General features: G+C 43.2%; 1 protein-coding gene across 1 annotated transcript; it reads right to left on the bottom strand.

Annotated features, from left to right (window-relative positions):
* Positions 1-37,099: 37,099 nt before the first annotated feature.
* Positions 37,100-46,274, bottom strand: LOC111141856 (paired box 1). Its single transcript, XM_022494701.1, has 5 exons — positions 46,004-46,274; positions 44,922-45,551; positions 43,191-43,333; positions 42,446-42,668; positions 37,100-37,191 (listed from the first exon to the last, which is right to left on the bottom strand). The coding sequence occupies exons 1-5, from the start codon at positions 46,272-46,274 to the stop codon at positions 37,100-37,102; spliced, it is 1,359 nt and encodes a 452-aa protein (XP_022350409.1).
* Between the last annotated feature and the right edge of the window lie 25,815 nt (positions 46,275-72,089).

The following is a 72,089-nucleotide window of genomic DNA, read 5'->3' as shown; positions in this document are numbered from 1 at the left end:
CAATGTGTCTCAAGTGATCATGGGAAATGATTGTGAATTGCTTACTGTCTTCAAATTTACACAGACCCTTTCACTGCAAATATTTCATGCCGCCTTAAACTCCATATACAAGAAAAGTATTTCTTGAAATGTAATTAATAAATAAATGTTGAAGACTTTCAATCAGCTTTGACAATCTCCTCTATCTTTGCTGACAACAGCTCCTCCTTGGTTGTCTGTGGAACTTTGAGGAAAGGCTATTTAAGCCTCAGTATCTCAAGGTCACCAGAATTTTAAAAAAGTGGGGGGATGCTTATCTCACAAGTGAGAAAATAAATACTTAGGTCAAATTCTGTGACCACTGATTGCAAATGATGGACCAAATTTGCTGAGTTAGTAGCTCTGGAGAATGACGGGAGAATCTATCCTTTTTTTTTTTTTTTAAATAATACTATGAAAGATTTCTATTCTAATTATAGGACTATTTCTAGTCTAATTATATGACTGTCCCATCAACAAGAGAATTGATAAATTGTGGTTTATTTTTACATTATAATATGGCACACAATAAAAAAAGTGCAAACCACTGGTACATGGCATCTCACAGACATAATCTTGACCAGAAGAAGACAGACACAAGAGTACTAACAATATGATTCCATTTATGTGAAGTTGAAGAACAGGCAGACTACCTTGTGGTGATGGAATTCTGGATGGTGGTTAATTCTGAGTGGACATGAGATTAAAGTGGGAAGGAGCTTTATGGATTCTCCACCTTGGTAGTAATTACATAGACCAATATAAATTCATAAAAAATCATCAAGCGGTATGATTAAGACTAGTGCACCATAGTACTTTACTGAACCTATGCTAATCCTCAATTTATTAAATCCTGAAAATAAAATATTAAGAGATTATAAATAATTCTAAAATAAAAGACAGTAACTGTAGAAAAGTCCAACAGGACACCAGCAAATCAATTAGTGGGAGTACAAACTTGGGAATGTAAGTGGAGGACAGAGGAAAACAGAGGAAAGAAGAAATAAGAGTGGAAGCAGGAAAGGAAAGCATTAACTATGAGTGAAAAATAGGAAGAATTAGCTATGTGCTTTACCTGAGCTGAATCTCATGTGACGAGCGATTTCTTCATGTCTAGCTTTTAATCTCCTATTTTCTTTTTTCTAAGATTTTATTAATTTATTTTAGAGAAAGGGGAGAGGAGTAGTGTTGGGGGAGAGGGACAGAAAGAGAGGGAGAGAAGCTCAAGCAGATTCCCTGCTAAGCACAGAGCCCAACGCAGATCTCCATCTCAAAACACTGAGATCATGACCTAAGCCAAAACCAAGAGTCTCATGTTTAACCAACTGAGCCACCCAGGCACCCCTAATCTCCTATATTCTAATCAAGAAGAATAAATTGGCAAAAAGAGCTAGAACTTTTGGAGTCCCACCCCCCAAAAAAAGTAAGGAAGAAGCAATTGGCCTTGTGATCATAAATCAAAACATACTAGAAAAGCATAAAAATTCAGTCAGCACGGTAATGGTCAAGGCAGATTAAAAGACAACCCAGAAACAAGGACCTTTACTTTAATTTAATACAGTTGGTCCCCAAATTACTGTGGTTCAACTTAGGATTTTTCAACTTCATGATGGTGCAAAAAAGATACACACTTAGGAGAAATTGCACTTGGAATTTTGAATTTTGATCTTTTCCTAGGCTAGCAAAATGCAGTATGATTGTCTCTTGTATTGCTGGGCAGTGGCAGCAGTTGCAGCTTCCAGTTATCCAATGCAATCATGAGGATCAACAACTGAGATAAAGAAAGATATGAATGAAGGGGCACATGGGTGGCTCAGTCGGTTAAGCATCTGCCTTCAGCTCAGGTCATGATCTAAGAATCAAACCCCACACTGGGCTTCTTGCTCATCAGGAAGTCTCCTTCTCCCTTCCCCTCTTCCTGCCCACTCCCCCTGTTTGTGCTGTCTTTCTGTCAAATAAACAAAGAAAATCTTAAAAAAAAAAAATTCTGTCCCCAAAGAGGCCATTCTGTTTTTCACTTCCAGTACAATATTCAAAAAATTGCATGAGAGTCAACACTGTGTTTCAAAATTAGTTTTGTGTTAGTTGAAGGTGGGAGCTAAGATGGCTGTGTAATAGGAGGACCCAGACTTGTTTCATCCCTTGAACACAGCTAGATAACTATCAAATCATTCTGAATACCCAAGAAATCGACCTAAAGACTAACAGAACAGACTGCACTATAGAGGGGAGAAGAAGCACATCAAAGAAGATAGAAAGAATAGATATGTGGTTTGGAGGAACATTCACATCTTAGTGCGAGGCTTAACATGGTTGTTGGCAGGAAGTCTCAGTTCTCAACCACATGGACCTCTTCATAGGGTTGCTTGAGTGTCCTCATGACACAGTAGCTGGCATCCCCCCAGAGCACGTGATCCAAAAGAAGCAATGCAGAGTCACAACATCATTTATGACCTAACCTCAGAAATCACATGCTGTCATTTGTATAGAATCCTGTTAGTAACGTAGTTACCCGAAGAAATACATGCACCCGAGTGTTTATAGCAGCAATGTCCTCAATAGCCAAACTATGGAAAGAACCTAGATGCTCATCAACAAATGAATGGATAAAGAAGATGTGATACACACACACACACACACACACACACACACACACACGATGGAATACTATACAGCCATCAAAAGAAATGAAATATTTGCAACATGGATGGAACAGAGGGTTAGCAAAGTAGGTCAATCAGAGAAAGACAGTTATCATATGATCTCTCTGATATGAGGAATTTGAGAGGCAGGATGGGGTTCCTGGGAGGAAGGAAGGGAAAAATGAAACAAGATGGGACCAGGGAAGGAGAAAAACCATAAGAGACTCTTAATCTCAGGAAATAAACTGAGGGTTGCTGGGGGTAAGTGGGGGGACAGGGTGGCTGGGTGATGGACATTGAAGAGGGTATGTGCTATGGTGAGTGCTGTGAATTGTGTAAGACTGATGATTCACAGACCTGTACCCCTGAAACAAATAATACATTATATATTAATTTTAAAAATTTAAAAAAAAAGAATCCTCCATGTTGTTCCTTATGCTCCACAAGTAAATGAAACCATACACGGAGGACATTGACAGATGGAGAGAAGGGCGTTGGGGGATATCGGAGGGGGAGACAAACCATGAGAAACCATGAGAGACTGTGGACGCTGAGAAAGAAACTGAGGGTTTTGGAGGGGAGAAGGGTGGGGTTTGGGTGAGCCTGGTGGTGAGTATTAAGGAGGGCACATATTGCATGGAACACTGGGTGTGGTGCATAAACAATGAATTTTGGAACACTGAAAAAAACTAAAACTAATTAAATTTTTAAAAAAGAATCCTGTTAGTAACACAGGTCAGCCCTTTTCAGTGGGGGAAGGGTTACATAAGCGCATAAGCCCCTGGAGGAGAATCAGTGGGGGCTGTCTTGGAGGCTGTCCATCATGGGGATCTTAAAGGACAGCAAGGGGGTTTCACTGGAAAACCACAGACAAAGACAATGTTTTGTTTTGTTTTGTTTTCCTTCATGATATTTATTTACTTATTTAGCCAATGTTTTGAATTTTTTCTGTCAGATCGTTGGTTGCTGAATCTCTCCACACCATCCTGGGAGTCATTTCTTCAAAGACTAAACAACAAATTCTTTTCTTGCTTGACGCTGTTGGAAACCTGATGGTTTCTGAGCCAACAAGCACGTAGGTGTATGTGTAGAGCCTGGAGACAAGATGGCAAATTTTTGGTGTCCTCACCAAAAATAGAAGCACTCCTTTGACCTATGGCCTCTTTGTCTCTTTCAGACGGAAAATTACTCAACTTTCCCGTATATTCCTTTCCAATTCAGCATAAGTTGCTTTGGGTAAGTTAACTGTTAGTACCATCATTCACCTGATAGAAACTGAGCACCAGTTACCTGCCAGAACTCCCTGCCAGGTACTAGAAACTCAGGGCTTAAATACGCACACATGCTTAGGAAAATAGGTAGCAGGTGACATACAGAGAGTTCCAAAATCTTTTAACCTCAGCAATGTAGAATTCCTGTGGGCATCTACATTTTAAGTTAGAGGATTGCAGTCTAATTTTCTAACAGTGAGTCATTTCCATTGCCATGACAGTAGACCTGTGTCCTGGGATAAGATAAGTAATATTTCAAGTCACCACCCTGAATGAGGCCACTTGACAAAGATGCAATCTGGCACATAGTTTTCAAGTACTTCTTCCAAAAATCCATAGATCTCACTCCTTGAGGTTTCAGGCATCAGAACTGATGGAAAAACAAGGTGGTCTTTGGAGATGCCAGTGGATCAACCCCCAGGCTCCCTAGAGGAATTGTTTTGAAGTCTCCCATAATATAATTTTGGTTGAAGAGTAACCTGGTGCTGTATATATTTTGTGACCAATACTGGAAAAAGGATATAAGGAATGTGGGGGAAATATCTATTTTATTTATATTTCAGGTAGCACCTTTCTCCAAGGAGCTCAGAGAGCTGCATGAACACGCGTTAGCATTATATATGGAGCTTCTGTTTTTACGAGTTTGTCTGAATTTTTCAGTTCTGTTTCTGCTGTGGTTTCTTTTTTTCCTGTTTTTCTGCTGTTGCTACTTGCAGTTACAATGTTCTGGTATATCCATTTACTAATATGACTCGAGACTTAAGTTTCAGGAAGTTAGAATACCAAGATGGCATGCTTTAAAAAGAATATTTGTATATTATCACACCCTGGTTATTCAGCCTTTTATATATTATATGTTGGATAAATGCATGAGCATGCTAGGAAATATAAACAACATGTCTTGCTTATGTCAAAGTGCCAGTAAATGTACATCCAGTCATTGGGAGCAAAAAAAAAGCCTGAAAAGTAGGGACAGGTGTTCTTCCTATGAGGGACTGGTTCAGAGAATGACATGTGACCCAACAGCGATCAAGATAATAGCTTTATGTGCTTAGTTCCTTTTAGGTCAAGCCAATTGTCTTTCAGGCCCAAGGTACAATTTGCCTCACTGCGTACATGTCCCAAAGGCAATAAATATCCTAGCACAGTTTTCTAAGTCAACTGACTGCTAGACACCAGTATCAACTGAAAAGCTTCCTGCCACATGTACCTCTTCATATGGGGAAGGGGGGTGTGGGGGTGGTGTTGTTACATGTGAGGCCTCAAGTCTTATGTTCTGTCCACAAATGAATGATGAATGTGACTGCCTTCATCAGAAGTGTGGCTTCAGCCAAGCTCAGGATGAGAACAGAGGTTTAGGTGACCAAACAAGCTAGCTGACCCCTGCCAGCACTGCAGCCACCACTCAGCTGGCTCCTCCTCTGCCTGCTGACACATCCAAACACTCTCCTCATTGTCTTGGCATAGGTGTCAGTCCTTAGATGTGTTTGCCACAGGGAGCTGTGGAGTCCTGGATGAAGAGCTGGCCAGATTTTGGTTCTGCACATAACTAGACATGTCAACTCCAGAAAATCATTTGATGCTCTGAGCCTGAGACTCGCGACCTGCAAGATGAGGGTAAGTGAGAACTTTTTCTAAAAAACATATACAGGGGTAACTGGGTGGCTCAGTCATTGAACATCTGCCTTCAGCTCAGGTCATGATCCCAGGGTCCTGGGATAGAGCCACACATCGGGCTCCCTGCTCAATGGGAAGCCTGCTTCTCCCTCTCCCACTCCCCCTGTTTGTGTTCTTTCTCTCACCGTCCCTCTCTTTCTCTGTCAAATAAATACATAAAATCTCAAAAAATATATATATATACATGATTCCAGCAATGGTGGACTGGTTTATAAGAAATCAAACCTCCCACATTAAATAACTAAAATTTTGGCTAGAATATTAAAAGTACTTGTTTGGAGGCAGCAGAGAGTTGAGAAGGTAACAAGAATGTGAGGGGCCATGATCCAAAGCAGAAGAAAAACAGAGGTGAACTATGTCTGGTCCAGCCTTTCTCCTTAACAGAGTTCTAGATTCCAAAGCAGCAAGCAACCTAAGAGCCTAAACACTGAGTAGCAAAACAAACAGATAAAACCAGGAGGAAGTGATGGCCAGAAGTCTGAGATATGCAAAGTATGGCTTTAAGTGTTCTCACAAAACTAGATGGAAGGAACAAAAATTAGACCTCACAGCTGACCAAAGAGGAGAAGCCCTGGACAACACCACTGGCTTTGGGAGGGACTGTTGCAGGGATACAGCCTAGGAGTAAAAGCAAACCAGAGGCAGACCAGTCAGAACAAAGAAGCTCAGCTACTGACCAGAATAGGATGACCTCCCCTTCTTTAGCAGCTTGCACAAAGCACAAGTGAAGCCTAGGAAGAGAAGACTGGTCCAGAGCTTCAATTTCTCTCCAACGTTTATCAAATACAGTGTCAGGCATTTATTTCTTTTCTTTTTTTTAATTTAAATTCAATAGCCGACATACAGTATATCATTAGTTTTTTATATATTGTTCAATGACTCATTAATTGTGTATAACACCCAGTACCCATCACATGACGTATCCACCTTAAAGTCCATCATCCAGTTACCCCATCCTCCCACCCACATGCCTTTCCACAACTCTCAGTTTGTTTCCTGGAATCAAGAGCCTGTCATGATTTGTTTCCTTCTATGATTTCTTCCCCTTCAGTTTTCCCTCCCTTCCCTTGTGATCCTCTGCACTATTTTTTATATTCCACATATGAGTGAAACCATATAATAATTGTCTTTCTCTGACTGACTTATTTCACTTAGCATAATCCCTTCCAATTCTATCCATATCGATGTAAATGGTAAATATTTATCCTTTCCTATGGCTGAGTAATATTCCATTGAACATATGAACCACATCTTCTTTATCCATTCCCCTGTTGAAGGACATCTCAGCTCCTTCCACAGTTTGGCTCTTGTGGACATTGTTGCTATGAACAGTGAGGTGCAGGTGTCCCTTCTTTTTACTACTTCTGTATCTTTGGGGTAAATACCAAGTAGTATAATTGCTGGGTGATAGGGTAGCTCTATTTTTAACTTCACCTCCATACTGTTTTCCAGAGTGGTTGTACCAGCTTGCACTCCTACCAACAGTGTAAGAGGGTTCCCCTTTCTCCACATCCTTGCCAACATTTGTTGTTTCCTGTCTTGTTAAATTTAGCCATTCTAACTGGTGTAAGGTGGCATCTCATTGTGGTTTTGATTTGTATTTCCCTGATGACAAGTGATAAGGTGCACTTTTTCATTATCTTTTGGACTTTTGTATATCTTCTTTGGAGAAGTGTCTGTTCATGTCTTCTGCCCATATCGTGACTGGATTATTTGTTTTTTTGGTGTTGAGTTTGGTAAGTTCTTTATAGATCTTGGATACCACCCCTTTAACTGTTATGTCATTTGCAAATATCTTCTCCCATCCTGTACTTTGCCTTTTAGTTTTGTTGACTATTTCCTTCACCTTGCAGAAGCTTTTGATCTTGATGAAGTCCCAATAGTTCATTTTTGCTTTTGTTTCCCTTGCCTTTAGAGACGTGTCTTTCAAGAAGTTGCTACAGTCCAGGTCAAAGAGGTTACTTCCTGTGTTCTCCTCTAGGATTCTGATGGATTGCTGTCTCACATTTAGGTCTTTCATCCATTTTGAGTTTATCTTTGTGTCTGGTGTAAGAGAATGGTCCAGTTTCATTCTTCTGCATGTGGCTGTCCAATTTTTCTAATACCATTTATTAAAAAGACTGTCTTTTTTCCATCAGATATTGTCAGGCATTTAATAAAAATTACTTAACATGCCAAGAGACAAAAAAAAAAAATGCAATACACAAATTCCAAAAAACAGTCCCACAGAAAGTCCAGGTAACAGAGTTGCCAGAAAAGGACTTAAAAAAAAAAAAAAACTGTGATAAATATGCTCTAGAAAACAGAAGAGGAAGAATTCCAGCACATAACTAAAATCAATTTAAGAAAAAATTAAATTCAGATTCTATACAGAAAATTAAAGGAACTGAAAAGAAATGAGTTGAGAAGCATGAGAATTGCTGAATTGGAAGAAAGATCAATAGAAATTAAATGAGAGGGAAAAAGATGGAAAACACAGAAAGAACATAAGAAATATGCCACACAGGTAAGAAGTACAATATACCTTTTTATAAATCTCAGAAGTAAAGGGAGGAGAGATTGTGGCAGAAACATTACTTATAGAAATAATGGCCAGGGGCAACTGGGTGGCTCAGTCAGTTAAGCATCTGCCTTTGGCTCAGGTTATGATCTTGGGGTCCTGGGATCAGACCCTGAGTCAGCTCCTTGCTCAGGAGGACAGTCTGCTTCTCCATCTCCCTCTGTCCTTGCCCCACCCGTGCTCTCTCTTTCTCTTTCTCTCTCTCACTCACTTTCTTTCTCAAATAAGTAAATAAAATCTTTAAAAAAAAAGAAATAATGGCAAAAAACTTCCCAAAAGTCATATAAGCAGAAAAACATAAAAAAGGAAACCACATCCATCCAATTATACTGCTATTAGATAGAGCTAATAGGGAAAATAAAATCAATAAGGATATAGATTTAAATAAGACAATTAGCAAACTTGACTTACTGAACACATATGGAACATTGCAGAATATGCATGCTTTCTGAGTCCATGTGGAAATTTAGAAAAGTAAATTTAAAAGCTAAAGTAAAAGTGTGGGGTCATAAAACAAGACTTAGTGAATTTCAGAGGTATTAACCAAAGAGTGTATGTTTTCTGATCACAGTGGAATTAAGCTAGAAGTCAGTATAAAAAAGAAAACAAAATCTCCCAATGTTTGCAGATTGAATAATATACTCCTAAAATCCCCATAGGCCAAAGTAGAAATCACAATGGAAATTAGAAATTGTGTAGAACAAAAATATATCAAAACATAACAAAATATATATCAAAAATATAATGAACAAAAATATAATATGAACAAAAATATATCAAAAATTCTGAGATACAGAGGGCCTGGCTGGCTCAATCAGTAGAGCACACAATTCTTCACATCAGGGTTGTGAGTTCAAGTCCTGGGTTGAGTGTAGACATTACTTAAAAAAGAAAATCTTTAAAAAAAAAAGTAGTAAGATACAGTAAAGCCATACTCAGAGGAAACTGTATGGCCTAAAATGGATATATGAGAAAAAGAATAAAGTAAAATTAATGAGCAACTACAAGAGTTAGGAAAAGAATAGCAAATTAAACCCAAAGAAAGGACACAGATGGGAATAATAAAGTGATAGAAATTGGTGAAATGGAAAACTAGCATACAACACAAAAATCTAGAAAGCCAAAAATTGTTTCTATAAAGGAAGAAAGGAGGGTAGTAGACTACATATGATCAGTATTATGACTGCAAAAAAAAAGAACATCACTACAGATTTTAGGACATGAAAAAAAAGTGAGAAATATTATGAACAACATTTTAAAACAACTTACAAATATAGGAAGAATACTAAAAAATGAATAGTTTTATAACATTTCATAAAGAAAACATTAATTAAGTGGAATATGTAAAAATGAAACTCCCTTGAGGAAAGTACACACTTCACTAGTGAAATCTGCAAAATACTGCATAAAGAGAGAATACCAATCTTACACAAACTCTGCCAGCATACTTAAAAAGAGGAATTCTTCCTAAATCATTTTATGAGGCCAGCATAACCTTGATACCAGAATCTGAAAAGGCCATTTAAAAAAAGGAAATTTACAGACCAATATCAGCTGTATCAGCTGTAAGTGTTGGTGTAAAATATTTAACAAAATATTAGAAAACCAAAACAAGTCATACAAAAGGAGGATACTATGTCATTATTACCAGCTAGAATTTATTCCTAAAATACAATGTTAACATTCAAAATTAATAAATGTAATCCCCCACATTGTTAGAATAAGGAGAAAGGCATATGACTTTATAATAGATGCAAGCATCTGTCATTTCCTGACTTGTTAATTTTAGCCATTCTGACTGGTGTGAGGTGGTATCTCATTGTGGTTTTGATTTGTATTTCCCTGATGCCGAGTGATGTGGAGCACTTTTTCATGTGTCTCTTAGACATCTGGATGTCTTCTCTGCAGAAATGTCTGTTCATATCCTCTGCCCATTTCTTGATTGAATTTTTTGTTCTTTGGGAGTTGAGTTTGTTAAGTTCTTTATAGATTTTGGACACTAGCCCTTTATCTGATATGTCGTTTGCAAAATTTTGAAAAAACTCCATGCCATTATGACAGAAAACAAAAAGTGTTAACAAATTAGAAGCATAATGAAACTTCCTTAATACAACAACAACAAAAAAGGTGTATATGAAAATCCAGAACAAACATGACATGTAATGGTGAAGTATTGTGTTTTCACCTGAGATCAGATACCCACTATTTAATATTATTCTAAAACACAATAAAGCTGGGGCACCTGGGTGGCTCAGTCAGTTAAGCAGCTACCTTTGGCTCAGGTCAGGGTCCCAGGTACTGGGATCAAGCCCCGTGTCTGGCTCCCTGCTCAGCAGGAAACCTGCTTCTCCCTCTCCCTCTGCCTGTCGCTCTGCCTACTTGTGCTCTCTCTCAATCTCTTAGTCAAATAAATAAATAAATACATCTTTTAAAATAATAGGAAAAAATTTAAAAATTAAACATAATAAAGCAAAGAAATGTACAGGATAAAAACAAAAGGAAGAATAAGAACTCATTATTCATAGAACACATGAAGCCATACATATAAAATATATAAAATTTACTGATAAACTATTAAAATTAATAAGTGAATTTTAGCTAAGTCAGTGGATGCAAAGTCAACATAAGCAGTAAATATCACACAGCAGATACACACTACAAGGTTTGACCTCAGAGTAATTATGCTCACTGAAAGTAGCTCAACTGAAGAATACATAGTATATGATTCCATTTAGATAAAATTCTAGAAAGGCCAAATTTATTGAAAATGACAGAAAGCAGATCAGTGGTTGCTGGAAGACAAGGTGACAAGTGGGAAGCCACATGAGGGAAGGGTTAAAAAGCGACACAAGGACACTTTGGGAGATGACGAATACAAAAGAGCAGAAAGAAAGAAGAAAAAAGAAAAATGAATAGAGTCTCAGAGACCCATGGGACATTATCAAACAATCTAACATATGCAGACCTGGAGCCCAGGAGGAGAAAACTATGAGAGGGAAGCAGAAAAATAATTTGAAGAAATAATGGCAAAGCCTTCTTTTTTTTATTTTTTATTTTTTAATAAACATATAATGTATTTTATCCCCAGGGGTACAGGTCTGTGAATCACCAGGTTTACACACTTCACAGCACTCACCATAGCACATACCCTCCCCAATGTCCATAACCCCACCCCCTCTCCCGAGCCCCTCCCCCCAGCAACCCTCAGTTTGTTTTGTGAGATTAAGAGTCACTTACAGTTTGTCTCCCTCCCGATTCCATCTTGTTTCATTCATTCTTCTCCTACCCCCCTAACCCCCCACGTTGCATCTCCACTTCCTCATATCAGGGAGATCATATGATAGTTGTCTTTCTCTGATTGACTTATTTCGCTAAGCATGATATCCTCTAGTTCCATCCACGTCGTGGAAAATGGCAAGATTTCATTTCTTTTGATGGCTGCATAGTATTCCATTGTGTATATATATATATATATATATATATATATATATCTCATCTTCTTTATCCATTCACCTGTTGATGGATATCTAGGTTCTTTCCATAGTTTGGCTATTGTAGACATTACTGCTATAAACATTCAGGTGCACGTGCCCCTTCAGATCACTACATTTGTATCTTTAGGGTAAATACCCAGTAGTGCAATTGCTGGGTCATAGGGTAGTTCTATATTCAACTTTTTGAGAAACTTCCATGCTGTTTTCCAGAGTGGTTGCACCAGCTTGCATTCCCAGCAACAGTGTAGGAGGGTTCCCCTTTCTTCGCATCCTTGCCAGCATCTGTCATTTCCTGACTTGTTAATTTTAGCCATTCTGACTGGTGTGAGGTGGTATCTCATTGTGGTTTTGATTTGTATTTCCCTGATGCCGAATGATGTGGAGCACTTTTTCATGTGTCTCTTGGACATCTGGATGTCTTCTCTGCAGAAATGTCTGTTCATATCCTCTGCCCATTTCTTGATTGGATTATTTGTTCTTTGGGGGTTGAGTTTGATAAGTTCTTTATAGATTTTGGACACTAGCCCTTTCTCTGATATGTCGTTTGCAAATATCTTCTCCCATTCTGTCAGTTGTCTTTTGGTTTTGTTAACTGTTTCCTTTGCTGTGCAAAAGCTTTTGATCTTGATGAAATCCCAATAGTTCATTTTTGCCCTTGCTTCCCTTGCCTTTAACGATGTTCCCAGGAAGACGTTGCTGTGGCTGAGGTCGAAGAGGTTGCTGCCTGTGTTCTCCTCAAGGATTTTAATGGATTCCTTTCTCACATTGAGGTCCTTCAACCATTTTGAGTCTATTTTCATGTGTGGTGTGAGGAAATGGTCCAATTTCATTTTTCTGCATGTGGCCGTCCAATTTTCCCAACACCATTTATTGAAGAGGCTTTCTTTTTCCATTGGACATTCTTTCCTGCTTTGTCAAAGATGAGTTGACCATAGAGTTGAGGGTCTATTTCTGGGCTCTCTATTCTGTTCCATTGATCTATGTGCCTGTTTTTGTGCCAGGACCATGCTGTCTTGATGATGACAGCTTTGTAATAGAGCCTGAAGTCCGGAATTGTGATGCCACCAACTTTGGCTTTCTTTTTCAATATTCCTTTGGCTATTCGAGGTCTTTTCTGGTTCCACATAAATTTTAGGATTATTTGTTCTATTTCTTTGAAAAAAATGGATGGGATTTTGATAGGGATTGCATTAAATGTGTAGATTGCTTTAGGTAGCATAGACATTTTCACAATATTTATTCTTCCAATCCAGGAGCATGGAACATTTGTCCATTTCTTTGTATCTTCCTCAATTTCTTTCATGAGTACTTTATAGTTTTCTGAGTATAGATTCTTAGCCTGTTTGGTTAGGTTTATTCCTAGGTATGTAATGGTTTTGAGTGCAATGGTAAATGGACTTGACTCCCTAATTTCTCTTTCTTCTGTCTTGTTGTTGGTGTAGAGAAATGCAACTGATTTCTGTGCATTGATTTTATATCCTGACACTTTACTAAATTCCTGTACAACTTCTAGCAGTTTTGGAGTGGAGTCGATTGGCTTTTCCACATATAGGATCATATCATCTGTGAAGAGTGATAGTTTGACTTCTTTGCTGACTTAGATGCCTTTAATTTCTTTTTGTTGTCTGATTGCTGAGGCTAGGACTTCTAGTACTATGTTGAATAGCAGTGGTGATAATGGACATCCCTGCCATGTTCCTGATCTTAGCGGAAAAGCTTTCCGTTTTTCTCCATTGAGAATGATATTTGCAGTGGGTTTTTCATAGATGGCTTTGATAATATTGAGGTATGTGCCCTCTATCCCTACACTTTGAAGAGTTTTGATCAGGAAGGGATGCTGTACTTTGTCAAGTGCTTTTTCAGCATCTATGGAGAGTATCGTATGGTTCTTGTTCTTTCTTTTATTAATGTGTTGTATCACATTGATTGATTTGCGGATGTTGAACCAACCTTGCAGCCCTGGAATAAATCCCACTTGGTCGTGGTGAATAATCCTTTTAATGTACTGTTGGATCCTATTGGTTAGTATTTTGGTGAGAATTTTTGCATCTGTGTTCATCAAGGATATTGGTCTGTAGTTCTCTTTTTTGATGGGATCCTTGTCTGGTTTTGGGATCAAGGTGATGCTGGCCTCATAAAATGAGTTTGGAAGTTTTCCTTCCATTTCTATTTTTTGGAACAGTTTCAGGAGAATAGGAATTAGTTCTTCTTTAAATGTTTGGTAGAATTCCCCTGGGAAGCCATCTGGCCCTGGGCTTTTGTTTGTTTGGAGATTTTTGATGACTGTTTCAATCTCTTTACTGGTTATGGGTCTGTTCAAGCTTTCTATTTCTTCCTGGTTCAGTTGTGGTAGTTTATATGTCTCTAGGAATGCATCCATTTCTTCCAGATTGTCGAATTTGTTGGCATAGAGTTGCTCATAGTATGTTCTTATAATTGTCTGTATTTCTTTGGTGTTCGTTGTGATCTCTCCTCTTTCATTCAAGATTTTATTTATTTGGGTCCTTTCTCTTTTCTTTTTGATAAGTCTAGCCAGGGGTTTATCAATTTTATTAATTCTTTCAAAGAACCAGCTCCTAGTTTCATTGATTTGTTCTATTGTTTTTTTGGTTTCTATTTCATTGATTTCTGCTCTGATCTTTATTATTTCTCTTCTCCTTCTGGGTTAAGGCTTTCTTGTTCTTTCTCCAGCTCCTTTAGGTGTAGGGTTAGGTTGTGTATTTGAGACCTTTCTTGTTTCTTGAGAACGGCTTTTACCGCTATATATTTTCCTCTCAGGACTGCCTTTGCTGTGTTCCACAGATTTTGAACCATTGTGTTTTCATTATCATTTGTTTCCATGAATTTTTTCAATTCTACTTTAATTTCCTGGTTGACCCATTCATTCTTTAGAAGGATGCTATTTATTCTCCATGTATTTGTGTTCTTTCCAAATTTCCTCTTGTGATTGAGTTCTAGCTTCAGAGCATTGTGGTCTGAAAATATGCAGGGAATGATCCCAATCTTTTGATACCGGTTGACACCTGATTTATGACCCAGGATGTGATCTATTCTGAAGAATGTTCCATGTGCACTAGAGAAGAATGTGTATTCTGTTGCTTTGGGATGAAATGTTCTGAATATATCTGTGATGTCCATCTGATCCAGTGTGTCATTTAAGGCCTTTATTTCCTTGTTGATCTTTTGCTTGGATGATCTGTCCATTTCAGTGAGGGGAGTGTTAAAGTCCCCTACGATTATTGTATTATTGTCGATGTGTTTCTTTGATTTTGTTATTAGTTGGTTTATATAGTTGGCTGCTCCCACGTTACAGGCATCAATATGTACAATTGTTAGATCTTCTTGTTGGACAGACCCTTTGAGTATGATATAGTGTCCTTCCTCATCTATTATTATAGTCTTTGGCTTAAAATCTAATTGATCTGATGTAAGGATTGCCACCCCAGCTTTCTTCTGATGTCCATTAGCATCACCCCCTCCCTTTAAATCTGGAGGTGTCTTCAGGTCTAAAATGAGTTTCTTGTAGGCAACATATTGATGGGTTTTGGTTTTTATCCATTCTGATACCCTGTGTCTTTTGATTGGGGCATTTAGCCCATTAACATTCAGGGTAAGTATTGAGAGATAGGAATTTAGTGCCATTGTATTGCCTGTAAGGTGACTGTTACTGTATATTGTCTCTGTTCCTTTCTGATCTACTACTTTTAGGGTCTCTCTTTGCTTAGAGGACCCCTTTCAATATTTCCTGTAGAGCTGGTTTGGTGTTTGCAAATTCTTTCAGTTTTTGTTTGTCCTGGAAGCTTTTTATCTCTCCTTCTATTTTCAATGATAGCCTAGCTGGATATAGTATTCTTGGCTGCATGTTTTTCTCGTTTAGTGCTCTGAATATATCATGCCAGCTCTTTCTGGCCTGCCAGGTCTCTGTGGATAAGTCTGCTGCCAATCTAATATTTTTACCATTGTACGTTACAGACTTCTTTTCCCGGGCTGCTTTCAGGATCTTCTCTTTGTCGCTAAGACTTGTAAATTTTACTATTAGGTGACGGGGTGTTGACCTATTCTTGTTGATTTTGAGGGGGGTTCTCTGCACCTCCTGGATTTTGATGCAGGTTCCCTTTGCCATATTGGAGAAATTCTCTCCAATAATTCTTTCCAATATACCTTCTGCTCCCCTCTCTGTTTCCTCTTCTCCTGGAATCCCAATTATTCTAATGTTGTTTCGTCTTATGGTATCACTTATCTCTCGAATTCTCCCCTCGTGGTCCAGTAGCTGTTTGTCCCTCTTTTGCTCAGCTTCTTTATTCTCTGTCATTTGGTCTTCTATATCACTAATTCTTTCTTCTGCCTCATTTATCCTAGCACTAAGAGCCCCCATTTTTTATTGCACCTCATTAATAGCTTTTTTTATTTCAACTTGGTTAGATTTTAGTTCTTTTATTTCTCCAGAAAGGGCTTTTATCTCTCCTGAGAGGGTTTCTCTAATATCTTCCATGCCTTTTTTGAGCCTGGCTAGATCCTTGAGAATCGTCATTCTGAACTCTATATCTGACATATTACCAATGTCTGTATTGATTAGGTCCCTAGCCTTCAGTACTGCCTCTTGTTCTTTTTTTTTGTGTTGAGTTTTCTACCTTGACATTGTGTCCAGATAAGAGTATATGAAAGAGCAAATGAAATGCTGAAAGGGTGGCAAAGACCCCAGGAAAATGCGCTTTAACCAAATCAGAAGAGACCCCAAATCGTGGGCAAGAGAAAGGGGATAAAAAGAAGTTCAGAAAAAAAAAATTTAAAAAAGAAAACAAATAAAGAAAAAATATAAAAAAAAATATATATTATATATATATATGTATATATATATATATTAGATAAACTAGTTTAAAAACGTTAAAAAAGAAAAGGGTTAAAAGTTAAAAAAAATTAGCAGAAGAAAAAAAAATTTAAAAAAAATTTAAACTAACCATAAGACTAAAGAATCATGGGGAGAAAGCCATGAGTTCCATTATTTGCTTTCTCCTCTACTGGAATTCTGCTGCTCTCCTTGGTAGGTAAACTTTGTCTTGGCTGGATTTCTTGTTGATCTCCCTGGGGAGGGGCCTGTTGTAGTGATTCTCAAGTGTCTTTGCCTGAGGCAGAATTGCACCACCCTTACCAGGGGCCAGGCTAAGTAATCTGCCTCGGTTCTCTTTCAGGAGTTTTTGTCCCCTGAACACTTTCCGTAGAGTTCTGGAGGATGGGAATGAAAATGGCGGCCTCCCAGTCTCTGGTCCAGAGGAGCCGAGAGCTCGGAGCCCCACTCCTCAGTGCACCCTCAGAGAAAAGAGCCCAATCACTCCCGTCTCCCTGGCCTCTGGCCACGCTCTGAGCTCACCCAGCCTGTGACTGGTTCAAGGTAACCCCGAGCTGAGAGCTCACTCCTCAGCTCTGTCTTTGTAGCTGGCTTCCCCAGTTTAATACCTGCAAGCTCTGTGACACTCAGACACCCCTGATCCTTCTGTGACCCCGCATGGGCTTCACCCCGGTTTAGCCTCTGGAGCGATGTCCCTCAGCAGAACAGACTTTTAAAAGTCCTGATTTGTGCTCTGTTGCTCCGCCGCTTGCTGGGAGCCTGCCCCTCCCCACCGCGGTCTATCTTCCCATCACTTTGGATTCACTTCTCCGCCCGTCCTACCTTTCAGAAAGTGGTCAATTTTCTGTTTCTAGAATTGCTGTTCTTCTTCTCTTTGATCTCCCGATCTCCCGTTGGATTTGTTGGTGTTTGCAATGGTTTGATAAGCTATCTAGGTGATCTCCTGCTACCTGATGTAGTCTCAGCCTGCTACTTCTCTGCCATCTTGACTCCTCCCCATGGCAAAACCTTCTTAAAGATGATGAAAATGTCAATTCTTAGTAATTCTTTTCCTTATTCTCAGATCCAAGAAAATTTTGTTCTTTTTTCATCCCTAATATTGGTCATTTGTGTCTTCCACCTCTCCTTTCTTCCTTTCTAGAAAAAGTTTTTGGCTTTCTAAATTTTCATATTGAATGCTAGTTTTCTGTTTCACTGATTTCTATCACTTTTATAATTCCTGTCTGTTTCAAACCCCAAACAGAAGAAAATACAAAGAAACCATACCTAGACAGATCATAGTGAAACTGCTAAAAAAGAAAGAGAAAATCTCAAAAATCAGGAAAAGGGAGAGAAAAAGACACATTACTTGCAAGGAAAAAAAAAAACATTCAAATGACAGCTGACTTCACACATGAACAATAGGGACTAAAGACAATTGAACAATCGATTTATAGTGAGTGCTGGGAGGACAGGGCAGGGGAAGACTGTCAACCCAGAGTTCAATATCCAATGAAAATGCCTTTTAAAATGAAGGCAAACTAAAGACATGTTCAGACAAAATAAAAACTGAGAGAAAATGATCTTCAGCAGACCAGTGCTACAAGAAATATTAAAGAATGTTCTGTGGTAACTTGTGGTTCAGTCGGTTAACCATGTGCCTTCAGCTCAGGCCAAGATCCCAGAGTCCTGGGATCAAGCCTCACATCAGGCACCCTGCTCGCTGAGGAATCTGCTTCTCACTCTCCTGCTCTTGTGCTCTCTCATGCACTCTCTCTTTCTCTCTCAAATAAATAAATGAAATCTTTAAAAAAAAAATATTCTGCAAGCTAAAGGAAACTGATACCAGATAGAAACTTGGATCCACAGGAATGCATGAAGAGCATGAGACATGGTAAATAGATAAATAAATATAAAATCAATTGGAGGGGTTTTTTGGTCATAATTTCCTTAAAATACAAGAAAAATATAATGTGGTGAAGTTTACAATACACACAGAAATAAAACTATTACAATAATGCCACAAATGGCAGAGAAGAGGTTAAAGGGATTTGACTGTGGCAAGGTGATTGTGTTTGTGAAATAGGAAGGAAGATGTGTCAAGCTAGATGTGAAGTACAAAGTGGGAATTGATATAGGGTTGGTAATGGAAGAGTGTGTATTAATCAGCAATTGAGGAACCACCAAAAAATTACATAGAAGAGATATAGCTAGGAAACACATATAGGAGATACAAACAATTCTTACAATTCAAAAGGGAGATGACAGACAACCCCATTAAAGTATGGGGGAAAAAATTACATGGTACTTTACAGAAGAAAATATCTACAAGTCCAATATGTCAAAGGTATTTGACATCATTAGTCATTAGGAAGATATAGATGAAACCACAATGAGAGCACACATCAACTAGAATAGATAAAATGAAAAATATGAAAATGACTCTGGGGGTGAGGATATGGAGAACCTAGAATGTCCACTCTATTGGCAGAAAGTGTGCTAGAGCGAGCATTTTGGAATAAAAAGTTGTTGGTTCCTTATTTCCTTATAAAATATGCATATTTTATGATCCAGAGACCCCACTCCTAGGTATTTACCAAATAGAAATGAAAAAAGGTTGAGGAAAAGACTTTTAAAATGTTCATAATAGCTTTATGCATAACAGCCCCAAACTAGAAACTTCTCAAATGCTTATCAGTGGTGGAATGCATAAACAGTGACATATTCATATGATGGAATATTATACAGTAATAAAGATAAATATTGACTGAGAGAAGCCAGACACAAAAAAATCCACAATAAATTTTTCCATTATAAATCTCTGTATCGGTCAAAACTGTTATTTGGTACTGGAAATCATGACTGCGCTTAGCATTGAGGAAATTGGAGGGAAGAGAAATAAGGAGGTTTCTGGGTATTGAAAATGTTCATTCCTTGAGCTAGTGAGAAGCTGCATGAGTGTGTTCACTATGAAAATTCATTGAGCCCTAAACTGCTAACTTGTATACTTTTCCATTTAGGTTTTACATTGACATAATAGTTAATACAATTGGCAACCACCACAATAATTACTATTTCAGACAAGCATCATGAGTGGACGCTAAGCTGAGTGAGGTGACATCATGAGGATGAACAGGACATTTGTAGTTTCTGGGTGTCTCCTCATGACATATCATTAATTGCAAGGGGAAAAGTAGTAGTAGGTCCCAGGTTTGCCCTCCTTGGGCCACCACAACTACTGGACCCCAGACTTGCCCTTGGGAAGCTGAGGAAGACACTGGAGAGTCATCCACACCCAAATGTCCTCCACCTAGTAGATACTCTGCTCTCCGCATCTGATGGTGTGGAATGTGCTGGAATGCAGGAACCTCCACAGCTGCTGGGAGTGCCACAAGTGCACAGTCCATGGTGCCTTTAGGGGGTGCAGTAGCTGCAGGGAGTTGCCTGTCCCTCTTTGCCAGCTGTGGCCCACTCCAGGGATGTGAAGGCCCCACGCTCTCGCTTGTGGTTGGGACAGCCCTAGAGGCCCACTCGTCTTCAGAACTCTCTCCCAGGCATCACAGCCCTGCTGTCCTCCAGTCGCTCATGCAGATCCCACACCACAACTCACATCAGTTTCCAATGGAATCTGCTTGCTGAGGAACCCCGCTCTGCCACACTGTCCAACTGGACTCCAGAAACAACAACGCCAAATTCTCCTCCCTCTGCCAACCACCAGGCCCACTGTCCCAACAAGCCCCTCTGACATTTTAAAAGAATCTCTGCGGGTGCCTGGGTGGCTCATTGGGTTAAGCCTCTGCCTTTGGCTCAGGTCATGATCTCAGAGTCCTGGGATCAAGCCCCACATCAGGCTCTCTGCTTAGCGGGGAGCCTGCTTCCCCATCTCACTGCCTGCCTCTCTGCCTACTTGTGATCTCTGTCTCTGTCAAATAAATAAATAAATCTTTTTAATGTACTGTTGGATGCTGTTTGCTAGGATCTTGTTGAGAATCTTAGCATCCATATTCATCAGTGATATTGGTCTGAAATTCTCCTATTTGGTAGGGTCTTTGCCTGGTTTGGGGATCAGGGTAATGCTGGCTTCATAAAAAGAGTCTGGAAGTTTTCCTTCTGCTTCAATTTTTTGAAACAGCTTCAGGAGAATAGGTGTTATTTCTTCTTTGAAAGTTTGATAGAATTCCCCAGGGAATCCGTCAGGTCCTGGGTTCTTGTTTTTTGGGAGGTTTTTGATCACTGCTTCAATCTCGTAACTAGATATCGGTCTATTCAGGTTGTCAATTTCTTCCTGGTTCAATTTTGGGAGTTTATAGTTTTCCAGGAATGCATCCATTTCATCTAGGTTGCTTAGCTTATTGGCATATAACTGTTGATAATAACTTCTGATGATTGTTTCTACTTCCTTGGTGTTAGTTGTGATCTCTCTCTTTTCATTCATAATTTTATTAATTTGGGCTTTCTCTCTTTTCTTTTGGATTAGTGTGGCCAATGGTTTATCGATCTTATTCTTTCAAAAAACCAGCTTCTAGTTTCATTGATACGTTCTACTGTATCTCTGGTTTCTACCTCATTGATCTCTGCTCTAATCTTGATTATTTCCCTTCTTATGTGTGCAGTTGGTTTGATTTGTTGTTGGTTCTCCAGCCCTTTAAGGTGTAGAGACAGCTGGTGTATTCTGGATTTTTCAATTTTTTTGAGGGAGGCTTGGATGGCTATGTATTTCCCCCTTAGGACCACCTTTGCTGTATCCCATAGGTTTTGGACCAAAGTGTCTTCATTTCTCGTTGGTTTCCATGAATTGTTTAAGTTCTTCTTTGATCTCCTGGTTGATCCAAGCATTCTTAAGCAAGGTGATCTTTAGCTTCCAGGTGTTTGAGTTCCTTCCAAACTTTTCCTTGTGATTGAGCTCCAGTTTCAAAGCATTGTGATCTGAGAACATGCAGAGAATAATCTCAGTCTTTTGGTATCGGTTGAGTCCTGATTTGTGACCCAGTATGTGGTCTATTCTGGAGAAGGTTCCATGTGCACCTGAGAAGAATGAGTATTCTCTTGTTTTAGGATGGAATCTTCTGTATATATCTATGAGGTCCATCTGGTCCAATGTCCAATCTGGTCCAGTGTCATTCAATGCTCTTGTTTCTTTATTGATTTTCTGCTTCAATGATCTGTCTATTACTGAGAGAGGCATGTTAAGATCTCCTACTATTAATGTATTCATATCAATATGACTCTTTATCTTGATTAACAGTTTTCTTATGTAATTGGCTGCTCCCATATTGGGGGTGTAAATATTTACAATTGTTAGATCATCTTGGTGGATAGTCCCTTTAAGAATTATGTAGTGTCCTTCTGTATCTCTGACTACAGTCTTTAGTTTAAAATCGAATATATCTGATATGAGAATCGCTACCCCAGCCTTCTTTTGAGGCCCATTGGCATGAAAGATGCTTCTCCATCTCTTCACTTTCAGTCTGGGTGTATCTTTAGGTTCAAAATGGGTCTCTTGTAGATAACATATGGATGGGTCCTGTTGTTTTATCCAATCTGCAACCCTGTGTCATTTTATGGGTGCATTTAGGCCATTCACATTGAGAGTGATTATTGATAGATACGTTTTTATTGACATCATGTTACCTTTGAAGTCTTTCTTTCTGTAGATTGTCTCTATATTTCTGTTCAATGATATTCATCCCTGCAAGGATTACAGGGATGGTTCAACATTCACAAATCAATCAATGTGATAGAACAAATCAATAAGAGAAGAGAGAAGAACCACATGGTCCTCTCAATTGATGCAGAAAAAGCATTTGACAAAATCCAGCATCCATTCCTGATTAAAATGCTTCAAAGTATAGGGATAGAGGGAACATTCCTGAACTTCATAAAACCTATCTATGAAAGACCCACAGCAAATATCATCCTCAATGGGAAAAAGCTTGCAGCCTTCCCGTTGAGATCAAGAACACGACAAGGATGCCCACTCTCACCACTCTTGTTCAACATAGTAATAGAAGTCCTAGCAACAGCAATCAGACAACAAAGAGAAATAAAAGGTATCCAAATTGGCAATGAAGAAGTCAAACTCTCTCTCTTTGCAGATGACATGATTCTTTATATGGAAAACCCAAAAGACTCCACCCCCAAACTACTAGAACTCATACAGCAATTCAGTAACGTGGCAGGATACAAAGTCAATGTACAGAAATCAGTGGCTTTCTTATACACTAACAATGAAAATACAGAAAGGGAAATTAGAGAATCAATACCATTTACTATAGCACCAAGAACCATAAGATACCTGGGAATAAACCTAACCAAAGAGGTAAAGGATCTGTACTCAAGGAACAACAGAACACTCATGAAAGAAATTGAAGAAGACACAAAAAGATGGAAGACCATTCCATGCTCTTGGATTGGAAGAATAAACATTGTTAAAATGTTTATACTGCCTAGAGCAATCTATACTTTTAATGCCATTCCGATCAAAATTCCACTGGTATTGTTCAAAGAGCTGGAGTAAATAATCCTAAAATTTGTATGGAATCAGAAGAGACACCGGATCACTAAGGAAATGTTGAAAAACAAAAATAAAACTGGAGGCATCACATTACCTGATTTCAAGCTTTACTACAAAGCTGTGATCACCAAGACAGCATGGTACTGGCATAAAAACAGACACATAGACCAGTGGAACAGAGTAGAGAGACCAGATATGGACCCTCAACGCTATGGTCAAATAATCTTCGACAAAACAGGAAAAAATATACAGTGGAAAAAAGACAGTCTCTTCAATAAATTGTTCTGGGAAAACTGGACAGCTATATGTAGATGAATGAAACTCGACCAGTCTCTTACACCATACACAAAGATAAACTCGAAATGGATAAAAGACCTCAATGTGAGACAGGAATCCACCAGAATCCTAGAGGAGAACATAGGCAGTAACCTCTTCGATATCAGCCACAGCAACTTCTTTCAGGATATGTCTCCAAAGGCAAAGGAAACAAAAGTGAAAATTAACTTTTGGGACTTCATCAAGATCAAGAGCTTCTGCACAGCAAAGGAAACAGTCAACAAAACAAAGAGGCAACCCACGGAATGGGAGAAGATATTTGCAAATGACAGTACAGACAAAAGGTTGATATCCAAGATCTATAAAGAATGCCTCAAACTCAACACACACAAAACAGACAATCATATTAAAAAAAAATGGGCAGGAGATATGAACAGACACTTCTCCAATGAAGACATACAAATGGCTATCAGACACATGAAAAAATGTTCATCATCACTAGCCATCAGGGAGATTCAAATTAAAACCACATTGAGATACCACCTTACACCACTTAGAATGGCCAAAATTAGCAAGACAGGAAACAACATGTGTTGGAGAGGATGTGGAGAAAGGGGAACCCTCTTACACTTTTGGTGGGAATGCAAGTTGGTGCAGCCACTTTGGAGAACAGTGTGGAGATTCCTCAAGAAATTAAAAATAGAGCTTCCCTGTGACCCTGCAATTGCACTACTGGGTATTTACCCCGAAGATACAGATGTAGTGAAAAGAAGGGCCATCTGTACCCCAATGTTTATAGCAGCAATGGCCATGGTCACCAAACTGTGGAAAGAACCAAGATGCCCTTCAATGGATGAATGGATAAGGAAGATGTGATCCATATACACTATGGAGTATTATGCCTCCATCAGAAAGGATGAATACCCAACTTCTGTATCAACATGGATGGGACTGGAAGAGATTATGCTGAGTGAAATAAGTCAAGCAGAGAGAGTCAGTTATCATATGGTTTCACTTATTTGTGGAGCATAACAAATAACATGGAGGACATGGGGAGATGGAGAGGAGAAGGGAGTTGAGGGAAATTGGAAGGGGAGGTGAACCATGAGAGACTATGGACTCTGAAAAACAACCTGAGGGTCTTGAAGGGGTAGGGGTGGGAGGTTGGGGGAACAAGGTGGTGGGTATTAGGGAGGGCACGTATTGCATGGAGCACTGGGTGTGGTGCAAAAACAATGAATACTGTTACGCTGAAAAGAAATAAAATAAATAAATAAAATCTTTTTTAAAAAAATAAAAAACAAATGAATCTCTGTATATTCAGTGAACAAAGAAAAAAATGGTAACCGTTTTTATTTGGCCTTTGATTACTACAAATGTGTGACTTTCATTGCTTCCCCAACATCCGCTCCTGACCTTTGTGATTGATACACAAATGTTTGTTTTGTTTTGTTTTGTTTTTCCCAGTTACCCACTTTCTACCACAGTGAGCATCTTTCCCCTACTAATTGGTACCTTTCCAAATGTAACCCTGGCCTTCAGGGTTACTTTCAAATAAGCTGATGTTTTCATTTATATGTAGTGAGATCTCTCAGTCTTCTCCTTTGTGATTTGTGTTTTTAATATCACATACACAAAGTCCTTTTTTACCCTACCATTATATAAATATTCTTCCAAGGAAAAGATTATTTAGAACTGTCTTAAAAAGTATAAAATTATCTATATAAATTGGGAAAGCTCTGTTATGGTCTTATTTGCTGTGTCAGTGTTCTAAAAATTTATTATTTGGGCAGGAACCTGGCTGGCTCAGTCAGTAGAGCATGTGTGACTCTTTATCTTGGGATGGTAAGTTCAAGCCCCATGTTGGGTGTGGAGATTACTTAAAAATAAAAATTTTTTAGAATTTAAATAAGATAAACAAAAATAAATAAAAAATTAAGGGTTATTATTTTGTCAGGGAAGAAAACAAAAGCAAACCAGTATGATATCCAGGAATGTCTGTCCTCTGTCCCACAGATTCTGAAGTCACAGACATTTCCTCAGGACAGGCAAATGTCCTGGTTGGGCTTCTCCAGGACTCTCTCAGCCTTCACTGCCTTTTAGGCTCAGTGGGTTGAGCCTCTGTATTCGGCTCGGGTCCTGGTCTCAGGGTCCTGGGATCAGGCCCCGCATTGGGTTCTCTGCTCAGCACCCCCACCTCTCTCTGCCTGCGTCTCTGCCTGCTTGTGGTCTCTCTCTCTCTCTCTCTCTCTCTGTGTCAAATAAATAAAATAAATAAAAATAAAGAAAGAAAGAAAGAAAGTGTTTTCCCTGGGACCAGCTACATCATTTTAGGGTCTGGTGCAAAAAGAAAACATTGGGCTCCTTTTCAAAATTAGTAATAATTTCCATAGGGCAACAACCGAGCATTAAACCAAGCTTGGGCTACTTCTAAGCACAGGAGCCTGTGTGACTGAATGCACAGACCATAAACTTTTGAAGCCACCTGCCCAGGACATAGATACCAGTGCTTCCAGTTCGATTATTTTGATCAGGTAGACCAGTTAAGCTGGTCAAAAAATGTCTCATGAGGTTTTCACTTGATGAGTTTCTAAAAAGGATGTGACTAAATTCTTTTTGACTGAATTAGCTGAGTGCAATGGTACCAGGGTGAAAAGCAAGGAGATTATCAGAATGCAAGTCTTACGAGCAATTTGGGGATAATATCCGAAGTGAAAACCTGAAATGTGAGATCTTTGAAGATCCCAAAGACAGAATTCCAAAATTCAACAATAACTATCTATAATGATCATCCTCCAGACCCTGCCTGGGCTAAGGGTACTAACAGGAAGGTTTGTTATAACCCATTTGGCAATCCTACTGGGTAGGCACTGTACAGAACGATTTCACAGATGAGGAACTTGAGGCTTGGGGAGAAAACAATAAATTCCCTCAGTTAACACAGCCCATCAGCAGTGAACAGGGGCTCAGGTTCAGATCTGAATCACCTCCCTCTTGGCTCCATGTTGTTCTGGCACCATGATCACAGCCCCTACTCTCCACAAACTCAAGTGAAACTCTGGATTGGGGAAGACCGTGGGGATGTCCACATGGTGGTCTCACACTTCACATGCCTTAAAACATGTTTTATGCTTATGAAAAGGCCTCATGCTTATGAAAAAACCAGGAGCTCCTGAACAGATGTGAACTTGCATGCCCAAGCTTCAGGGCTGAGGAAGGAGAAGCTGCTGTGTTTTCTGCTAAAGAAGGATTTTTTTTTCTCCCCTTCTCTGTATAAACAGCAGTTTGTTTTCCTAGTTCTTAGCTGAATACCAAGCCTCAATAAAAAATTTTTAAAAATTTAAATTCTTGTGTAGAACAGTAAGAATTCAGCAAATGGATCTCAAAAACACAAGTGTGAGGGTGCCTGGGTGGCTCAGTCCTTAAGCGTCTGCCTTTGGCTCAGGTCATGATTCCAGGGTCCTGGTATCCAGCCCTGCATCAGGCTCCCTACTCAGCAGGAAACCTGCTTCTCCCTCTCCCACTCCCCCTGCTTGTGTTCCCTTTCTTTCTGTGTCTCTTTCTGTCAAATAAATAAATAAAATCTTCAACAACAACAATAACAAAAACACAAGTGTGTTCAGGTCCCATGTATATACCCCCAGCATTCCAGTTACTTACTTAAGCCTTGCCTTCCAACGGTGTTTAAAAGCTGGTGGTTATATAAGGTTTTGCATTTGATTAGCCCTCTGCTTTTGATCCTGCTAGAAACAAAGCTAAAATGACCTGCTCACAACACTGTGTTTATCTGCTCTCCTTTCACAGAGGTCTCCAGACCCAGGGCAAAGTCTGAAAGCAGGAACTGAACTGTATACATGATTGAAGCCAAAATCAGAGGACATATGGCTTTCTTAGCTTTTCAGTTTACTATTTACATACAGATATTAAAATAAAACATCAAATATCTATACCTTTTCCTACTTCCCACGTTTCCTCCAGGATGCAGACAACTGGACAGAAGTTTAAGAAGAAAATACATTTATTCACTCTTCTCATTCATGTTGGGTTTACTAACAATCCAGAAGTGTCTCCTGACTCCATACCTAATGTTTGCTTAACACAATGATTATCAATGTCTTAATGAGAACCTGGAAGTAAGATGCTGAAATGACTTCCAAGCCATTAAAGATACCATTGTAAATAATGTAAAAACTATATTTTGTTGTGATTATTTAAAAATTGGTAGCCCCACAAAACTTGACCGTAAATTCCTCCCATCTGGGTAGTCATGGCCCTTTGCAAAGTCAATTTGCTGTTGTCCCATAAAGAAGTGGATACTCTAGAGTCTTTTATTATCTCTGGAGTCTTGGTTGGTCTTGTGACTTGCTTTGACAAACAAAAGTCTAGGGAAATGACATTATCCAACTTTCAAGACTATACCTTGAAAATCCTTGCAGCTTTCACTCTGTCCTTCTTGGACTGCTATCCTGGGATGGCAAGAGTAACCAAAGAAGTTGCTCTAGCTTACTGGATAAGAAAAGGCCATATGGAGCAGACCCGTGGAGCCCCAGTCAAAAGTCAGCACCAACTACCAGCCACATGAGTGAGGCCACCTTGGGCCTTCCAGGCCAGCCAACCTTCAACCAAATAAAGCTGCATAAGTGAACTCCAGGGGAACCAGCTGAGGAACCACCCAGCTAACCCACAGAATCATGAGAAATAATAAATCATCGTTTTAAGCCGTTATGTGTTGTAACACTTTGTTACACAGCAATGGCTAGCTGATACATCTGTGATAATGTTCCAAATGTCATGTACAGATAATAATTCTGCATTGCCTTGGAACCAATCCCAAATGTAGGGACTTTCTAAATGTAACATCATATAAGCATTAGAAACAGGTAAGACCTAAAGGGCAGAGACTCTCCACTTGGGTTCAGGGAGAAGAAAGAATGGAATCACTGAAGGCTTACCAGAATCTCTTGGTTTTGTAGGGATTAAGCACAGGCTCTGAGGCCAAAGTGTATGGACTTGAGTACTAGATCTGCATTATTAGTTGAATAACCTCAGCCAAGTCATGTTACCTCTCTGTTCCTTAATATCTTCATCTCCCAATGGGGATAGAAACAGCATCTCCCCCGAGGTCTGTGAGTATTGAATTAGAAAATATTCATAAGCTATTTTGAAACATACATGGCACCTATTAAAAGCATAGTATTAGCCCTTATTATCGAGGATGGAGGAAGCCTATGTACTTTTTAAGAGTGAATTTAATAATGTAAGGTGATAGCTAATGTTCATGGACCCTGTTCTCTTACACCCTGGCTTTGAAAACCCTAGCCTCTACATTAAGTATCATTGATGAGGTATCTTTCTATCTCTGTTAGGAAAGTTTGGGACAAACAAGAGATTCCACTTCTCCATCTATATTGGGGCAGTGAGAATGGGTCTTTCAAGATTAGAACTTTTTCTCCTATATTACTTCTTTTTTTTTTTTTTAAGCCATAATACTTTTTTGGAAACAATACTATTTTACACATATGAGGGTATGAAAACTTCATTTTTATCCAAGGAATCCTGAGTTAAAAGGCTCTACATTGATCAAAACAGATGGAAGTCAACTAAACCATTTATTATTTTCATGTGTCTTAAACTCTTAAAAGAAATCTCTTACTGAACCAATGGTTACCACTCTTAACAGCAATTGCTAACATCACAGTGGAAAGTGAAGCTTGCAAGAAAAAAAAAGTGTCTATGTTAATTTGTTTTCATTTAACTAAATGGAATGAAATTCTTGCAGCCAAAATTTCTTCTGATGCTGAGCCTAGTACAACCTGAATAATTCTCTAAGGCTATGTTATCATGACAACTGAAATTAAAAACGTTGGCTACATTCTTGACTGGACTGTAGATCTTTCACCGATTCTGAACACAACTTAGATACAAATGTTATTTTACATTCTTGACAGAATCCATTCCATGTGACCACAGGGGCTGAACATTGCTCCCCTTCCACTTCTTTTCCTCTCTCATGCCTCTTCCACTTCAATGTAAACATCATGAAGCCTCAACTATTTGACTCCACTGTGGGTGCTAGCCAAACTTAAATGACAGTGATAGTGTGCTGAGCATAGCAACCTGGAAGTTTGTGCAGGAAGAAAGAAGTCTGGCTATAAACTGTAGAATGTGCTTTAAAACAGAAATTCAAATTGCAAGGGCCACTCTGGAGTGTCTTTAAAAAAAGACCCTGGGGGGTAATAGTAATCATTATCCCATAGTTCAAATGACATCATAGAATGAAGGAGTCTGCTCCGTTATGAATATATTATGCACCTCTGATTGTTTTTAAAGTCTAATGTGAACTAAAAACACATTGTAGCCAGCACATTTTCTTTTAATTTTTAAATTCATGCATATCCTAAGAGAAATGAGATCCATATGCTTATAAAAATTCATTTACACTTTGCACTTCACGCTGTGTGACAGAGTCTTTTTATACGTGTCTTAATGTCTTTGTTTACTTTTGAAAGCATCCGTTCTGTGAGAATAAATTCCAAATAATTTGGAGTCAGAACCCAACTGCCATATTCAATCAGTAGGCATCTTTCACATACAACTGATAAGGCTACAAACATTTGGGAAAAAACCCATAGACTCCCTCTGGAGCAAAGGAGCATTGTTAAATAAAAAGATCTAGAAGGATGCGTAAGAATGTTACTAAAATAGTAAAATCTAAAACTACACTTTAAATATTCTTTTGCCACACAAATTTGAGCATGTGTGGATTTCTTCTACTTAAACTTCAACAAGGTATGAAGATCTCACCTACACTTCAAATTCCAAAATGGACACCTAAGGGGTCCATTTCCTCTCCCATGTCCTGAAAAGTCTCTTAGGAAATTCCTGAAGTTACTGAGGTGAAGACTTCTGTGTTCTTTGTGTCCCCATTGCAGCCAACCAGAGGGAGAAAGCAGGAATGGGGGTGGCTTTATCTTTATAAAACTCATTTATTCAGAAAAGAGCAGGAAGACAAAGGCCAAAATCCAACATGGCTGCCAATAATCAGCATGCTACAGTCAGCAGGAAATGCAACAGGCCTTTTGGCCCCCTTGAGAGAAAGAGAGTAGGACAAGGTCTCTGTTTCTGGTCTGTTGACCTGACAGGAAGCATGGTCACATGACATTGATCTAAGCACACTTGGCACACAGTAATGATGGCAACCTGGCTGGTCATTAATCCTCACTGGTTTAGCTATAAAATCATCAAGTACTCTTAAGGTTTTGGTGAATGTCCCAGGGCTACCAGCTTTGATTAGTAGCTGACAGTGGCACTCCCTTTGATGCTGTTGAAAGTTTCAGGAAATTCCAAGACCAGCATTAGCAGTCTTGACTGCCTCTGTATTTTTCACAAATCTGATATATAGAAAATACAGTCTCCAGGACTGTGACATGAATGAATTCACTATAAAATATTGATGGGAATGCAGAAAGGACAAGAGAAGAAAGCCACAATAATAAAACTAATCACAACCAACTGACCCAAAGCAAGTCTCTACTCTTTACATATAATTGAATTTAATCCATAGAAGTGCCCCAGAAGTCCCATTAAACAAACAAGGAAACTGAGGCTGTTAAGTTTTGTCTAAACTTGCTCAAAGCACCACAGCTTCCAGGTGGTACAACTCAGATTTGAACCTAGCTAGCTCTGCCAACTTTTAGCCAGCATGTACCCCATCTCTTCCCAGACTACTTTCGGCAGATGGAGTGATCCACAGCTGGTAGGATGAGTTCAATATATGTAAAAGTTCAGGTTAGAAGTGACTAGAGAAGAAAAAATAGAGAGGCTCCCCCTCCTTTTTTTAGGATTTTATCCTAAAATAAAAAGAAAAGTAAGAAAATAAAAGTCTTTTTCCTTGCTGTCTGCTGCCTCTCTGCAACACATTGACAATTACTGTAAATGTGAATTGTGACTTGACCCGATTAAGAACCTCAAAAACCACTAAAAATGGGTATGTTGCTTAAAAATTCAGGTTCAAACCCAAATTAATCAAATCAAAAAAATCAAATCAAAAAAAATTGGACAAATACAGATAAAAATCCATTGTATTTCTTAAAAATGTCAGTTTCGAATAGGTTACTTTTTCCAATTCATACTTATTTGTTCTGGATTCAGAGAATTGGATATATGTATCTACCAGAGTCAAAGTCAGAAGTGAAACTTATTTATAAAGGGCTCTTGACTTCTCAGCTAACTTATTTGATAATTCCCATGTGGATGAGCCAAAAAATCTATTTTCACCACACGCCCAACTGCTCCTCTTTGTTCAGAATCAAAGCGTCTGGTCACCAATTACAACAATCATATCAACAACAAAAGCACTCTTCTTGTAAACAGATGCTGTTCACAACCTGGAGAGGTTCACCAAAATGATGATTTTTTTCTTTTTTTTTTTCTTTTTTTTGTAGACGGAGTGTTAGCTTTGTTTTCCTCTTTATCTTCATGGAACAATGTGTGCTCCCCCTGGTGGCCAGAATGATACCTTTGGCTTCTTAGATCATCACACAAATCTTTTTACACCTTGCTTGCCTAAGGAACATTTTCTTTTCTCTCTTCCTTTCCTTTTCTTTCTTTTTTTTCTTTTTAATGTTTCATGGGGTTCCAGGTTCTAATTCAACTCTTCAAAAAAAAAATCTACTTCTTTCAATTCATTCAAATATCTCACTTATTTTTTCCTCCAAGAGATTTCTTGTTAAATCCAAACCAACTAGTTAAAGAATTTTCACTCCGTTGTGTGTTGTTTGGGGTAAAAGAAAACCTTAGGAAGCTAAAACCACATCCACCAGCGACCAGGAGAACTCCCAAAAGTGAACATTATGTGGCTGGTCTAAGAAACTGGAGATAATCCATTGGTCAATATATATCACCAGAGAAAAAGGAAATAAAATGGTACAGGATGGAAATGTAATTTAAGAGCTGAATGAACACTCGATCAGCTTATTTCAACCTTAAGAAGAAAAAAGACAGTGGAGGCAGCCCAGGTGGTTCAACTGTAGTGCAGCTGAAATTCCATCAGCCATGAAAACTGTAATTGGGATTCCACTTTTGGATTTGGCCAGCCCAGAAACAGATGTGTGTTCCAACCAAGATCACAGACTGCTTCTCCTGGAGAAGAGCTCTTTAGAGTGAAACAGGGGTTTCAACCAGTTTCAACTCCAAAGAAGAGACTTTCCTAAATTGAGTATAATTGTTCCAAGTGTTTAGAATTCCCGACTTGGATTCTGACTAAATGTGTGGTTCTTGTTGTAATGCCTTGAAAAAGAGGCACTGTGATTCCTCCTTGCTCTGGCCTTAAAAAAGAAAAAGCAAAGAAGAATCCAAAAACAGAACTTTTGTTTTGTTTTTTCTAAGTGGAAATCCGATCGTTTGGCTAGAACTATCTCGACCATGGAACATTTCTTCAGTGAATGAAGCTGTAGTTCAGACAGCAAGGTCAAGGTGAAGACCAAATACCATTTTGCGCATAATTCCTGCCTATTAAAAGAAGAGAATCAAGTGTTTCTCATTATGTAGCCTGTCTGGATGCACAGTCCTTTCAACTGAGCTCCTCAGGCACATTTTCGCAAGATTCTAAATTCATATTATCCAGCATAACATGGAGCAGGTAGAGTTTCTTTTGAAAAGAAACTGAGGCCAATGTAATTCTAGCTAGAGTGCTTTAACAGAGTGCTTTAACCCAAACCACCATTCAATTAAATAAATCCCATCCTCTTTAACAGGAGTCAAGAAACAAGCAAATGGGGAAACACAGTTGTCTACAAGTGAGGTTCATCTGTCAGGAAGCTAATTCCACGGGGATTCCACGTGAATTGGGACAGGTAAGAAGCAAGGTTGTGCCAGGATTGGATATTTACATTTTGCTCCTATCCAATATTTTTTCCCCACCCCTTTTGCCTCTGTCTCTCTTTCCTGACCTAGAGAAACAGATTCCTTTCAAAGGAAAGGAAAATTGCATTTGCCAGCCCCTCAGAGCTTTGAATCCCTTCGGTGATCTGGAAAACAATCAGAATATCTTTAAGAAGGACAAAACTCGGTGTCTCTTGTCTCTATGTCTCCTTCCCTTTGGTTTGCTTCCTTCCCTCCTTGCCGAAAAGCAGCCACCTTTCCCAGAGAAGTTATTACAATCCACTTGAAGCACTTCCTCCAAAAATGAATGCAACAAAATCCTGCCTTTATTCATTTAAAGCTCAAAGCTGGCCCCCTTTACAAATACTCTGTTTTCAATAAACTCTGTTGATATGCATCCTTTCAGAAGAATAAAGTGAATACAGTGGAACTGAAGCTGTTGGTATGCAAAGATCAGATCTCCAGACCCTGTCTCTGTGTATACAGTACAGATCCTTGGTGTACACTGTTAAATAGCACACATACAGAAACAGATTCTGCTGCCTGCATTTTTTTTTTCTGGGAAAGATTCATAAAAGACTGTAACAGTGTTCACCTTTAAGGACAGAGAAGAAGACAGGAAAAACTTTCACTTTCCTTTTCAATGTTCCTGTACTGCTAGAATTTTCTAACAATGTACATATATTACTTTCATTCTTTAAAAAAAAAAAAAGCAAAGGGTTACTTGAATGATTACATCTTTTTTATTTCCTCTTTAGTGCTTCTCTAAATTAAAAAGAAATATTATTCTTAAATTAAAAAAATAAAAGGCAAGAAGAAAAAGAAATTGCTTTTGGGAATGATTTTTTTCTTAAATTATTCTACCTAGCCTGGTATTACCTAATTTTATCCTATGTCCCCACTATCTCCACAGATCCATAAGCACAGACACCAAAATTGTAATATTCTGATGGGATCTTCTGAGAAAAAAATTTAAAATTCTGGGTCCCCCATCAACGGTTAAAATGACTTTCCTATCCTTTGTTAACAGCAAAATCATCTCCAGAGGGATGAAGCAACACCAGTATCAGCTTTCCTCAAGGCCAGGTCACCATGGGTGTCACTGCATTGGATGGTACATTTCATAGACAAGACTGTGGAGGCTCAGAGGTCACAGCTTCCTTCAGTCACACTACAGCAGAGAGGGGATTTAACCCAAGCTCCCTGGAACTTCCCATGGCCTGAGACCTCAAGGGAGAAGGGATATCCCTGCATATCCCACATGCAATGTCAAAGCCTTCCAGTAAGCTCTCAGACTGGATGCAGCTCAGGACCCATGAAAGCTCACCCCAAGGCCAAGGAACTCTGAAAGGTTCATCTCCAGCCACAGGACACAGGGAACCATCGGCGACAGATTTAGAACATGCCGCCCTTTGCAGGTAGCTTTTACAATGTAGGTGTCTTCCATCCTTCCTGGGTGGCTTTTCCCAGCTTTTTTACCCTTAACTCCCAGAGCACAAACACAAAAGTGGGAAATGTCAGGGAAATAGGGATGATGGCAACTCAGAGACAGGCTAACCACAGAGTCTTCTCCTTTCTTCAAAAAGCAGAGGGATGCCTTCTTCCTGGCCCAGGCAAACCCGTCCCCTCCGGGCAGCAAGCGAGGACTCATGAAAATCATGAGCATGTAAAGCTCATTTAAGTACATGAGGACAGACCGAGAGGACTTATAACTTGAAAACATGCTTCCTTTTCATACATTATTCCTATTACCTTTTTGACTAGTTTCTCTGTAGGAAATGCTGGCACAGAAAATTAAGGACCCCAGACTCAAAGTTCAAGCCCCAGTCCTGGCTCTCTGATGAGATGGTGCCACGTAGTTTTTGTGCCCAAACCCTGCAATTTGCAGTTAGCTGTATGGTTCAGAGAAAGGAAACCAAATAGCTAGTCCTCAATGTTCCTACCTATAAAATTGAACTTTTTTAAGGCCAGATCCTTTGAAAACCTGGAAACAAAAGTTTCTATATGAAAAAAAGCAGATATCATTTTATAATTAATACCTTCAGTGGGTATGATTGCAATGAGATATAATAATTTCCCCCACTGGTTCCCTCCATTAGTCTGAATAGGCCACTCCACTTACAAGCAAAAACCTTCAATTCAAAAATGCCTTCTGTCAGTTTGAAAAAGCCAAACATGAAAAGGAAAAACAAAACAATTAGCCAAAGACCCCTGTGTAGTTAGAAATTCCTAGATGGTTTGGCAGCCTGGCATAATTTTCTTTCGCTTTCAGAATGTGAGAAATGTTCTGGGAAGTCCCCACTGTTGCTCCCTGTCTTTTGCCCACTTTGTTCTTCTAAGAATCAGCCTCCTGTTAGTATGATTTCTGCACAGTACGTCTCTTCCCTGGAGTGCCCTGGGACAGAGCCCTGAAAGCATGCCTCCTTCACCTTCTCCTCCACCTCCTGCCCAACCCGGGCTGCAAGTGCTTGTGAATAAACCAATCAAATAATTTCATCTTAATAGTGTTCACGCTGGAAACTGAGGGGCTAGAGTCAGTGAGGCAGACTTACACCACACTGCGAAGTGGACACAGACTTGCTCACCCTTACAAAGTGTTCTCCACATGCTTTCCTTTATTCAAAGGCAGCCACGTTTAACAGGTGATGTCACACTCTCACCAGTGACATTTTTATGACTACAAACATTGCAGTTTACGTCCAGGGTCCCGCCACCAGTATGCCTGAACTCGGAAGCAGTGAACAGCTCTCGTGTCCAGCTCTAGAAGACACTTTCTGACCCTCATCCCCTTGCAAACCAGAAACCAGATTGCACCTTTGTACCCGGAAGCAGTTTGTGGTTTAAATTAACAAATGTGCTGACCCCTGAAAACCAAAAACAGTGCTGATGCATTTACCTTGTGTCAGATTCCCTCCTATTAGGTATGGAGGGGTGGGAAGGAGCACCTCCAGGGCGGGCAGTTCTCTAAGCAGAGAAAATACCTATGACCCCAATGCTCCCTACTCCTACCCCAGTCTTCTTTGGGGTGACATCATCTCAGAGAAAGCAAAGAGAAGCTCAGCCACTAGGCACTGAGAACACAGATTATCAGATCATATCCTGGGGGAGAGAGAGAGAACAGGGTAGTTCATCCCTGTTTTGCTTGGGTTCATTAATATAAAAAATATAATATAAAGGCCATGGCCTCTCTGTCCATTTCCTAGGTTCCAGACCTCTCCGTTAGGGCTGGAGGGCTCCAAGAGGTGGAAACTAAAGAGTCCCAGCGGCAGAGCGAGGACTGTTGTGAAGCCCAGTCTGGGGCTCTCCTGGGAAGTCAGACAGGTCAGGGAAACAGTAGGAATGAAGAGAAACGGAGTCATTTACTGTAAAAGACGTTAGAGAGAGAAGGGGGCAGGACCCCAGGAAAGGAAGCACGGTGCTGCAACATGGGAAGGAGAAAGGGAAGCCGGAAGACTGCAGGGAGAGAAATTAAGAGGACAAAAGGGAGGCAGGGGAACAGGAAGAAGGAAAGTAATGTAGGATAGGAAGGAGGGAGGAAGCAAAGACAGAAAGGACGCAAAGCAGAGAGAGGAAGGGAAGAGAGAGGGAGGATGCTGAACAACCCTGGGAGAGGTAGGAAAAGACACTTGAGGCTGGCCGGGCGAGGGAGGCCACGTCGGAGCAAGGATCGGGACGAGGTTGCAACAGTCTAAAGCCAAAATTCAGAAAAGCCTAAAAACTCTGGCCGGTGAAGGAAGTGTGGCCGCCGGGCCGGTGAGCCAGGCGAGGCCTGGGGACCGACGGGGAGGGCCCCGTCCGCGGGCTGGCTCCAGGCACCTCCTCGGCTTGTCCTGGCTCCCGCGCGCGCCACCGAGACTGCAACGCCGGCTGTACGCCCCCCTCCGCCCGCCGGTCCGCCTCTTGCTTGGGGCTCGGGCTTGGGGTCCGGGAAGCGCTGCCCCTAGGACGTCGAAGCCGGGATGGGCAGTCCGTGTAAACTACTCAGGCCATCCGGGGCCTTGCCGCTGGGGCTGGACGGCTTCCGATCGGCCGCTGCGGGAGGAAGCATAGGGGCGTCGGGTCACTGGCTGGCGCGGCTCAGAGTGAGAGACCCTGAGGCCTGGGACGTCGGCAAATACGGGTGACAGCGCGAGGATCCGGGGTTGACACTATAGGGGTTTGGAAGAAGGAAGCAGGGACCCGCGCAGTCCAAGGACCCCACGCGCCCAATGGCGCCCATCCTTCCGGATCCCCTTAAGGAAGCCGCGAGCGAACACAGCCTTGGTCGCGTTGCAAACGCTCCCTGACCGCAGCCCGAGCGTACTTGCTTTTGTCCCGCACCCTCTCAATAAAGGAGGTGAGGGGCGCACGGGTCCGTAAAGCAGCGGGGCCGGGGAGGTACTCAGATCCCTGACCCCCCCACCACCACGCCCCTCCTCCCACCGCCACCCAGACCGCAGCCGCGCGCTCGGGCTTGGGGAGCTGCCAGCGTATCAGGTCCAGTGTCCCCCGAGCGGCTTGGGACGCTCACGGTGGACAGGGGGTAACCCAGCGGGAAGCGGGTCACCAAAGCCACCCCGATAGAGGACCCGCGTCGGCCTGGATCCCTTCGACACGGGAGGCGGCCGCACTTTAAGTGGGTGGCCGACTTCGTTCTGCCCCGCGGCCCGGGAATCCAGCTGCTATCCCCACTGCGGGCAAAGCACTCCCTGGGACTTATGGGCCTCCGGATTAAGTGACAGTGAATTTGCCAGATCAGACGGCATTCTGCACGTTGCTCTATTACTTAGGGTTTGGGGAAGGGGCCCGAGTTTTGCCTCTGGAAACCAGCAAAGTGACGCCAGGATTGCGCAACCTATTTCTCCTTTCCCAGCCCCTGGCTGTTCGGCTCCTCCTGCAGGAAGCTCAAGTTGTTTATACCTAAAGGAGCCCATTTTCAGCTTTCTTCTTTTCCCCTGCAAGTTATCCTTTAAAGGGGGAGGTCAGAGCGCTTCATTTTGGAATCGGGATAATTCTGGACTTTTTCCCCCTGCAGCTGCCGGTGCACCACTTCCAGGCGCAACTTGCAGTGACCGCGCGGAGCTGCGCCGGATATCCCTGTTTGAAGACGGACACAAGCACGCGCTCAAGAACATCTGGTTTCGCAGAGGTTTTCACCAGGATCTAAAGACCTTTCCAGGGCAGAGTAACCACTCTGCTCTCCCCTACCTCTCAGCTTTCTTTCCTAAACACCATTGTGGCTGCTCAGCCAACAAGGTCTTCCGACCCTTGCTTTCCACCCTGTACACTCGCTTCAAGGTGAGGACCTGTTTAGAAAACATCAGAGGAGAGGAGGTTTCTCAGCTATGGGCCGGCTGCCTCCGACACGAGGGAGAAAATGAACTAGTAGGAAAATAAAGAGGGGGGAGGGGGCAGAGATGGATTCCACCCCATTTTACGGGGGCTACTCCAGCTGCTGCGTTTTTAGTTATGTCCACACCAGCCCCTCGCCATAGGACCTTTCCTCCACTCCTTTCCCACCCGCAGGGACCGGAGCTGCGTGAGTGGCTGTGTCTTGGGGGTCTTGGAGGCTTGAGCCCGCCGCGTTAGGCGCCCTGCCGGTTCATTTAATCTTAGGGGACAGGAATGATGACAAGGGTTTTCAAAATATTGGGACTGCGGTTGCAGGGCCACTGGGACCACGGTTGGGTCGGACAGAGACGGAGTCTGGGAAGTGGTCTTCAGAGGCAGGTCAAATGAAACTTGGTTGGCTTCCGTGGGTCTCTCAGGCAAGTGCCAATAACCTAGTGCTCTCTGGCAAACTTCATTTTCAGGATCGATCCCTTAAAAACTAACCCTAAGCAGAGATAAGTGGAAGGAAGGAAGGAAGGAGTTGAGTTTAACAAGTATAAACATATTTTCTTTAAGGAAAATGCAGTATCTTCTAGATTTGATATTCGAAACCTGTCTTTCCAAAACCTCTCTGGGAGGGATTTTAGAACCAGGAGGCTTTGATGGTTTCTGAAAACACTGTCAATTGTAAATACCCGTTGTCTTGCAGGAACCTCTGGTGGGGTCTGTCACCTGTCCAGAGGCTGGGAAGGAGTGTGTGGAAATGGTCCTGCCCTGGCTACGAAAAGAAAATAAATGAGTACTGAGATTCCAAAAATATCAGGTCCCTTACAAATGTAGATGAGGTGGAACTTTCCTTTTCTTTCAGGCCCCAAGAATTAGTTTCCTTTCACAGATGGAAAATTGAAATCATACTTTGTTGCCTATAAAATAGGTAGCCCAGCCTCGCTACCCTTCACCAAGATAAAATTAACAAATAGCGATGCATAATTTGACATTGGATTTGGCTTCCGTTGGGGTAAGAGTTAATGTTCATTTGCACCTGATTTGGAGGATGCACTGAAAGGGTTGTGAAGATAGATACAATATTGCACATGTGTTGTGTGTGTATGCTCTAGACAATCAAAAGTATTTGCTTGCTACTGAGCATGAATAATATTAAACTGCTCTCAGTAGAAAACTTTTGTTACTTGGGGTACCTGGGTGGCAAACTTGTTAATCCCGGAATTCTGGGACCAAACCCCACGATGGGCTCCCTGCTCAGCAGGAAGCCTGCTTCCCCCTCTCCCACTCTCCCTGCTTGTGTTTCCTTTCTTGTTGTGTCTCTCTGCCAAATAAATCCATAAAATCTCAAAACAAAAAAAAAAAAAGGAAGAAAGAAAGAAAGAAAATTTTTGTTACGGAAAAAAGTTCAGTAAATGCTATTCCCACTATTCTTAAAAAGTGAACAATTAATGATAGCAAATTGTCTTATGGGATAAGTTTCGTTGAAGACAATTTAATGATTAGAAAAATTAAAGGCAGTGAGACTTGTTACTTTGTAATTTCTCAAAGCTTGGGGGGAGCAGGGAAGGGGCAGGGGAGGGTCTTTGAAGTAAACTTTTCTGCCAGTGAGAATACAAATAGTCATGTAATTCTCCATGATTTTTATGTTTCTGTTCAAACACTAACATTTGCATGCCAGCTTGAGAAATTTATTCGATGATCATTTACCTAGATCTTTAAAGAACTGTGAGGGTCAGGAAATTAAGATATTAATTTAATAACTAAGGTAGCTAATTATTGCTGTGGATTTTGAAAATGGGTGGGGCGTTTCATAACAAGAAGCAAATATACTGATAAAAGGGACATGAATGTAAGGGCCATCGAATGGCCCTGTATTTCTTTTTTTTTTTTTTTTGAAGATTTTATTGACTTATTTGAGAGAGAGAGTGAGAGAGATCATGAGCAGCAGGAAGGGTAGAGGGAGTAGCAGGCTCCCTGCTGAGCAGGGAGCCTGATTTGGGACTCAGTCCCAGGATCCTGGGATCATGACCTGAGCCAAAAGCTGATGCTTAACCGACTGAGCCACCCAGCACCGAGGGCCTGTATTTCTGAAAGAAAGTATCTTCTAAAGAAAATCAGCCACCAACGGATTCCACCCCCACCCCCACTGGCCCCAATTCACTAGAATTAGTTTAGAATACTGAACTGTGTGGTTTTCCCTTTGGACTGTTACCTACATGTTATAATTTGTTTCTAATGTAGAGTCTGAAATGCCTCAGGACAAAGTGGCACTGTTAGCAAATGATGGCGTTATTCTGAAGATAATGAGTCCCTTTTCTTAAGTCTTCTTCCTCCCTGAGATCAACCCCGGTGGGGGGTGGATCATTTCAAGTTGTGGATGTACTTTTCTAATTCAAATGAACCTGCTTAGTTAAATTATTTGATTTGTGTAATGGAGAAGATTCCATTTCTATTCCTAATTCAGCAGATAACTTCCGTTCTTAAGGAAGCTGTTAGATTTGAGGCCAAGAACAAGACCCTGGCAAAAGCGCGAGGAAGGATATATGCCTGGGACCCACTCCAGCACTCCGAGACCCTGAGCAAAAGCACTTCTACAGATGAAAAAGACCCCTCCCAATCTGTCCTGAAATGTAAAGCTTAAAGGAATGCTAATTCTCAGTTTTTGTAATTTATACCCCAATATGTTTATGTTCTAGAAAAACTGAAAAGCGAAAAAAAAAAAATTCCCTCCACCTGACTGTTATTGATGGCATCTTAATGGCTCCTCTCTCTCTCACACACTCTCTCATCATGCTATTGTATCTTACTGAAACTACAAGGAAATAAAGTTTTTTGCCTGGTTGTCACGTAGAAGGAATCACCACTCTGTACCCTGATTACCCAATGCCACCTGTCCCCTAGGTCTGGCTTTGCAGGTGTGAGGAATATCAGGTAGTAAAGACCCTTTTGTAATCTAAAACATCCCTCTGCCCCACACTGCCCTCAAAGTTTATGCTCTGTCTCCTTCACAGCCAAGGCTGGGACCCCCTCAGGTGACACCTTCCTTGTCTGTAGGGTTGCAGAGGTTGCAAATTTCTGATGAGGAGAACCTAAATGCAGGAAGGTTTGAAATTAGCAAATCCAACCCTTGATCACCAATGAGGAAAATGAGACTCAAGAGCAAGTGAGCTTTTCTCAAGTTGTAAGAAAAAAAAAAAAAAAGAATGCAGAGGGCAATGTAAGAAGATGCACCTCACACTGCTGACCATCAATTAAATACCTCCAATCTGTTAGTGGACTTACCAGGGAGTGTTTTTATGGAGGGAGAAGAGGAAAGAGAACTTCCAGCTACATTTCCCACAGAAAGAAGGACCCCCAAATCACACAGAGTTCAACAGTCTAGACTTGGGGATACATGATTGAAATGCTCTCTCCATTCCCAAATCGTATGTTTAAGAAAATGAATCAAAGACCAGGGCCGGGAAGGGAGAAACAAAACAGAGAGGCAGTGCCTAGAAGAATCCAAATGTAGTCCACCACAGAAGCAAAGCTCTACAAGCCACGGAAAGGTGAGCCTGGATGGTGCTTCTGAATCCTTCTGCAGATGGAGAAACTGAGACCCAGAAAGGAGTAATAACTTGGTCAAGGACACAAAACGAGGTTCAAACCTAGGAGTCCTGTTCACCAACCTGACCCTCTTCTGAATTCTCTCTCTGTACAAGTCAGGAGGGACAGTCCTGGAGACTCTCTCAACTCTGCCTGCCTTTCTAGGAACGGGGCATTCACCTGTTACGAATCAATCGGCTCCAAGAAGCTACAGGCTTAGGAAGTATTTATGCCTGGGACCCACTCCAGCATCCCAGCTCTCCCCTCTTTCTCTCCCTCTCTTTGACTCTCTCACCAAGTCCCACGCTTACACTCCTCCCTGGCAACCCCCCCTTTCTAACCTTAGAGCCATTCATCCAACCCCCTCCCGGTCCGTGCCCCTCACCTTCCCGGCTGGGATGCTTGAAGGTCATCGCTGCGGCCAGTTCCCCGCTGTGCACGGTGACGCCGGCCCCGGGTGGAGCCAGAGGAGGCGCCTGCGCTGGCGGCCACGGCGGGCCCGGGGCGAGGTAGCCGCCGGCGGGTGCGCTGTACACGCCGTGCTGGTTGGACGCCGGGTAGGCGCACGCCGGCAGGAAGCCGCCTACCGCAGAGAGGCCGGAGGCGGACTGTAGGGATCGAGAAAGACAGAGAAGACAGACCATCAGCAGCAGGCAGTCCCACACGAGCAATTACTGAGCTAGGGGATCCTCATTTCCCCCTGCAGTCCCCTCCATTATCCCCACCCGAGGCCTGGCCTCTCATTTTTCCCGCAAGGACTCTGGCAAAGTGATTTCCACGCAAATTGTTATAAATAATAATAAGAGGTGAAGGGGATCATGGTGTTCACCAACTGGGATTTAGAAGAAGGGAGTCCTCTCCCATCTGTATTCCGGGTTCCACCTTTTTTTTTTTAATAGAATTATCTTGGCAAAAAGCAAGGCAATCCCCTGGACAGCCAGCTTCCCCCAAACTAGTGCACTTGAGAAAAGGAGACATAAGCAGCTCGGACGCTCGCTGGCTGGGCAGCCAGACACACCAACACATTCCCTGGCCCCAGGGAGTTTTCTCTTCTCTTTCTCTCTCCCCCCATCTGCCAACCCTCCCACTCCCTCAGTTAAAGACACCTCCTTCCCCTGCCTCTCAGTTACCTGAGTGTATTTAATGTCTGCCTCCAAGGCAGGCTTCTCAAGGCCATTCACTGCTGGAGTGGCCGGGAAGGCCGGGCGGTTCACGCTGGCCCAGTCTTCCATCTTGGGGGAGTAGGTGGCACCTTCGCTCCCAGCCAGGGCCCCTGCGGGGACACAGGATGGATTTGAAGGGGCATCTCAATCTGCGCTGGGCACACGCGCGGTTCTCTGGCCCAGACGTTTCCACACAAGCCTATAAGCACTACGCTATTTGAGCAGGCGGTGGAGGGTCCTCAGGCACACCTGAGATACTCAAACACTCAGCGACCAGGGTTAGAGGGGCAGTGGGGAACTGGGCTTCGCTTTCATTCCTAGCAGGGCAGAGGGAAGAAAGGCCTGCTCTGCGCTCCTCCCAGCCTTCGACCCGCTTCCCGCGAAACAGTAAGTTTCTGGCAGTAGACGTTCTGTGGGGCCGGGGCTGGGCACACTCAGCCACGGTACATTTCCGCTGTCCAGAAACGGCGACCTGAAATATCCAAGTTCAAATCCCCAGAAGGCTTGTGAGAACTACATAGGTTTCTCAGTTTCAACATGTATCTGGAAGGCTATGCAGAACTGCCCCCAGAGACATCCCAGGTCTCCCAAAAGAGGCAACAATCCAGACAACCGCCTGTGTCCCAGGCAAATGTCTGCTCCTGGAGCACATGTGTCCACAGGTAACTGAGAGAAGACTCGAGATTTGAGTGAAGACCCGATGAGATCACCTCCCTGCCAACTGTTCACTGATCGCACCATGGGGACCTCTGGCCCAGCAAGTGGCCCAGGGTTTTTGAGCCACCCGGATAAACAAAACTGCCCGGTTTCCGCCTTGGAGGAACACCCCACTACCACAGGAACTAAGTATTCTGTTTCCTTCAAGCTTGCCCTCCTCCGTCTTGGGATAAGGTGAGTTTTGCTTCTTAGGCACATCCTGAGTCTGCTCACCCAAGAGCATGCAATTCCCTGGCTCGTTCTTGGGAGCAAGGGACACTGTGAAGAGACAGGGGACTTGGTCCCAGCCCGCATAAGTTCTTTCTGAGCCCCGAATCAATGCTCCCAAACCATCCACCCTCCCCCTTCACTCTTCCTACCCCTGCCAAGAAAGAGGAACGAGGGTGTGCTGGGTTAAAATTGAAGGCAAAGTGCAAATCCTTGCAACTTTTCACCCCAGGATGGCTGCAGCCCAGGGGCACTGACAAGGGAAATCCCAGCTCCAGGAGCTGCAGGGCTGCTGGGCCTGGTGGACGTACAGACCATTCGACAAGACCAGCCAGACAGCTCCCCTGTGCCTTTTGACTCAAAAGAGCCTTTGGGCCTGGGAGGAACAGAACCCTTTGGGAATGTTGAGGGAACCCAAAAGATCGGGATCGTAAGAAAGGGTCGCAGGATTGACTCTGTGGTTTGTTTGGCTAAGATCTGTTGATAGGGTTTTGCATACTTTTTGCAAGAATGAAAAAGCGCAATTTCAGGCCTCCGAATTTGTGGTCGGTGATTGCTCTTCCATTTGGGAAATATTTTCCATATTTGTCATAAAAAGTTCAAGATGTCCAAGGACTCCCACAGAAGGCCCAAGACCCTCAGTCTCCCTGGCCAGCCCTGAACCCTCCCTTAAGCCAAAACCGGTCAGAGGAGGATGGCATGCCCGCCCCCCCCCACCTCCAATCTCCAATTCGGCCCCTTCCAGGAACACTACAGAGGGTCACCGAGACTGACCTGTTTGCTCCATAAACGTCCGAATGCCCAGGATGTTGCTGACCGAGTGTGCCGAGGGCCATGAACGGGGTATGCTGACGTGGCCTGCTGTGCCCGGGACCCCGTGGTGGCTGGCCATCTTGGCGCCCGTAGGCGACACAGGGCTGGGATAGGGATACTGGTAGATATGGTTGTAGGGCAGCGCCGGCTGCGGCGGCGGCTGCTTGCTCGCCTCGTAGGGCCCTGGCTGTGCCAGGCTGCCAATCTTATTGCGCAGGATTCGGCTGATGGAACTAACAGAGGGCACGTTGTACTTGTCGCAGACGCCGTCGGCCAGCAGCCGGTCGCGGATCTCCCAGGCAAAAATGCCAGGGTCGCCCTGCTTGTAGTCCCGGATGTGCTTGACCACGTTGGGGGTAGTGACGCGGGGTTTGCTGCCCCCGATGGCCCCGGGCAGAATGGAGCCTGTCTCGTTGTAGCGCGCCAGGATCTTGCTCACGCAGCCATGGGATACGCGAAGCTGCCGGCTGATGTCACAGGGTCGGATGCCCAGCTGCGCCAGCTCCACGATGCGCAAGCGGATGGCGTTGGGCAGGGGGCGGCCGTTGACAAACACGCCGCCCAGCTGGTTCACCTCGCCATACGTCTGCTCTGCGGACGCGCCGGACGAGAGTAAATAGGAGGGAGAGAAAAAACCGGCGGGTTAGCCAAGAAGAGTGGCCACACCAGGCGAGGGGCCGCACCAGGCGCGCCTTGGAAGGTGATGGGCGGGAGGGTCCTCAGAATCTCGCAGTGCGAGCAAACCGACCGGGTCCGGGCTCCAGGAGTGGGCGCCCGCGTAGGCACTGCGGAGGGGGACGCCGCGTGCTTCAGCCCTGCTTGCCCTTTCTGGACTTTTGACGCATCTAAGTGGCACATCCCCTCCTGCGACACGCAAGCTTCCCCACCCCCAACCTCCCATGGCTTGGGGCGTGAGGAGAACGCGACTTGTCTGGCACCCGGGACCTGCTCTCCCAGGGAGAGCAGGCGAGAGGGAAGGAAGGCGCCGGGACCCAACCCGCCTCGTCTGCCCGCCCGCACCCCGCTTGCCGCTCGCCCCTTACCCATAGCGCGCGGGCCAGCCAGCTGCCTGGCGCCGAGGCGACCGGGGCTGGGCCCGGCGCAGTCCGGGAGAGCTCGGGCGCCGCCGCCGCGGGAGAGGCATAGAGGGAGGGCTCGCGCGAGTCGAGAGCCGCGGCGGTCGGGCCGCGGGCTGGAAACGCGCCGTGCGCCGCCGCCGAGCGCGCAGCCGCCCTCCCCCGGGCCGGCCGCCGCCGCCGGGCGCTCCCAGGACACTCTCCACGCCCGCGACCCAAGGCCTAGAGTGAACTTCATCCGATTAGGAGAAATTCGTCTGACCGGGAGGCTGCAGCGTGCGGAGATCAATTTGACGTGTCCTCCACGTCAATCTCGGCAGTCACGCCGGAGACGCGCGAGTTGGCAGCTCATTGGTTCCCGTCACTGCACCCCGGCGCCCCCCTCTCGGGCCTGAAACTCTACCCCCTCCTCCTGGTCTCCTCCCCCCTCGGCCCTTCTTTGCAACCCATCCCCCCTACACATACACACACACACACACACACACACACACACAAGTGCTAACCCCACCCGGACCTGGGATCTTCCACTCTTTTTGGCTCCCCTCAAAGCCGTTACACCTCCACTTTTGAGAATGATGAGGTAGTCGTTCCAAACTGATGAGTATTTATTGGTGCTACTATTAGTACTAGTACTAGTTTTGGGTTTAGTTGTATTACTACTTCCAACATTACATTACCGCTAAGATATCAGAGGGTAAAAGTTGATCATAACAAGGTCCTCAGTGCATGGCTGCCTCTACCACCTCTCTCCCCTGGCAGGGCATGGGGAGAGTGATGCCAGTGCCTGAGCGCCGGGCAACGTACTGCAGGGTGCCTTTCGGGGAGAACGATTTGCGGTTGAGCAGACTCCTCCGTGTCTCATTTCCGGAGGACACCCCAAACCTGATCTCAGGGAAATCTTTACAATATTTAAGTGCCACCCACACCACTAGGATAGTGGTGTGATATCAGTGATGTGAAAAAGGCACATTCTAGATTCTGTCTCTCTGCGGACAGGTCCACCCACCCCCACTCATTTCTGATAGGTGGCACAGGATGCAAGTCGGGAAGTAATCGTGAATTGCTGCCCCCAGGAAGAGGGATCCTTCTCTCTAGACCACAAGGTTGTCTTGGTGGCCTGGCCTGTAGGACGTCACTCATCATAGCTTCCCCTCTAGGCCTAAAGGACGGTTCCTTTCTTCCAGGCCAACAACCCCACATCCTTCCCTGCCCAGGCAACCTAGCCTCATCTTTCACCCAGCACCCTAGCTTCCAGGGGTCCTTGTTAAGTTACTAAATCGTCCTTTCACCCTTATATTTAAGGGGGAGGTCTTGCACAACCCTGAACTCTTTGGCCTTAGCATTACCTGTCAACTCTTCTCTATTTTTAACTGCATCAACACCTGGTTCTGGACTTCCCAGTCTGTGTTGCCAACCATGGCAGTCCCAGAGGGAGTCATACAGTGGGGTCCAAGAGATAGCAGGTGCAGAGGGAGAAGGCTCCCAATTTTGCACCAAACTGACAAAAAGAGGCTGGGACCTGGGAGTTCTGAGCTTGGGGGCAGTGAGTGCCAAGAGCATTGATGGAACTGGCAGGAGCAGGAAGGGGCACCTAGGAAGAAGCGTTCAGTTCTCAGGATTCCCAGCTCTCCTCAGGAGACAGGAAGATTCCCCTGTCCTCCATCCCCATCCCCAGAAATTCTAGAGCTTGGGATCTGGTGGAGAGCTGCATACTGAGCCTGAGCAGCCATGCTGCAGGAGCCACACGTGCTGATGCAACCAGCAAAGCCGAGGGAGCAGCGGTGATCCTCTTGCCTCCGCAATGCAACCAAAGAGCATCCAACTGCTCCTAGTCAACCTGTTGAAATGTGTCAATTAGGAGAGCCTGAGCCATACACCCTGGGGTCTCCAGATAGAGAGCAAGGGACAAGAATTATCCCTGGAAAAAGAAAACCCAGGTTCAAAAGAGGTGAGGACGCTCCCCTCCTGCTGCATAGAAAGCATAGTGCAGTCTTGGGCTCTGGAAGAAGACAGTCAGCACTCTGGCGGGAGGTGGAGGGTGGAACTATTTGGAAGACTAAGCCTGTTCAAGACCGTCAGAGTCGAGTTACTGAAGCGGGGAAGGGGGCGGTTTGGATTAAGGTGCGTGCACAGAGAGAGGAGCTCAGGCAGAGAACTGAGCAAACACAGCATGCCGAGTATCCAGAGGCTCCGCGCCATATCCTGAGCACAGCTCCCCCCCCCACCCCCTTAGTTCTCTCCGGGGTGTTTGAAACCTGTTATCCTCCAATCTAGATTTTCATTGCCTGGATTTCAAGTCGGTTGCTGGAAACCAAAAACATTGGTTTCTAGACCTGAGAACTACAGCATCCATAACCCAGTGCACCCCAAAGACCAGGTGAAGCAGCTAAAGCCATTTTTTTCTTATGTAGGAGAGAAGACAACATGCACGCTCAGAAACGAGCAAATAAAGTCAGAGGTGGCACAGTGAGAGCTGGTTCACAACTGCCCCATCAGGGGAACATCACCCCACCTCTGCTAGTAGAGCGCAGAAGCTGGCAAGGATGTGCAAAGAGGTGAAGTCCAGGAGAGCATCTTCTGCTCATTGCCCTGGGCGAAGGCCGTTGGGGCTGGGAGGAATGTTGGAGGTTTGGGCCGAGGAGTTCTTCATGGTGCCAGAGTCCGCCGGCCCTCAGCTCACACTCCATTATCTCCCTCTCACCCCACCCCTCAGGAGCCAGCTGCTTGCTGCTGGGACCACACAGCGCTAGCCACAGCCTGCTCACAGCCTGGCCCCCGGAAAAGCTTACAGTTTGTCGCCCCCTGTCGGCCTTCGGCTGGACTCTGCAGGTTCCCGCGGCTGCTGGGCTAGAGGCGAGGTGGTCCAAAGGTGGGATTGTCGAAGAAAAGGAAGGAAAGCCAACGTCTCTTCCACTTCCCTTGAATGCAGCATGGTTCCCTGCACGACCAAAGGGACGCCAGCATGGTCGGCGCTGAGCCCGCAGAGGTAAAAGAAAAAAAAAAAAAAATCTCAGTTCCCTGTGTCTGTTTGCCGGGCTGGGTTTGGCTTGGTTGTTTGGAGCGCCCCAGGCGCAGCCTGCAGCCAAGTGAAGAACGGTTCCCAGGGCGCGGGAGCTGCCGAGCTAAGGGTGCGTGCAGGGACCTGTGATTTGACGGGTCCAGCTAGGGCTGGACGTCCTGAGGGCCGGAGGACGGATTCAAGTGTCCCCGAACGGCCTCGGGAACTGACCCAGAAGGCAGAGAAAGGAGAGGCAGGCTGTGCCAAAATCGTGAATTAAAGTGAGGCAGGAGGAGAGTGCCTGCCACCCGCCCCCCACCCTCCCGCTCCGCCCTGGGGGCTTGGAAGCTGGCGGTGACTGGAAGGGTCGTTCAGGGTCCTGCTAGGAGTGACGGTCACGCCTACTTTATGTTTCCTGCGTCGCTTTAATTTTTGGTGGGACTCTCTCAGGGAGCCATTTGGGTGCAAACGAAACGTGCCAGTCGAAATAGGCCACGGTGTTCCCGGGAGCCGTGTATTTCGTAGTCTTCGGAAGAAACCTAAACACGCCTATGAAAGCCCGATTCGGGTCCCGCTGGGCTGAAGAAGCAACCTTGGCTTGCTTTTCGGTTCTGCCAGGAAGGACCCGAGGGAGGGAAACACAGGCAGCATCCCAGGAGGGCCCTGGGCAGAGCCTGGGCCTAACGACCAACCGCGGTAGCCAGCAGCCTCCCGCCGGGAACGCAGGATCAGCGCAGGCTCGGAGTGAGCAGGGTCAGAATCCTGGGTCTTCCTTCCGACAGCCGCGCCTCGGGCCTGCGGAGCCCCCAGTTGCTCCCGCCGTGCCCTGGTTCAGCCCAGTCCCCGAGTTTTTCTCTATGATTTTAAGAGCTCTGTCAAACTGGATCTCTTAATTTTATTTTTCAGAAAAGTAGCGCAGACTATAAATGTACTTTAATGCACCAGGTTATATTGTGCTCCTCCCCCCCCCCAAAGATTTGCAAAGTCGATCCCACCCATCACACTTTAAAAAATACTAATGGTAAGGAGATATATGGGAGGAAGCGCTGACCCCGAAGAGGGAATTGCAAACCCTCCGCGAAAGTTTGAACAGCAAAGAAGCTCGTCGGAACCGGGAACGTGAGATAAAGGCAATGAAATACCATTCCGAGTGTCGGCTGTAGTAGCAGGGGGCAGGGGAACGAGAGGAAGGAGGATTCAAGGCCGAATTGGCTCCTTTGCGGGTGGTCCCCCGCCGAATGCTGGGCTGGTGCGACCTCCCCTCCAAGTAGACTCACAAGGAAGTGGGGTGGGGGAGTTGCGCCCTGCACCTGCCGCTCGACTTTAGAATACACACTGCAAAACCAAACGACGGGTGTTGAAAATGGTGCCAGTTAGCATTAAAATAAGAGCCCCAAGAAGAAGCAATACCGTCTTCGACCCGGGTCCCGCCTCTAGTTTCCACTCGGCCTGCTGGTGACCAAGTGGGCTTGAAGTTCTTTGCCAAGCCTCGCATTTTATTTGCTATCCTGGAAATGTTTACTATCGAAAGCGGGTCAAGTCGGCAGTGGGGGCGGGGTGGGGGCGGATAGCGAGTCATGTCTGACTGCACGGGCTGCTGTTAGAAAAGAGGAGAGAGAAAAAAATTTTTTGTCACTTTCCTAAAATGAAAGAATAGATGCGTATTTTCCGCGGGAATAACAAAACAGTCCCGGGATTCCATTCAAAGAGGTAGGGGAAAAAAATCGAAAAACATCTGCCGTAAAACTCCCACAAGAAATAAGCACAGATAAATTGAGCATGGCAAATGAAGATCTAAGATACTTTCTATCCTGTGATGCAGGAATCTAACTACTGCATTTGTAGCATTCCTTTTGGAGTAGAAACATTTTAAATGTCACATTTGTGTGATAAAAATAAACTATGGAAAAACCATGCGATTTGCAGGAAGGAATGGTTTCTTTGAACCTTCTGCAGGAGCAGCGTCGTTGTCATTCTTGCATGTGTTCAAATAGGCACCAAATCCAGGGTTTCCTTTACGCTTAAATCTCCCCCGTTTCCCTGGCCATGGTCATGTCAGATAAGCTTCAACATCCGTTATAAAATGACCTGTACTGTTTAATTAGATCTATTTCATTTTATTCCATCAACAAAAAAATTCTGCACAGGGCTTCAGGCACTAGTCAAAATACCACCTTTGCAGTGAGCTCTCAAAAATGTTTATGTGACAGTGCTAAAAGTCTAAACAGCAATATTAAAGTGGAAATATTTGGGAAACTTTAAATGTCCATGGGGCATATCTCCTGTAAAGAGTATGGTACTTGGAAAAGGAGAGATCCAGGAATAGCCACATGGGTACAAAAGATAGAAGTGACAGTTTTGAAGAGAAGCGAGAAAGCGAGAAGGTGATGGCATGTCTGCCCGGAAGACGGCTTGCATAGGCAGCAGTGGGCAAGGGTTTCCTGCTGCCTGAGAGGATGCCCCGGTGAATCAGACATGCTCTGTTGCAAATACTGACACATCTGAGACATTCACACTGACCAGCCTAATTGGAACCAGCTTGAAGTGAGCTGCCCTTGAATGCTTTGGAAATTTCTCATCCTCCGTGGGCATAGAACCTGGATATGAATTAGGCTGTGGAAACTGGAGGACAAGAGGAGAGCCCTTTTTCCTGAATTAAAGACAATGCCCAGCCAGTCCGGTTTACCTGAATTTGTCTGGTTTCTTATAAAAGATCAGTCCTCTTCAATCTTCTATATGTGTGTGTGTGTGTGTGTGTAATTCAAGCGCTGGAAACTGGGTAGTGAAGAGGTTTTGCAGAATGATTGTTGTAATAATAAGTTGGGCACAAAAGAGAAAGGAATGCTGAAACCTGCTGTCAGATGATTCTCAACTTCCCCTTAGGCAGATGGACACTGAAGCAGGAGTACTGTCCCCATTTTGTTTATGTATTTCTTGCATGCTTAAAAAATTATCATTCATAGTTAGATGTTAGTTTTAGTTTTTGTATCCTCTGTACTATTTAGAAACGTTGCTATTTTGGAATAAAAGTTTTGTTCCCTGGTTGTGGGTTTGTCTGTAGCATAAGCTTAGAAGTTTTGAAGGCCTCTAGAACTGCATATTCTCAAAGTATGCTCTCCACGTTCATTTAATTTTTCATATGCATATTCTAATGCTATTTCTCCCTAGGATGCCTCTTAAATCATTTTCCTTGTCAGAAATCAAGTGTCCTTTATGATGAGCTTTCTTTCAGGCACAAATGGGATTTTTACTTGTAACTTTTTACTGGTGGCTTGTAGCTAATCATTGTTTGATAACTTTTTCTGTCTAATTGCTGCGATATCCCAATGCCTGCTACATATACGTATATATATTTAATATGTCCGCAGCTTGGTGATGGTTTTGATTTTCTCCCCCCCTCCCCCTTGTGTATGGGCTATGGAGTTTTATTGAAGACCCGTAATGCCTCCGGTTTTGATTTAGTGTTTTGGAGTTTGTGATCTCATTGCCCGGTATGGAAAATATTAGACAGGGTCTGCAGATTGTATGCAGGGAAAGACCCGCATCACCATCATGAGCTGAGTGCTCGTCCCTGGTGCTGCAATAAACTGACTGCACAGCCATCTAGAATCAATGCTCAGTTTTTATGCCTTTGAATGAAGACCACTTCAGCCAGTCCCCTTATGCAAAAAGGGTTCTTGAAGACACTGCTTCTCCAGGCAGCTGCACATTAGAATCCCCAGGGCGTGGGGGTTGGGGGGGAGGTGGGGGGGGAGCTTTAGAACATTTGATGCCTGCGTCCCACCCTTAGAGATTCTGGTTTATTGTTGGGGTACAGCCTGGACGCCAGAATTTTGAAGAGCTGCCCAGGTGACTCTAATGTGCATTAAAGTTTTGGAATCTCTGCCTTAGGGAAGGGACATAGAATGTGACGCATCTTGCTTTTTCACTGTTTTCCAGGATCATAATACATGAAAACATGTTTAAATCCACGTCTAAAACATCCATCCTGTGCATTTTTATACAGCGTCACTCTGGCTCTTGGAAACAGCTGAAAAGGAAGACCACTGCCTTCTCAGTCTGTTTGCTGCTCTTAGGCTTGCTGTTTTTTAAAAACAAGAACCCTCTGTCTCCCTGTCCCACACAGGTGATAACAGCCTCCTGGTTAAGTGTAACCATCTGCACAGTGAGCTGGGGGTGGGGGCCACCCTGGAGGGAGCAATTGACAACCATGCCTGTTGAAGAAGATGGACTTTGAGAGAGGTGGCAGGGAATCAGAAACGTTACCCCAAAGGGAGTCAGAATGATTGCATTGTCCAAGGAGCCTGGAGCCGAGCTAGACTTTTAACATTGTAAAGTAACACTGTATCTGAGACGCCTAACAAAGCAGGGCAGGCAAAACCCTCAAGCTTCTGGTAGTATCTAAGGAACACTGAACCTTCCCTTGAAGTTTTTCTGATCATTGCTCTTATGGTCAACATTATTTACCTGCTTTTAGGGTAGGACAACTTTTTTACAAAGGCTCTGGTAGTGTTGCATTTTAGACCTCTGGGCTGCTTTCCCACAAGACTGCTGTCTTGGGGATAACAATAGAAATGTCAATATCATGAGGGGAGGGTAAAAAGAGAAGGAGGGAGAAGGTAAGAGAAAGAAGGAGAAATACTTCATGTATCTTTTTTTAAGTCTCAGAAATCAATTAAAAGAAAACTCCTTTTCATTTCATTTATTAACCTCACATTGATAATAAACATTAAGATTTAGCCTGCTTTATTTGTTGATTTTTATTATTTTATAAGCTTATGCATATTTCAAAATATAAACTGCATTTCATTTTTAAACAAGGTCCAAGAAAAGCTGAGAGTAAGTCTGTTGCTGTAGGATCTAAATGTCTTTGACTTTTAAAGTGCAGGTTTTAAAGAGCCTTTTTAACCTATAAATTTTTGTTTTTAAGTCAGTGCTACAACTAAGAGAACAGATACACTAATTCCTGTGGGGCTCTTCAGCCTTGTTTATTTTTTTAAATCTTATTCGGGCATCTCTTGAGGAGACCTTAAAATGTACATTTTACAAAGTATCAATCTTGTAAAAAAAATTCTTTATATTCATCTACTTTAATAAGATTATCCTGTTTATACTGTGTTCTAAGATAATGTTAAAATAATTTAAAGGTACATGAAAATAAATAATAGGAAGAACAATAAAAACTAAAATGTCCTTAAAATGATCCAGCATTTCTCAGCAACAACCAGAAGCTTAAAGGCTCCAGGATTGTAAAAAGGCAGTAACAGATGCTGAACACGGACAGAACTGGAGACCTACAAACGGATATGCTGAGAAAATGAATTCTGACAGCGTTTCTAAGCATTGAGACATTGGCAAAGTGGATAACTGAATTAATAGCCGTCCGACTGGGAAATACTCAGCATTTGGAATATTGCCTCTTGACAGGCCAGGAGGCGAGAAATTTGCTCCTCCGTAATGGGGCAGGAACAGAGGTGCCGTCCATTTCTCTTTTTGTAATAACACCTCTGGTTGAGCCAAGACTCTACCTGGTCTCATGTCTCTTCTGTAATTACATTTCACAAAATACAACCCAGGTCATTTTGCAAGGAGCTGGTCTTTGCATGTGTGGGACATGTGTTCGTGTTTGCAATGTCAGCCAACTGATTTGGGCAGAACGAATCTGGCACTTTCATCTTAGTCTTTCTTTAAACTGGGGCATAGGTAACTCTGGAAGAGGGGCGGCAGAACTGGCTGGGCTTGGAGACCAGCAGAGCTTTAATTTGGATGAATAGCCTTAGGTGCAGTTGATGGCGGTTTAATGGCCCCATAGGCTTGAGGTGTTGCTGTCATTTTAGGCTGTACTCACCCTGCCCTTCATCACGGAGCGAATGGGGATTTAATTTGATGGCTCTCTGTTCTCACTGTGCCTTTAGAGCCTTTATTTGTGTCTCTAATATTTAAGCTGATGGGAAGGTTGGGGAAATTTATGATCATATGTGATTAGAGCTACTCTTCATGGCAGGATCGTGTGTTTTTAATTGTGGAGTTGGTGCAGAGGGTCTATACCTTCTCTTTAAGCCTCGCTATCTATTGAATCAAAAATGCGCGTGCACCTCCAACTCAGAAAATGACCTGGCTACGGAAAGCACAATATTGATGAGCCTGGGCTTTTATTAGTTCTAAAGTCCCCATTGGAATCCAGGCTTTACCACTTACTGAGACCTAACCCCCTGGGTCTCTGTGGGCTCACCTACAAGAGAGGGTCATAATGAGGATTAACTGCTCCAACTCTGGGAAATGCTTCACAACAGGAGGTGGTTAATCAGTGGCCATTGTTCTCATTACATTATTTTTCCATATTTTTAAGAAACTAATACATTTTAATTTTTGTCTCTTTTCTGGGACATCTGTTAGACATGCAGTGGGTGATTTGCTAATAGAAATATTTATAAATCAAGCTGTGTTAAATTGTGTCTTCAGAAGAAAACAGCTTAAAGCATTTTCCCGAGTTTCTGCTTGTTTGCCACATTCTTTTGTGGTTCGGAGGCACGGGACTGGCTCAGGGCAGTCCCCGCTGGGGAGATGGGGTCTACTGTCAAAGGAAGGCAAGTAACAGAGGTGTCAAGTAGCAGTTGTAAACTCTCTAGTTTGAGGAAAGTAAGGATGAAGGAAATCAATAGTTAGCCAGAGTTTTCCAGTAACATCGGAGAACTGTGGCTTTTGTTGCAGCCAGTTCTTCTGGAAATGTTGGGCCCTGTGCTAACAGGATCCTGGGCCTGTTCTGGCTTTACCGGCTGTAATGTCACTCTCTTCCTTTGTCAGAGATAAGAAGATCTTTTACTTCTGTGTTTACTTTCTTGCTCTTTTGTCCTGAGTGGAAGGTTTTTTCCCTTGATTGTCTGCCTTTTAAACATGTTCTTTCTCCCAGAGGAAGCGGCCTTCACAGGGAATAAGCCTAGTGTCTTATGAAACAAACCCAAGGTTTTGGTGTTAAGGGATTGTCTCCTCACAGAGACCCCTGCTTTAATGGCATGTCCCTGGCTGAATGAGAGTGAGGTGTGAGTCCCCTACCTACCACAAATTACCATTTCTCCCCAGAAATTCACATATCTCTTGAGTTGTGCCACATTTTTAATTCTTTCCCCATGCCCTAAAGTGCCTCAAAAAGATTTTATTTATTTATTTGACAGATCACAAGTAGGCAGAGAGACAGGCAGAGAGAGAGAGAGGAAGGGAAGCAGGCTCCCTGCTGAGCAGAGTGCCCGATGTGGGGCTCGATTCCAGAACCCTGGGATCACGACCTGAGCTGAAGGCAGAGGCTTTAACCCACTGAGCCACCCAGGTGCCCCTGTGGTACCTTCTGTTCTTAAAAAGGTCAGTACCCTTGAGATAACCAGGCTGCTTGTTATTTACACCTCATTCACGGAGGCAGAGTGCTTTAGTGTTCTGATGGCCTCTGTTTGTTGTACGGCAGGTGCTTTATGTACTGCAGTGGGCATTGTCGAGTGCTGCCCAGATGCCTCACCCACCATGCCATCCAGCTCTGAGACATTCACCTCTGCCACTATGAGTGCTGATGCCGGCAGTTTGCACCTAAGCCCCCTTCCCATTGCCCTGGGCTGATGACAGCCGTCACACCCACACAGACATCCCCTTTCTGGGGGCAGCCCACATCTAATGACTGATCATGTGGAGATACTAAGTCTCAAAGAAGGGCGCCTGTGAAGGACTATCTCAGTGCCAGAGCTCAAGGGGGACTGTGAAGGCTTTTGTTGCCACGGCATCACAACCAATCGTCTCCCCTAGCTCCGCGGCAGACCCTCGTCCCTCAGAGGTGTCAGTCCCCAGGACATTCTGCAATAAAACTCCCACCAAAAATTCCAACTCCAATTCCAACGATGGAGCCCAACCCATGACGTATATTACCTCGTTTGCCGATTGTGTGGGTTTGTTCCAAAGATGAAGGGTGAAGGCATGGAGCAAATATCATTGCCACCAAATCACACAGGGATGGAAGCCAGGGTGGTTTCCAACTGCCCCACCATCCCCTGCCCAACTGAGGGAGCTGCACTAAGCAGGTGGCAGTTCTCAGAGAAGGGAAATTATTCAGGAGGGAGCTGGGGAATCTCTAGCAGGGCCATCTCAGATTAACATCAGGGCTCTTAGAATCTGAGAAGCAAGAGAAAAGCACTAAGCATGAAGGCATTGGGGTGAGGGGGGCTCGGGGACAAAGGCAGTGGTTTAAAACTGTGGTCTGGCTCTGTTTCCAATGTATGTAAATTTCTGTAATGGAAATACAACGGAACTCCTAGGGTCTCCACAAATTAGAATTAAGGACTATGAACTGTGTTGGTGGGCTTGTACCAGCTCTAAAAAATAGTTTCACCAAGCAAATTAATCAACTAGCTTCGATTACAAGGGAAACTTATATCTACTGAAAAATAAAATGACTTTCAGACTCTTTAGAAGGGTTGCATTAATGGGTACTTCATTTGCGAAAGTATAAAGTTCTTTCTACAATTAACGCAAGGGTGGTAATTCAGGGCTTAGGATCAAGATGTAGTTTTTGTCCCTTATAGACTTTATGTTCTGGTCACCTGTTTCTTAAACTTGGTTAGGCATCTCCAGCTGGTGCTTGGCCATGGGATAGAGGGAGCTGCCAGTCATGGGAAAGCACATCCTCCTGAAATGTTAATCTTGCCTAATGATTTTGGAAAATAACATTATTTTTATATCAAAACAGTATGGACCCTATGTTTCTAGCAGCATCACTTACAATAGCCAAATTTGGAAGCAGTCCAAGTGTCCATTGACTGATGAATGGATAAAGAAGAATATATATATATATATATGTATATATATATGCATTTGCATATGTATATTCATTTGCATATATATGCAATGGAATATTACTCAGCCATAAAAAGCATGAAATCTTGCCATTTGCCATGACCTAGGTGGAACTAGAAAGTATAATGCTAAGCAAAATAAGTCAGAGAAAGACAAACACCATATAATTTCACTCATATGTGGAATTCAGGTAACAAACAAGGGGCGCCTAAATGGCTCAGTAGGTTGAGTATCTGCCTTGGGCTCAGGTCATGACCCCAGGGTCCTGGGATTGAGCCCTGAGTTGGGCTCACTGCTCAGTAGGAAGTCTGCTTCTCCCTGTCCCTCTCCGCCTCCCCCAGCTTGTGCATATGTGCACACTCTCTTTCTCTTCCTTTCTGTCAAATAAATAAATAAAATATTTTAAAAAATAAGTAATGAAACAAATGAGCAAAGGAAAAACAAACAAACAGACAGAGAGACAAACCAAGAAACAGATTTTCAACTATAGAGAACAAACTGATAGTTACCAAAGGGGTGGTGGGTGGGGGAATGGGGAAGATAGGTGATGGGGATGAAGGAGTGCACTCATCATGATGAGAATTGAACGATATATGGAATTGTTAAATCACTACATTGTACACCACAAACTCATATAATACTGTATGTTAACTATACTGAATTAAAATGAAATATATATTTGAAAAAAAACAAAAATTTTCTTCCTAAAAAAAAAAAAAGCCAAAAACCAAAAAGCAAGCATGGATTCTTCATGGCATAGGATACAAAATTTTTGCCCATTTGAAGAACAAAATAGATGTCACCCTGGAGCCTATGGGCATCGGGAAGAGTGCTGTGGTGGAAGTCTCTGAGCCCCACTGCGGGCAGAGCGAATCAGAGGTAAAAACATAGTTCCGAGGTGGAAGAGGTCACAGATGGCTAGGAGCCACTGGGTATTCAGGGAAGGAGTTAGTTTCTGAGATCAGCCTTAAAGGGTGAGTGGATTTTGACAGGTGGAGGCCCAGAGAGCTAAGGAGGAGCAGGAAGGGCCTTTCCAGGAAAGATAAGTGAGCAAAGGGAAGGTCATGGGAAAGCAGGGGTGAAGATTAAACAGTTTGGTTTGGGAGGGAAGCAGGGCCCCACACAGAAAGTGGTGGCAGGGAAAGCAGGACGGGGCATGGAGGCAGTGCAGTGGAGGCCTTGGAAAACCAGTCAAGAGGCAGCTGTGGAATTCGGGGGGCCCCAGGGGGAGAGACTGCTGAGCTGAGCCCCAAGTCCTAGAGGAAAGAGCACTGACTTCAGAACCCAGACTGTGCAGACCGAGGGTGACTCCCAGCTCTCCTACTTTCCTCCTGTGGATAAGGCATCAAACCTATGGTTTTGCCGTCTGGAAAATGGGATCACAATAGAACCTGTTTCTTGAGGATGCCAGGAAGTAATGAGATGAGGAAGTAAGGCACTTAGTACAGTGTCAGCTGCATAGCAAGTGCTCAATAAATGTTATAGTAACAATTATTGGTTATAATGATACATAACACTTTTAATATGACATATACTGGCTATGATGGTTCTCAGGACAAATGAGTGAGAAATCAAGAGAAAGCCAGATGAGCTGGGAAGGCCAGAGAGGAAAGCCACTCAGGCAGGCATTTTGCTCTGCTAACTGTAAAACACTCTAAGTAATTCACTAAGGCAGAATTTCTGCAAGCCTCAGCCTGCTGGCCTCCAATATATTTATCCCTGGAGAACAACAGGACGTCATTTTAAAAATCCTTTTTAGTTGAGGTATGTTTTCAAAATGTTCTCCCCCACCATCCCACCCCCAACCCCAAAGTCCCACCCCAAAACACTCAGAATGGGATCAGCCACTGGAGAGCAAAATGGTGCTTTAGGGATAACCTGGAGGGTCCAGGGGCAAGAGGGAAGCAAAAGCATCATATCCAGGGCCTGCCTGGAGATTGATGAGCCAGGCCTGTGGGTGGGACCACTTACACCTACCAGTACAGTTCTCTTCCCTGAGGACGTTACACACCTTTGAGACCATGAACTATCATTCTTTAAAATTTGACTTTGGGGTCGGGGCGCCTGGGTGGCTCAGTGGGTTAAAGCCTCTGCCTTTGGCTCAGGTCATGATCCCAGGGTCCTGGGATCAAGCCCCACATCGGGCTCTCTGTTCCACGGGAAGCCTGCTTCCTCCTCTCTTTCTCTGCCTGCCTCTCTGCCTAGTTGTGATCTCTGTCTGTCAAATAAATAAATAAAAATCTTTAAATAAAAAAAAATTTGACTTTGGGGCATCTAGGAGGCTCAGCCAGTGAAACAGCTGACTCTCGATTTCAGCTCAAGTCATGATTTCAGGGTCCTGAGATCAAGCCCTGCCTGGGACTCTGTGCTGAGTGTGGAACCTGCTTGAGATTCTCTCCTTCTCCCTCTGCTCCTGCTCACCCTCCCACTCCCAAGTTTGTTCTCTCCAGACAAACAAGCAAATAATTTTAAGTTGACTTTAGTTTTTGTCAATAGATAAGACATTCATATGACCCAAGTGTCTAAAAGTTATAAAAAGCATCCCTTTGAGAAGCCTTGTTCTTATCCACATCTTGCCCTGTCCCCTCTCTGAAATGTACAGGGACACATTCTTGTTATTTGTTTTTGTGTCCTTTTACGCAAATACACGCGAAGAAGAACACATAGTCATTCCCCCCCTTTCTTCCACAAAAGGCAGCGTGCCAGGCACATTGCTCTGCATGTGGCTGTTTTCACTTATCTTGGAGATCTTCTATGTCAGTGCATGAAGAACTTCACGTTCTTTTCTTAATAGCTGCATAGTGTTCCACTGTCTGAGTACCAGAATTTATTCAGTGTTTGAATTATGTCCAATCTTTTGCTATGTTGTGGTACACAGGTATGCATCTGTGAGATAAATTCCAGAAGTGCAATTTCTGTGCCAAAGGATATATGCATCATAATCTTGATAAATACTGCCAAATGTTCCTCCATGAGAGTTGTGCCATTTTGCACTTCCCAAAGCAACTTTTTTCAGCCAATCTGTTAGGGGTTGGATGGTGTATTGTTGCAGTTATAGTTTGCATTTCTCTTTATATGCAAGAGATGGAACATCTTATCACGTGTTGAAGGCATTTTGCAGTTCTTTTTTCTGTGAAATATCTGTGCGCATTTTTTTTAAAGATTTTATTTATTTATTTGACAGAGATCACAAGTAGGCAGAGCAGCAGGCAGAGAGAGAGAGGGGGGAAGCAGGCTCCCTGTTGAGCAGAAAGCCTGATGTGGGGCTCGATCCCAGGACCCTGGGATCATGACCCGAGCTGAAGGCAGAGGCTTAACCCACTGAGCCACCCAGGCGCCCCTGTGCGCATTTTTATATTGGGTCGTTGGCTTTTTTCTCAGTTTCTAGGAAATCCTCATATATTAGGGAGATTCACACTTTATCTGTAATATAAGAGGCAGATTTTTTCCCCAGTTTCTCACTTGTCTTTGACTTTGTTTATGGTGATTTTTTTTTTTCACATAGAGATTCTTGACTTTTAGGAATCGGATTTTTCCTTTTTCCTTTAACTTTATGAGTTCTAGATTTTTTGTCACCATTAAAAAAACTTTCCTCCCTCCATGATACAAGCCTTTTGTGCTTTCTTCTGGTACTTTCCTAGCTCCATGTTTTACGTTTAATCTGTGACCCACTGGCATTAACATGAGTGTGTGGTGTGAGGTGTGGGTCTGTCTTTCTCCGGAGGGCCACCTTGAGCTGACAACTGCACAGCTCATCAAGCTCCTGGCTTGATGACTGAAGCTTTCTTACCCACTCTCTGGGCCTCTGATAATGTCATCACTTGCCATTCCCCTTGTGTATACACGGTTGCCCGGTATCTCCTAAAATGCCCCTCTGACCATGCTGATCTTCAGTCGAAGACATCCAGTGCTCCTCCAGATCTCCTGGGCAGCACCTACACTAAGTAACCCCATTGGTTCACCTCCACAAATGGCCCAGCTCGATGTCACCAAAGAAAGAGAGAAGTTCCTGTTTCACAGCCCCAACCAACTAAGTCATTCTGCCCAGTGGGCAGCCCTGCAGTGGGGTCCTCCCTTTCCTGGGATCACTATGCTGCCTCAGGGAAGTAGCAGAGTAAAATGGTTCAAACTAACAACAGGAGTAATATCATTTATTAGTTAACCTTGTTATGCCCAAGACACTGCTCCAAGTGTTTTATATATATACAAACATTTAACACACAGAGCCTAAGCTACATGTGTTCAAAAAAATATTATTATTCACACTTCTATCTTCATCTTGCCTTGTGTCCCTATATGAGCTCTCTATCTTTTGATGCTAGTCTGTTTGCTGTATCTTAAACATGTTAGAGTTCAAAAATTGTCTTCAGGCCTTTCACAAAAGGTGAAAAACTGTCCATCGATAAGACTGACAGCACTTGAACCCAACAACCAATCTTATCACAAAAAGAGGAAGAACCAGACCATGTCTGCCTCCATATGTTGCAGTAGGAAGCCCCAGGCCTGAAGAGTGAACCTGAGTCTGATCAAAACTCTGGATCAAATTGCCAACTTACAGGACATGAAAGATAAAGATTGTTATTGAATGACCTCATGAGGATGCAATTAGTCAAATCCAAAATGTGAGAAACACTACACATGTAAGTGACCTAATTTATTCAATAAATAGATGGCAAGTGGTGCCTGGGTGGCTCAGTGGGTTAAGCCTCTGCCTTCGGCTCAGGTCATGATTCCAGTGTCTTGGGATTGAGCTTTCCCCTCTCTCTCTGTCTGCCTCTCTGCCTATTTGTGATCTCTGTCTGTCAAATAAATAAATAAAATATTTAAATAAATAAATAAATGGCAAGTTTTAAAAAGAGAGAAAATATAGGAGGACCCGGCTGGCTTAGTCAGTAGAGTATGTGATCTTAATCTCAGGGTCACAAATTCAAGTTCCATGTTGGGCATGGAGAATACTTAAAATAAAAGTAAAATAAAATATTAAAAAGAGAGAACATAAAATAAATAAAAATAAAATTAAGATACATCAAAGAGCCCAAAGAGTTATATCAGCCAATAGAAAGAGTTGACCTTGACCAAATCCTGATTCAAAGAAAACAACTACAAAAACTCATTTATTGACCAAACATGGAAATAGAAAAACTGACAAGATACGAAAAGATATTAAAGTTATTGTTAGTTATCTAGGTGTATAATGGTGTTTTGATTCTTAAAAATCCTCATCTCTTAGCTGTATATACTAAAACATTTATTGATAAAATGGCATCAGGGATTGACTTTACCACAATCTAGCAAGTGTACCTATATTCTAGTACATTTCTTACCATGCACACTACATCAGAAGCTGTTCAGTCGGGATGCAGGTCCTATGTCCTTTCACTGGGCCTCAAGCATTGAGTTTCTAAGAGGCATTTGCTGAATTTTTCCAGCACAGAATTACATGAGCATAGAGCATAACTTGGTTTCCCAGTGCCCCTCAGTATGAGCATTACCTCTAGGCAAGTTGAGTCACATGAATCAGATAAGACACAGGTAGTATGATGAGAGTTGACATTCTTAGTTTTTCATTGAAGGCATGGTCAAACCTATTTTTTATACCCAGTATCTTCCCCACAGGAATGGGAAAATAGTGGTAACAAAAGCCACCTACCCCTTTCTTAAGTGTTTGAGGCATAGGAAAATAAGAAAATTTATGTGGTCAATTTCAAACGGTTCTTAAAACTTGTTTTGTTTTGTTCCCAAACATGGCTGAACTCAAATGGTTCTCCAAAGAATGGCCAGTCAACCATTCTGCACCTCCTGCTAAATGTCAACTTCTTGCTCACCTGTAATTTATAGACCTACAATTCCTGTTCATGTACAACATGTAGATCTAAATTTTGAGACTAAGTCTATACATATAATATGAAGCATACTTTTCTAGTGTTGATTTAATCACCACATCACCATGGGGGATACTAAAAAACTTATCCATCAGTGTTCCCTGCATGATATCCCTGAGCAGAATCTTTCCTAGACCCACTCCCCATTTGTCTTTCTTAAAGAACTGGCCTGGTTTGGGGCACCTGGGTGGCTTAGTCGGTTAAGTGTCAGACTCTTGATTTTGGTTCAGGTCATTACCTCAGGGTCGTGGGATCAGGCCCTGTGTCAGCCTCCATCCTCAGGGTGTAGTCTCCTTGTCCCTCTCCCTCTGCTCCTCCCTCTGCCTCTCTCGCTCTCTCTCTTAAATAAATAAATGAAATATTGAAAAGAAAAAAAAAAAAAAAGAACTGGCCTGCTTCTCTCCAATGCAGAACTCTATAACCCATTCTGTTTTCCCCAAAGTTCAATGTTCAACTACCACAATTATATTGGATATCATCACTGGAGCATTTATTTCCTTTTGTAGAGGTGTTGGGGGAGCAGAGGGAGAGGGAGAGAGAGAATCTTAAGCAGGCTCCCAGCTCAGCACAGAGCCTGATGCAGGGCTCGATCTCACAAACCTGAGGTCCTTGCCCAAGCCAAAATTAAGAGTCAGATGCTTAACCGATTGAGCCTTCCAGGTGCCCTCTTTTCTTCTTCTTCTCCTCCTCTTCCTCCTCCTCCTCCTCCTCCTCCTCCTCCTTCTTCTTCTTCCTATTCCTCTTCTTCCTTCTTCCTTCTTCCTTCTTTCTTTCTTCTTTCTTCTTCTTTTTTTTTAAGTAAGCTCTAGGCCCAATGTGGGGCTTGAATTTGTGAACCAAAATCAAGAGTCACATAGTCACGTGCTCCACCAACTGAGCCAGCAGACCAGCCTGGAACATTTATGTCATAATCCTTTTGTGACCTTGCTATTTTATTGGTATTATTGATATGGAACCCTATTGTATATTAACATAAAATCAAGATTCTGTCAAGGGAAGCTTGACATGTGTGGTAGCAGCCAGACCCGGCTGGGTATGATGGTGACAAAGTCAGGTGTTGGTGTGGTAGAAGACAAAGATGAGTGATGGCCTGGTATTTGGGGGAAGTTTTCCCTCTATTGATAATGGTCCTGGGTAAAACAGCTCTATCTGTGAATACGTTTTTTCCTCTGCAATGGGACATCAACCATCTCATTTCATGTGCTTCCCTCATCTCTTGGCTCACAGATTTTTTATGGGCCATGGTGGACAGACAAGAGAGCACCATGTTGTTCCTGATAACCACAAGCAGATTCTGCCTCCTGCTCCACAATGAAGGAAGGCAGCTCAGATACAGCAAGGCCATGTGCACCATGGCCTTCAGGGTCATCAGCCCTTTTTGATGCTTTGCTTCACCTGCATGTGAATTGTCCTTGGTCATCACCACTCCCACACCAGAGCTTCCCTAGCCAAGAGCACCCACTGAGAAAGAGCTGCTCAGGCTGGGTGTCTTGGGTGTCAGCTTACCCCGTGAGTGAAGTGTGCTCCTATGAGCCTGCTTTGCAGCAGTCCCAGGAGCACTGGGGAGGAAAAAAGATGTTCTTTAATATTCCCAGTTAGGAATATCCTGCCTTGCATTAAACTGACAATTCAGGTCATGAAGTTCGTAGAATTTGAACTCTCAATTTCACAAGAGTTGAAAAGCTTCCTAACATTGAAAAAGACTGATAAGAAATAAAAAATGAGAATGAAGTGCTTTTAAATTAAGTCTGCTTAGAGGGAACATGCCTTCTGTCCATGTGCCTTTTTTGTGCCAGACATTATTTTAAGCATTTGTAAGTAATACCTTATGTGAGTCTCACAACAGCCCTTGGAGTTTAAACTAATGTGGAATTAGTTTCCTATTGTACAGATGAGAATATTGAGGCACACAGAGGCCGATGTGTCCCTGGCCACACAAACCAGGAAGTGGCTGAGCCAGGATTTGAAACTGGCATTTGCCTCCAGGGTATACATTTATTCCCTATGCTATGCAGATGGAAGCATTGAAAAACAGACATTCTGTTCTCAGTTCAGGAGGCTTCATCCCTCCTTTGAGATCTATTACACAGTCCACTCAGAATTTCCCAGGACTGATTTCTGGCCAGCTATCCAGGTCCTGAATGTCTCCTGCACACCCTCTGGCTTCCCACCTGGAGATGTGTTGACTGCTCATTTGTACCCTCACTGGGAGGTGGCTGGTAGGAAGCCGGATGATGGTAGGTAATTGGGAAATTTGGCTAAGGCTGGTTTCAAAACTAATTGGTAGAGGAGATGCTTGCTTGAAGGTGATTTATAAAGTGAAAACCTGGGATAATTTGAATATTTCAATTATACATCCATTACTTTTTGACTAGAGGCTTGGGTCCTGCGGACAACAGGTCCCCAAAGCCCTAAGATTGATTAAGAAACTGTGTCTGTATATTTTATTGGGAGAGTATCCTTTGTTTTCATTATATTGTTAAAGAACTTAACTAAAGAAAAAAATCTAAAACCATTATTTTCTTTGTTTTTCAAACTTGTGGATAAATGAAAGTTTATTGTTAAATAGGCTTGGTGACAAGTAAAAAATCACTTGGGGTAGCACAGCAAGTTTTATTGTTCTTACCAGGAATCAACTTAGCCTCTCCAAAGACATGTTGAACTTGGAATCAGAAGACATTGGTTATGGAGCCAGCTCAACCACTGACCAGCATGTGCCCCAAGGATAGTCATTATTGCCCCTTCTCAGCCAGCTTATCTGTGAAGGAGCATAACAATATCTACTTTGCCTACCAACTACAGTGGTTCCGTTGTGGGTCTAAAAATTATAAAATTGCCTTGAGAAGTACTTGGACCCCAGTGAATGTTCCCCAGAGTCAGTATATAATGCTACCCTAAGCTTTGGAGAGTGATGAAAGACAAGCAGTCATCCTAACTCACCGAATACCCCATAGATCTTTTCTGTCCCTGAAAGGTGGGCATTGGAAAGAGATTCACTTGTCCTTTCTTAGGTTGGATGTTGGGAAACACTACTGTTTTCCCAGGTTGCAAGGACTCTGGCCTCCCCAGGGACCCAAGAGCTGTGATGCAGAGAGAGGAGAGCCTTGGAGCTAGGGCATGTGAGAGCCTGGGTTTCCTTCATCTTATGGAGTCAATGGCTTGGCCAGAGCTCCATCTCAGGTTATGAATCACACTGACCAGGCAGGAGTAAGGTGGGGTTACAGTACCTGGGCTGGGCCTAATGTTGCCCAGAAATTGCTAACTGAACATGGCTATTGCTTACAAACTCAGGCTTCCCTGGCAACAGCAGCTACTGAGATTCATTCATTTCAAGGGCCCAAAATCCAGTGATCAATCAAGCCCATGTTGAAGAGCCCCCTCTTAAGCCCCATAAGGCTTCAGGGTGTCTGTTTGAAAAAAAAATGTATATTCTTTGGTCTGGTGGCTTTGTATCACTGAGTCTAATGACTGTTTCTATTTAATTTTCAGATACTTAATTACAGTGGAACACTTCAACACCATTAAATTAAAACAAGCTACTAGCTCATTCTTGATTGTGGCCTGGCACACTTCCAAATGACGTTTACAGCAATATCAGATATTTAATTCATACCACACATTTTGCTAACTTCGGAAAAAAACAGGAAAATGCCTTCCACAGATTCATTTGTGAACTAGGAACACTTCCACCGGGGAGAGGGTTGGGGCAGTGTGTCCCATCTGCTAATGAGTTTTTAGTGTTTCGGGGAGACCAGAGTCCCTTTGCTTGTGGTATAATGATTTTCCAATTTGGTTTTTAAAAAGGACTGCTTATATTACATTTTGTGAAAAGTAATGAAATTACACATTTCTTGTAATCATGGTCTTATTTGCATGGTCACGTGACCAAGCCTATTATTTGGATTTGGCAAATGAGCAGACATGCCATTAATCCCCAGGCTTTCGGTGTGGAAAGCAAGCTTTTCAGGTACCGTGAACCCTGCAATACACAGGTATGGTTGTATGAAGGGAGTTAAAGCCAACATAAGGCCCCTGTAAGATAATATTCTTTGGGAATGGATGTTAAGAGTTAGTTTGTGTCTTTACAACATCAGTCATATGGGTATTGTTTGCATCTGACAGTTTTTCTTTTAAGATTAATGTGCTTATGAAAACCTTGTGCGTTACTCTACCAGGCAAGCTTGAAATCCATCAGCATTACCATCGGAATGACACAATGCTGGGGGAGCAAACCAAATGACAAACAGAATCTGGTTTTCAGAGGCCAGTGTGTGTTGAAGAGAAATGATCTGAAGCCAAATTTGGCCTCCTTCCATAAATTCCTCTTGCTGTACTATTGGCACAGTCCACAGAGGGTGGGGGCTGGGGGAGGGCAGATGAACATGGAAGGGGGGACAGCACCTCAGGGAGAGGGGCGTCGGAAAGGAAGCATGATTGATTGGAAAACTTGAACTTTATAGCAAACAATAATCACATGTAAAACCAAGTTGGAGAGAAAAACTTCATGAAAAATGGGACTTTTTCTGGATCATTAGGGAAAGTCGTTTCTAACATCACCATTTGACATGCAGTTGGTGATACGCAGTTGAAATACGTGATGGGAAAGTTCAACATCTGCTTGGATTGGGGGAATAGGAACAGAAAAGGGGGACAGTGGCTTAAGGGGAAGAGGACGGCAAAGGACCTCAATTGTATAAAGAGCCTCTACATTCTGCAAAGGGACACATGAGCTCATGAGAAGAAGCTAGGTCTCTAGGACACAAGGAAATCAAATTGATGGCCAGCTTGAGAAACCATGATGTCTGTGGAAGCAGGAAATATGTCGGGTGCTTGCAGGGCTCAGGATGAACAATGCTATACAGATGGAAAAGGAATGAAAAGCCAGGCAGACAGGCTGGCAAAGCCCCATCCCAGGCATATGAGTTAATAGTCCACTAAGCTGGGAAGGGCGAAGGGATTCTCACCCATCCCCTCCCATCATTTGGCTACCATCTTTCTTGATTTCAGATAGTTTCACTTTGCCCCAGCTTGGCCAGATCCTGCTTTCTCATCTCAGAAAGTGGGTGGCCAGAAATGGAAGCAAGCAGCCCTCTGAGTTTCCTCGTTCTGCAGGCTTTCTCAGTCCCAAATCACTTCCAAATGCAGCAGCCCCAGTAGAGCACCAGGAAATCGGCTGCCTGCAGCCACCGCACTTCGGAGATGCCATGTAGCAGCGGGACCCCAAGGCAGCCTTTGTTAGCAGAGCGGGCTGTCACTGCCTGGGGGAGTGAGAGCACTGCAAACCCTCTTGGCCCAGGCCAGCCCTCCCCAGCTCACACACAGCTTCAGATGGGTGTTGCCTGGCGTCTGGCTTGGGAGAAGCTGCGGAAGCCCAAGTGTCTGAACCAGACAGTAGATCAAGAGTGAAGAAGATGGAAGTGGCAGAAAGAGGAACCAGAGAGCACATTTCATCAACTGCCTGGGACATTCCTAGACATCGCATCTGGGGAGCCCCTTCCCAGCTCCAGGCCTCAGCAAAGCTTGTGTGTGAATAGAGTTCAGACTGGCTGCCCTAGAAGCGACTTCTCAACAGTCTGCATGCACAGCTCTGTAACTTTCAAGGAAAGGAGAGACGCCGGTGCCCGTGGGCTGCAGCCCTCTCTCTCTACTCCCCAGCTGCCCCATCTGCAGGACAGATGATGGTCATCCTTGTGTGCGTTTGCTGGGTGGGCTACTTAGCGTGTCCAGAAGGTTTTGAAAGCAGAAATTATTATAATGCAAAAATGTCTTCACCTTCGCTTCTCATGTAACTGGAGCATATTCCTATGACAATTCCCCCCCCCACCACCACCGGCAATTTCTTTCCCATGGAGGTGGCTCTCTTCAAAGCCAGCACTGCAGGGAGAAGCAATGGTCCGGAACTGGGTGAAACCTCTGTCAGGGTCATTTTATTTTAATCTACACGTTTTTGGGGAGGGTGGCGGCCAGGCGAAGGGATTTAGTGTTCCAGGTTCCTTCCTATCACTCACCCCCAATCTTCCCCTGAGCACATCATTAACAACCAGCACCTCTATCTTCATTGGCAAAATGGGAGCAACACAGTGACCACAGAGGCAGAAGATCGGCTGTGAGGGGTTTACAGGTCACTGGGTTTTAAAATCAGCATCATAGACCTAGTCTACTGACAGAACACAGGATGTTTTTTCCCTACCTTTACTGAAATATACTTGACATTTTAACTTGTTGTGTAAGTTAGGGTGCACAACATGTTGACTTGATACATTTTTGTATTACAAAATAATCACCACCTCACCCCAGAACATGGGATTTCTTAAAGAGTAAAGCTCTAACTCTTGAAAAATAGGTAAGTCAAGGGCATTGAGATCTAGTTAACTGGAACATCTTTTTCATGATTCTGATTTGGATATCTCCATTCTGTTCTGGTGACTTAAAACTTCTGAGAATTCAGTATTCTCATTCCCAACAAATAAATCTTGTTTCCTTTTTCCACCCAGTAAGCAGGCACCATAAACCTGTCCATTCTTCTGTGTTGTCATGGAAGGGTCCAGAGGGGGTATTATTCTATACAGGTCCTGAGAGGGCACCACCCCATTTCCCTTCCCTGCTGAACATGCATTTTGGGAACATTTATAATCCATGAGAATGGATTACACCCCCATTCTTGAGGTATTCTCAGCCTCAGTGAATACTTAATGTAGATATCCCCTGAGCAGCTGGGATGGGGGCCAAGTCACACAGCCAACTGTGAACAAGTAGAGGGACAGCACACAAACATTGCTGGTGGAAGGGTAGATTGATTGGTACAACCTTTGGAAGAGGAATGGACAGCATGGCAGAAGGTCTATAAATGGGCCTCCTCTTCGACTCAGGAGATTGTCTTACACTGACTGTACACCATCCCCCAGAATACTGGAGCTGCCCACTAGGTTAGGTATAAGAATGTCCAGATAGCATAGCCCCTAGCAGTGAAAGAATGGTGCCCAACCCAGGTGTCCAGCAACACCAGATCAAACTGTAGTATGTCCACTCAGTGGAACAACATACGACCAATAAAAATGATATCAGAAAACTAATATGTGACAAAGAAATGAGAACAGTGCTGGTTTGGGGGGTGTGGGGTAGGGGATGAACCAGGCAGGAGAGAATTTCATAGATTGATGGTAATGCCCTACACCTTGATAGGAGTTTGTATCACACAGGCATATGTGTTTCTCTAAAGTCCATGAATGGTTCACCTAAGATTTGTGCATTTCACTGAATGTAAATTTTCCTTAAGGAACTATAAACAAACATTGGTCTCTAGTTAATTACATGTATGCTGAGGTGTTTAGGGGTAAAGTGTACTGGTGTCTGCAACTTATTTGGAATCTGCAAAATAAAAAGATTGATGGATGATAGAGTGATGGATAGATAAATATTTAACAATACAAATGCAGGAAAAAGTTAATTATAGAAAAGATGTTAGATACACAGGTGTTCACCATCTGTAAATTCTTTCAACCTTTCTGTGTATTTGACAATTTTTATTTAAAAATAGGGGGAAAATGGCAGATAACTATATTCATAGTAAATTATTAAAATATGTTTGATTTAATTCTATTCTTGTTGAAATGTTAAAGGAATTATTTCCAAATATTGGTTTTAGAAATGATTTGCTTTAAAAAAAAAAAGATTAGCTTTTCTTGACAATCTTTGACAATGTCTGCATGTCAGTTTGTAATCAGAAGTTGCTTCTTATAATCCCATTTCTCCTACTGCTCAAAGTGAAAACTGAGGTCAGGGTTGCCAGCAACTGACTTGGACAGATTCCACACCACGTGTGCTCTGAGGACCACTCAGGACCTTCAATGACAAAGGTCAAGACCATGGATTTTGTGATCACAGCCACAAATAAATGTGTCCTTTCCCCATGCTGTTTCCAAAGCCTCACAGGCATGTTGCTAATTGTACATGTTATTTTCTTTGAAACCAAACTACAGGTGGCTTGAAAATATTCATCTGAGGTGACACGGTAATACACTTAACACTTGAATTCCAAACAGCTCCATATGTTACCAGTATGATTCCAGTTCTATTTCTCCTTAATTTTTCCTAAGGGAACAGAAAGCTGGAGTGTGGAGTACTGGGCAGGTCTAGAGCTACTAGATTAGATGGCTCAGTGAAGTTCACCCCTTCAGCAGGTAAGGAATGGTAGGTCGTCATAGATCTCCTAGGATACAAGAAGAATTTGCACATGGTATCATTTTTTTAATGAACTACTGAAGAGGACATTCATATTATTTTTTAGCCTGATATTTCTAAAAGGACTCTGACCATTCCTCTTTTCCTTTCGAATTACTGG

Source organism: Enhydra lutris, unplaced genomic scaffold (genome assembly GCF_002288905.1).
Source record: "Enhydra lutris kenyoni isolate GAN:26980312 unplaced genomic scaffold, ASM228890v2 scaffoldscaffold6, whole genome shotgun sequence".
Classification (NCBI taxonomy): domain Eukaryota; kingdom Metazoa; phylum Chordata; class Mammalia; order Carnivora; family Mustelidae; genus Enhydra; species Enhydra lutris.
Note: the sequence above shows the minus strand (reverse complement) of the source record. Positions and strands in the feature narration are given on the sequence as shown.

Excerpts from the sequence above, each read along its gene's own strand:
- LOC111141856 (XM_022494701.1), bottom strand. The coding sequence starts at position 46,274 with ATGAAGTTCACTCTAGGCCTTGGGTCGCGGGCGTGGAGAGTGTCCTGG. Across the intron at positions 43,334-44,921 it reads GACGTTTATGGAGCAAACAG|GGGCCCTGGCTGGGAGCGAA; the intron begins GTCAGTCTCGGT and ends GTGTCCCCGCAG. Across the intron at positions 37,192-42,445 it reads CAAGCATCCCAGCCGGGAAG|CGGCCGATCGGAAGCCGTCC; the intron begins GTGAGGGGCACG and ends TTCCTCCCGCAG.